The sequence below is a fragment of the Pseudophryne corroboree genome, chromosome 10 (assembly GCF_028390025.1).
Source record: "Pseudophryne corroboree isolate aPseCor3 chromosome 10, aPseCor3.hap2, whole genome shotgun sequence".
Lineage (NCBI taxonomy): Eukaryota > Metazoa > Chordata > Amphibia > Anura > Myobatrachidae > Pseudophryne > Pseudophryne corroboree.
In genome coordinates, this window is record NC_086453.1 from 326849291 (window position 1) to 326921379 (window position 72089).

General features: G+C 44.9%; 2 protein-coding genes across 4 annotated transcripts in view; one reads left to right on the forward strand and one right to left on the reverse strand.

The window, feature by feature from the left end:
* Positions 1-7998: 7998 nt before the first annotated feature.
* On the forward strand, positions 7999-44544 carry TNFRSF9 (TNF receptor superfamily member 9). The gene is made up of 8 exons (XM_063943563.1): positions 7999-8050; positions 31425-31593; positions 33979-34086; positions 37998-38138; positions 39150-39216; positions 41079-41212; positions 42513-42659; positions 43270-44544. Exons 2-8 carry the CDS (start codon positions 31476-31478, stop codon positions 43380-43382), a joined length of 828 nt encoding a protein of 275 aa, XP_063799633.1. The 5' UTR covers positions 7999-8050; positions 31425-31475; the 3' UTR covers positions 43383-44544.
* Positions 44545-58095: 13551 nt separating this feature from the next.
* Positions 58096-72089, reverse strand: part of LOC134966656 (trichohyalin-like) — a 241249-nt gene continuing 227255 nt past the window's right edge. For all 3 annotated transcript variants that reach the window (XM_063943565.1, XM_063943564.1, XM_063943566.1), the window contains 4 exons: positions 70908-71042; positions 69620-69741; positions 65370-65461; positions 58096-58704 (listed from right to left, as the gene is read on the reverse strand). In XM_063943565.1, the coding sequence (XP_063799635.1) occupies positions 58541-58704; positions 65370-65461; positions 69620-69741; positions 70908-71042 (513 nt within the window). In that variant the 3' untranslated portion in view covers positions 58096-58540. The remainder of the gene's footprint in view (positions 58705-65369; positions 65462-69619; positions 69742-70907; positions 71043-72089) is intronic.

A 72089-nucleotide genomic window follows, 5' to 3' on the forward strand; every position in this document is an offset into this window, starting at 1 on the left:
CAGCCACCTCTTTAATGCAGTTCGTCTCTCTGGAAACTGCCTTTCCCATTTGCAGTTTGCCTTCCTTTCTTGTCTCCTATGTCAGGTTTTTCACACATCATGTGACTTTCTCTGGCTGTCTGCCTCACATCTCCCCATCATGGACTCTTCCCTTTGTGTTCCAGCTAACACTTTTGTAGTACACCTCCCCCTTCACTTTCCTTGTTTTCCTCCATCCAGCCCCAGCTTGAGGGGTCATTTAGTTGCTGGTGATGACACAGATAGAGGGGTTTTGGTAACCCCTGCAGCTTGGTATCCAGCTGGTCAATAAGGTCTCTGCTGGGATGCCACAGAAAGACTCTAACCTTCCTCACATTGCTATATCAGAACTTGGCTGGCTCACTATACAGGCCACCTGAAAGCAGGTATGGGGTGAACTTTTACTCTGAACCAGCTTCATGTGACATTGGTGCATATTTGTCTATCCTTCCGGAAAGGCCGGGAGGCCCCCGAAAATCGGGTGGCCCTCCCGGCCCCCCGGAAATGTGGGCAAGTGTCCCGCTTTTGCTGGCAGCCCCCGCACTCCCCTTTCGGCCGCCCACAGCAGAGAACAAGTGGGCGGTCCAAGAGGGATACAGTGACGCGATTTGCGCTGATTCGCGTCATCATAGCTCCGCCCCCTGCTGTACAGTGCCTGTTTTCTCGGCACTGTCTAGCGGGGGTGGGGCCACGATGACGCGACTATGGTGCCACGCCCCTGGACTGCTCACTTTCCCCGTTGGCCACGTCTAGACCGCCCACATTGCCACCGGACACGCCCCCATTAGCCTACCACGCTGCAGCCTCCCTGAGGATGGTACAGCAAGGTAGGCAACTATGCATTGGTATCCCAATTCTTCTTTTCAAAGTGATGGGAGCCTTATTATCAGTGGCCGTTGTCACAGAGCAATGCATTAGGGAGAGCAGTACTCTGGGAGGGTGGAAGAGAAAAATAACGAGCTGGTTGGCTGGTCATTTATCACTCTTTATCCGTCTCCACTTTATCTCTTGTTAGGGCTTAATACATTTAGGCCTTAGTTTCCTACTAGAATGATGCTCTTCATAAAGGTGTATTAAGAGGTTTTTTTAATAAACAAAATTTTTTTTAACCATTCTTAATTACCGTTACAGAGAGGAGATGTATCAAACCTTTGAGAGAGTTAAAGTACCAACCAATCAGCTTTTAACTGCCATGTTACTGTCTGTGCAAATAAATCTCTATACAAGGTGAAAATAGGCACTTGATACCGAGTAGCTGCACCAAGCAGCTGCTTCAAAAGGGGAGTCACTCCTGTAATCAAAACACAACAGTAGCAGCACTCAAAGGGAATGATTGGAGATATATATATATGCATATCTATATAAAAAGAATATAAGTAACATTTATTGTTGACACATAAAATGAAGTCACATAAATAGCAATATGTTGCCAGGAATAAAAAAATAGTGTACACCTAAATGGCTCCAATAATTTAGTCACACAGTTCAGACCTGTAAGTGTCCGTTCCTAGTTTTCCCCCTGATATGTACAGAAGTTATGAAGGATTCTTGTAAACAAAACACATTCTGGGAGACTCATAGTTACCAGTCACCATTTTGGAGGAGGGATTCTCCCTGTTTATAAGTTCCGTGCTTGGAAACTGTATCCTCTTACAATGCGGTAGTTGATACTGTGGCAGCTTTGTTCGAGTATCCGACGTTGCCGGAAACAATGTTGTTGTCCGGGGCTTGTTCAGGCACTTGAATTGCAAGGTCCTTGAAGCACAATTGGTGTATTTAAAAGGTGTCCTGATGCGTTTCGCTGCATCCTGGAAATGCAGCTTTATCAAAGGAAGTTCCTTTTTATATATGAATGTAGTATTTGATATATTTGCTATTATGGATGTCGTGTTCTGAAATAAATGCACAATGAAATCCAGTGACACCCAGTGCAGGAGGACATATTGTTTGCGCGCCTGCAAAAAGGGGTGTGGCCTTGCAGGGAGGGGGCATGGTCTTGTGGCCTGAATCCCTGTTTTCGTCACTACGGGGGTCCAGTAATGCTTGGCTGCCCCCGTAGACCACTTTGTATGCAGTTTCGGCTCCTACACTGTGACAGGAGCCGGGTGCTGCACGTAATGTTACAGTGCAGCTCCCGACTCCTGTCACTGAGCAAAAGTCGGCACTTTGGTGTCACCCCTCGGTGGGTGGCACCCGGGTGCAGCCCACACCCCCGTAGTGATGCCACTGCATGGAAATATACACCCATCAGCCATAACATTAAAGCACTGCCTTATATTGTGTAGGTCCTCCTTGTGCTACCAATATAGCTGTGACCCATTAAGCCATGGACTCCACAAGACCTCTGAAGATGTCCTGCAGTATCTGGCACGATAGTAGACGATAGTAAAATGTTAAAAACGAGCGTTAAGAATTTTTCTGTGGCACCTGTAAAGAAACAAATGGTCATTAGTAATGTTTACGACTCCTTTTTAGAGTGAGTGGACTGAGAATAGTCCGTTGTTCCTACAATATACATTTGTGGGTTGCGCTGTTCCTACCTTAACCTACCTTGCAGTGGGTCTACTATGATATGCCGGCTGTCGGGATCCCGGCGCCCAGCATACCAGCGCCGAGATCCCGACCGCCAGAATGCTGGCAGCGGGGACGGCACAAAAGAGACCCTTGCGGGCTCGCTGCGCTCGCCATGATGAGGGCACAGTGGCACGCTGCGCGAGCCACAGTATTTATTCTCCCTTCAGGGGTGTTGTGGACCCCCCAGTAGGGAGAATAGTTGTCTGTATCCCAGCTGCCAGGATCGAGTGCCTCTCCTTGCAGCCGTTAGTGGTGTAATGTCCAGGGGGCAAGGTGCTCTGTGATGCCCAGTTCGGAGCTCTATGCTGACCGCTGTATCCAGTGGTCACGGGGCGCGGCTTGATGACGTCACTTTGCGGCTGCCAGCGGGAGGTCGGGTGATGTGGCTGGATGTCAGAGAGGTGTATCTCACTTGCCTCCATCGCGTTTCGTGTGCCTGCGCGCACTTTTTCAAGGATGGCAGGAAGCTGTCCAGGTCTCCCTTTTATTGATTACAAAAAACTTTATTATTCCACACATTAAAAAACGGAAGTGGTTCTAAAAAGGAGTCTGACTTTCTTCTATCCACAAATAGGTATAGGATTCATTTGATAATAAAAAAATAATTTTTGCTTATTAAAACAAGAATATATATATATATATATAGGTGCTACAATTGAATATATGTAAAATGGAATAAATGTACAGATTTATATAAAGATTACATGCAGACGGCCAGACCGCATGTAATCTGCATAAACACTGGCGGAGGCATCAGTGCTAGCGCCTCCGAGCCACCGCGGGGTCTGGGAGGACTGATGCTGTGCCTCTGCACCGATTGTAGATACAATGATGCCTCCCCCACCTAGTTCACCTTACTCTCCTTTCCTCTACTTCCTTCCTTTTTACATAACATATGAGTTGAATGTATCCCCAAGTCTGAGCATAGTTATTAATATGGCATAAGCTGTAAGAGGGTTACCAGTCCTATGTTGGATCACACCTTCATCTCCACCTCCCTTCCCTTCATTGTTCCTGCCTTAGGTTAATTAAGTTCCTTGAGATTATGTGTGTGGTGCATTAATTGCCCTATCTTGAGTATGATCAGTTGTGTGCCACCATCTCAAAGGTGGGTCTACCAGCTCGGTAGCGTCTAGTTTCCCTTCGGGGAGAGGACCTTTCCCATAAGCCCCTGGGTCCATTTCACAAACTATTTGGAATAGTAACCTGTGGCGAGCAAAGCAAGACACCGAGCCCAAAGCGTGGCCAGCGTCCAATGGTGCATAGAATTTTTTTCTTTACCTCAAACGAACGATGACCTGAGAAAACATTTAGGTGCTGTAAGGGCGGAAGTTCTCTCCTGCCCTCTCATTATGTCACTTCCAGGTCCTGATCACAAAGGTAACATAGACACAACCCTACCGGCCCTCTTCCGTGGCTTTGTTGCATCCTAGCCACTCAAGTGTGTGGGGTGTGCAGCAGTCTATGTGGAAGGCTGTAACTATGGTGCCTGGGAAGCACAGTGTCTTGACTGCCTCCCTCCGGCACTGCCTACTAAACTAAACTACGCCACCACATCGCAACTCAACTGCCATAGTCAATAACTATGGGGTAAATTTATCAAAGCTTGGAGATAAAGTGGAGAGAGATAAAGTACAAACCAATCCGCTCCTTTCACTTTACAGACTGTGTTTAAAATTATATTTAGCAGCTGATTTGTATTTTATCTCTCTCTACTTTTTTTTCTCTCCAAGTTTTGATAAATCTCATCCTATGTGTAGCCCAATTGAATGGTGAAAGGCGGTGAATCAAAATCTTTTTCATGCAGGTATTGGGGGGTGTCGGTATGTTTCAGGACCATCATTAACTGCAGGGGGGAGTTTGGAACCTTCACCTCCTGGCAGTTATGAGCTGATTGGCTCATACTTTATCTCTCTCCACTTTATAGCTCTCTACAGAAAGCTACTTATCCATCATGCAATACCATCAAGGAGGCGTCTGATTGGCTCCAAATTGATTCTGCAGCAGGAAAACGCCCCCTAACATACAGCCAATGTCATTAAGAATTATCTTCAGCGTCAAGAAGAACAAGGAGTCCTGGAAGCGATGATATGGCCACCTCAGAGCCCTGATGTCATCATCATCGAGTCTGATTTAGATTTCTCTTCTGTTCATTGACTTTGCATTTTGTTAATTGATAAAAATAAACAATTAACACTTCTATTTTCCTTTCTTACATTGCAGCATTTTTTTTACACCTGCCTAACACTTCTGCACAGTACTGTGTATATATATATATAGTATGTGTATATAAATATATATATATATATATATATATATACAGATGGAGCCGCACTCATCCCGTGCGGCTCCATCTCAGGCGTGCACTCCCGGCGTGACTAGGCGATCCGTCTGCCTAGCCCTGCCGGGAGTGCACAGAGACGCACTCCCATTCTAGTGAATGGGGCGTGTCTCCGTCACGGACGCACGTGCCCACCTGGACAGAGACGCTCTTGGCGTCAGGCACCGACGCAGCCACGACTAGCGTAGCCTCATCTGTATATATACATGCACAGCATAGTGAAATATGGAAAAATAAAGGTAAAAAATTAAGCAAAAATTTCTTATCTTTTTGGATATTTCTTTGGTCACATGACTCACCATAGAAATGAGCTTATAAAGAATACAAAAAAATATGACATGGGGGGAAATGTAATAGGGTGTATGTGGAGGTGTTGTATTGACAGGAGAGGGGATTTCAACGTGCGAGTAGAGCTAGCTAAAAGTGTTTAATCCAATTTCTTAAAAATCTTTATTAAAACTCTGAAAAAATCCTATGCAGACCTTTTTATGAACCCCAAAATGTAATTTGTTGAAAAACACTTGCTGGCTATAATTTCTCCACCATTATTTATAAGTGCAAAAATCCTTATGTCCTTTACCCATCTTCTGTAAGGTCCTATCTCAGCTGACAATTGAAAAAAAGAAGGGGGGCTGAACAGGGGCAGATTTAGGGGTGAGGGCGCCCATAGGCACAACAGTAATGGCCGCCCCCCTCCTGCCTAATTTTATGGCTATAAGCAGGACCGCCATTAGGGGGGGGGGGGGGGACTGCTGGGACTGGCATCCCGGGCCCTGACAGCGGAGGGCGGCAGAGTTAATCATTACACTCACACTGCACAGCGCAAGCTATAAGTGCTGGCCACAGAGTGATATGAATGAATGACTCATCACACAGTTAAGCTGTGTGATGAGTCATTCATTAATTAACAGTTCACTTCAACCAGTGCTAGGAGCAGCAGCTACACATGAATCGTGATCTTCTTCTGATATTGTGAATCAGAAGCACCTTCAGCAGGACCATTCTAATTCCATTCTACCTCCATAATTGCTGCACTCTGTGGAATGCACTCCCACGCACAATAAGACTCTCCTCTAGTCTCCAAACCTTTAAACGTTCTCTGAAAACTCATCTCTTCAGACAAGCCTACCAAATTTCTGACCCACACACATAACCTTCACAGCTTCCCTATCAAGTTACATCCCCTCTGTACAGTCCACATAAACTCACATTTTGTCTTTCAACATTGCTGGGTGATCATATACAACCCATTAAGAACCTAGCAACCTGGGGAACCATTATGTGACAAGTAGCATCTATCCTTGTGTATCAATGCCTATTTCCCTATAGATTGTAAGCTCGCGAGCAGGGCCTTCCTACCTCTGTCTGTCTTTACCCAGTTTTGTTCTATAATTGTTGTTCTAATTGTAAAGCGCAACGGAATATGCTGCGCTATATAAGAAACTGCTAATAAATAAAATAATAATAATAAATAAACCTACAGTTCCTCTCCTCCCCTTGCAGTCATTGTCCAGATATAGTGGCACTGTACTGAAGATGGAAATTTGAGATTGCAGCTGCTGTGCGCAGAGGTACTGTACCTCTGCCCTTTCCTCCCATACAGTCTGTCCCACTGTCTCCTTTACTATTACTCCCTCAGCATCTTCCCCACATCTGTGTCTCTGCTCCCTCCCTGTAACTGTGTCTCTGCTGCCCTCATATCTGTATCTCTGCCCCCTCCTCACATCTGTGTCTCTGCTCCCCTCATATCTGTATCTCTGCCCCCTCCCCACATCTGTGTTTCTGCTCCCTCCATATCTGTGTATCTGCCCCCTCCCGGTAACTGTGTCTCTGCTCCCCTCATATCTATATCTCTGCTCCCTCCATATCCTTGTATCTGCCCCCTCCCCTTAACTGTGTCTCTGGTCCCTCCATATCTGTATCTCTGCCCCCTACCCACATCTGTGTCTCTGCTCCCTCCATATCTGTGTATCTGACCCTCCCCATAACTATGTCTCTACTCCTCTCATAACTGTATCCCTGCCCCCTCCCAACATCTGTTTCTCTGCTCACCTCATATCTGTATCTCTGCCCCCTCCCCACATCTGTGTCTCTGCTCCCTCCATATCTGTGTATCTGCTCCCTCCCCGTAACTGTGTCTCTGCTCCCTCCATATCTGTGTATCTTCTCCCCACCTGCCTTTGGGGGGGGGGGGGGGGGGGGGGACTGAGGAGGTTAGGGGGGCCCTGCCTTTTCCATATGTACTGGGCACAATTTCTGATGGCAACCCTGGCTATAAGCCATCATTTGATGATAGCCAATTTAATAGAATAATAATAATAAAAAGCCACTAAGTATAATTTATTTTTCTTTCTTTTTTTTAATTATGTATATATATTTACTAAGTAGGACAGCTACATGGGCAGTACAGTATGTGTATGTCCTATCTGCTTACACAGAACATTTTGCAGTTATTGGTACTTTTTGGCCTGACAGTACCAACACAAGCATTCAAGTGCTGCCCCCAGACAAGTGCTGTCCCTAGGCACGTGTCTCATGTGCCTAATAATGGGAATTACGCCACTGGGGCTGAATACTCTTCATGACACAGTATGAATATTTATTTATAGGTCTTTATGACATATCAGCATTAATCATTTCGGGTCTCATTATTTGTGCTTCTTTTCATTTTCCCAGTAGTACTTGCACTAATTTACCAGCAGCAAGTCATTACACTTGTGATTTCAATGAAACCCACTATTCCTGGAATCTTCTCTTATACAAGTCATATTTAATGTCTAATAAAGAGCAGAAACACTTGGAATTTTTTCCCAGGACAATTATTTAATATTGACCAAAATATTTGTATGGGGATTTAAAAGGCAGATTATGTGAAGGTGGGGTGTAAAAGAGCATCAGAGGGGGGGTCTCTAGATCTGAGTCATAATAATCACATACTCTATGACCTTTATGATTATTTGATGTTTTTAGAAAAAAAAAATTAGCCCCTCCCTCTGGGGAAGTTCCAAGGTCTACAGCCTCATGAATGACACTTTCATGTACTGCTTGTTCACCGCTATTTAGAGTAACTATGCCAAGGAGGAAACAGCTACTGACCTGGAGGATTCAGCTCCCACAGTAAGTACGTGTGTGTCAGGCAGTTGTGTAACACTAGTACGTGTGAGCTGTGTGTCTTTTCGCTGGTTGTAGTTACAGAAGAAACAGATTGTGTTTGTTTATGCCGTCCGCAGGATGCCTGGGTACAATGATAAATGATAACTTACTAGCCACAGCTGCCACACACACTATACACAGCTGGAACGTCACCACAGACGTGAAGACGTATCGATAGAGTTCTATAGATTGTGCTGCGGGTGACAGTTTATTCCATGGGCTGTGTAGAGTTGTGTCAATCACTTTTACCCTCCTTACTGTAATGTTTCGTGTAGTGTTTCCCATCCTCGGTCCTCAAGGAACAGTCTAGGTTTTAGTGATATCCATGCTTGAACACAGATGGTTAAATCAAAATAATGGAGGTGTTTGATTAAGTCCCCTGTGCTTAAGTATGAATATACTTAAAATCCGGACTGTTAGTGTGCCTTAAGGATCGCAGTTGAGATCCCTGTTTCAGTGACTTCATCTTATAATGATAATAATAATGCACTGTGGAGATTTAATAGATACTTTAACTCTGCAGCATTTTGATTATGATTTAATCTCCGTTTCAAGTAAGGGATCAGGTTAAGACAAAAGTTCCAGCGTCAAATTACTTGCAGGGGGATACGGTCGATAGGTCGACACAGCTTAGGTCGACAGTCATTAGGTCGACCACTGAAGGTCGACATGTACTAGGTCGACAGGTCAAAAGGTCAACATGAGTTTTTCACTTTTCTTTTCATTTTTTTGATTTTTTCATACTTAACGATCCACGTGGACTACAATTGGAATGGAGACTGAAGCGAGCCATGCGAAGTGACACGGTGCACTAATTGGGGTTCCCCGTCACTTTACGAAGAAAACAACACCAAAAAAAGTAAAAAAAAAACCATGTCGACATTTTGACATGTCGACTTAGTACACGTCGACCCAATGGCAATGTCGACATATTGTCCCTGTCGACCTAATGCATGTCGGCCTTCCATGGTCGACCTTATGACTGTCGACCTAAGTTGTGTCTACCCAACGACCCATACCCTTTGCAGGAACAGTTTCATAGTTGTTCACAAAGTAAGATTTGCAGCTGTATGTATAAACCTAATGCTTATCACTAATCTCCTATACATACATCCATAGGGCTGAATTCAATTAGCCGCAAAAATGTGAATTGCGGTAAATTCACAAACGCGCCTATTCAATTGTCCGTGAAAATGGATTTGCTGTAATTTTTTTACATTTTAAAAAAAAATGCATGTAACAGCCATTTGACACAATTTAAGTACCAGAAATACATTTATTATAACCATTTTATACTGTTATCCGATGTTAGTATAGCTTTTTGGGGGGCTAAGGACAGATTTACTAATTTTTCACTTCTCACTTTTGGCACCAATTTTCGTGGCAATCCCATTTTTGCCAATCTGCATTTGAATAGGGCAAATCGAGGGAGCGGACATATCCGATAAAAATCTGTTTTCGCTTCCAAAAAGACACAAAAATGGGGAAACCCGCAATTGCGGTAAATTACTGTGATTTTGCAGCTATTTGAATTTGTCCCGTACTGTGTTACCATAATCTCCAATCTTTATCGTGAATTTTGAACCTTATTCTCCAATCCATGTTCCAAATCTCTAAACGTAGTCTCACATTCCTGTTACCAGACCCCATTCTCTTTCTCCAATCTCTATTTACAATATTTAATTTTGGTCTCCAACCCCATATCCCAGTTTCCAATCCCTAAAACCAGTTCCAAATCACATTCCAGAGAGCAAATTAAATGAGAATAAAAATGTCTCAGGTAGGGACAATGTCCAAGTGACCTTAAAACTAAAGGAACTGGGTTTTTTTGTTTTTTTGTTTATAAAATGACCCAGAGCCCAAACATTAGCCCCACCCCCAATAATTGGTGGACAATCCCAAATTATGTAATTTATTCCCAAGAAGAGCAGACAGGACCTTGTGAACTGCGGGAACAATGATGTTGCAAGTGTTAGGGGTTTGTAAGACTATTAGGCGGATATTCAATTGCTTGAAAAGTCGGTTGGGTGTCTGTTTTTTCCCCTGTCTATTAGATAGAAAAAAACAGACACCCGACTGACTTTTCAAACAATTGAATACCTCCCCCATAATTAGTGACATGCGGTGAGGTCATAGGCTGGGGAGGCACTGAATATATATATATATATATATATATATATATATATATATACATACATACATATATATATATATATATATATATATATATATATATATATATATACATATATCAGGGCAACACCCAGCCCAGCGGCCCCCTGTCTCACCTGGGTGTCCAGGACTGTGCCACCGCTGCTGCTGGCTAGAGGGAGAGGGAAGTGCGCTGTCCGCCGCCGCACGCATCACTGCCTTCAGGACCACTGCTTCCGCCCACCAGTCACCGCCGGGTCCCGCCGCTTCTGCCCGCCAGGTCCCGCCGCTTCCGCCCGCCGCTTCTGCCTGCCAGTCACCGCCGGGTCCCGCCGCAATCACAGCTGCCTCGCTGACATGGGCATGGTGTCCCTGTCAACGAGGCACTTATAGAAGTGCCGCTTACTCCATAGTTTTTAATGGGCTTTTACAGCCCAAGTGCTTGGCCCCGCCCCCCTGCGTAATCCCGTTCTAATTGCCAACGGGAGGCACTGCTATCGATGCCTCCCAAACCAATTTAAAGTACTACAATGATTACCATAATATAAAGATGTTACTTGTTATAACACAAAATATGTGTCATAAGTATCTTCTTTGTATTATTTTAATCATTAATGACAGGGGAGGCACTGCCACCCCCTGCCTCCCCTGACTGCACCTCCCTGCCCCTAATGTCTGACACCTGAAATTGCTGCTTGGACCCTTGTCAGCAACCAGTTAATTTACCAATAGTCGTGGGTTTGCTTAGGTAGTATTGATAATGCAGTTGCCACGTTGGTGTACATGTGGTAAGTGGGATGCCCCTAGTACTTACTGCAAGTTGTGATGATGACCTTCACCAGTGCAGCCCCCGCAGGTAGCCTGAATCACAGGCACTATGTCCTGACAGTGGAGGAATCGTGGACATCTATGTGATAGAAGAGTACGTTACTTATTACTCACTCGTTATCTCTCTGGAGCAGTTCCTCTTCTGTAAATATATGCTTTGAAGATCCCATCTAGAGGGAAAATAAAAGTTCCTGAGCAGCTAATTTAAACTTCTGTATCACATATGATTTTCAGCACTTGCACCATTATGTCCGACTCGTGGTTACATGGTTACACCCCCATTGCATTCACGTTGCTCATAGTTTTGCAGGATTTTGGGTGCAGCAGAAACTGCCAGAGGTACATCATGACTCAAACTTTCTGCTGTCACTCCAAGACCACCCTAGATTCAAGTTAGACTTTACTTTTTCCTACTGAAGCATTATCCAGACAAGTCTCATTTACATCTGACGCTGCTATAAATTTCAATGTTTCAGTACAATAGAAGAAATCCAATGCTGGCCGGATCTAGGGCTTGTGGCGCCCAGGGCGAGAAAATAGAGTGTGGCTTCGGAGAAGGGGCGTGGTCTGTTATGCCCCCTGTAGCTGTGTCCCTAGTACTGTGCCCCCTGTACTATGCCCCCAGTAGCGCCGATCACCCCAAAAACAAAAAAAATATTCCCAATCCCTGCTCCTGCTTCCTGACCGCTGCTGCACTCCGTCTCCGGCCGCCGCCGCTCCTCGGATATATGCCTCTCCCATAGCACAGCATGGACACTAGAGGTCAATTATGACCCCTAGCGTCTATGTGCTGGTCCCACAATGCCGTGCGGTGCGCGATGCCGTCATTGCGCACCGCCCAGCACCGGGGGGGCACCACAGGCAAATATCCTGCGTGCCCGTAGCAAGATCCGCTACTGATCACATTCTATAACCTCGTCAATTTAACTGTGCTCTGTTAGAAAACATATTAAGTGGTAATACATTGTATATCCAGTAGGTGGATCTGTTCTCTGTGTATGACATGCTGTTTTACAGTATTTATGTATGTATACGTGCACGTGCATGCGCGTGCGTGTGTGTAATAAGTATATATATATATATATATGTATGTATGTATATGTATATACACAACTGTGTATTCGGCACTCCAAGCTGTAATACAAATAGTTGCCTGGCGCCCTCTTACACAAAGTTACTTGTTATCACTATATATATATATATATATATATATATATATATATATACTGGTAAGTGGCACTCTTGGGTCTTTGTATCAAGAACTGACCATCACCCCGTCAAGTCAGTAATGTTTCGGTGTTTATTCCAACCGTCATCGGGCTTACAAAAAAAGCCCTGAATTACTGCTGATGTCACTCAGAACGGACCAAAAACAGCGAAACACCATTTAACCCTTCACCACTTGACCACGGATAAATCTGATACAAATGAACACAGGGGAAACTTTCATAATCATCCGTATCATTGATAAGTTACAGCTGTTGAATTAGAAGCAAATATCAACACATTATTGTAACTTTGGGGTACATTTACTAAGCAGTGATAAGAGTGGAGAAGTGAGCCGGTGGAGAAGTTGCCCATGGCAACCAATCAGCACTGAAGTAACATCTATAATTTGCTTACTATAAAATGATACAGAGCTGCTGATTGGTTGATGGGGAAATATCTTCACTGGCTCACTTCTCTGTTCTTATCACTGCTTAGTAAATGTACCCCATAGTAACTAATCATCTATTTCTCAAGATACCTCTCTTTAACGTATCAAATTCAATACCTTAAAATATATATGTTTTATATGTAAGGGACCAAGAGATACTATGGGCCAAATGTAATAGAGTGAGAGTTTCAGAAAGTGAGAGATTTGGTAAGGTTTTTTCAGTTTTTATGAAAGTGCCAATCATTTATACTGACTTTGAATAATGGGCTGCAGAAAGAAATCCAAGAACTGAGACACTTTGTAAAATAGCAAATCACAGGCACGATGATAGGGCATCCATATCCCAGAAAGCAGGAGACGGGGAGATAGAAATAAATTATTATTTCAATGAGACATGATAGATCCATTACCTCAACACAATTGCTCCTAACAGTCTTAATGAATCTTTTGTCTTTTTCTAGCTTTTTATAAGTCATATATGCAGAGATCATATTTATTGATAAGATTTACATTTAGGCCCTCATTCCGAGTTGTTCGCTCGCAAGCTGCTAAAAGCAGCTTTGCACACGCTAAGCCGCCACCTACTGGGAGTGAATCTTAGCATAGTAAAATTGCGAACGAAAGATTAGCAGAATTGCGAATAGACACTTCTTAGCAGTTTCTGAGTAGCTCCAGACTTACTCGGCAACTGCGATCAGTTCAGTCAGTTTCGTTCCTGGTTTGACGTCACAAACACACCCAGCGTTTGCCCAGACACTCCCCCGTTTCTCCAGCCACTCCCGCGTTTTTCCCAGAAACGGCAGCGTTTTTTCACACACACCCATAAAACGGCCAGTTTCCGCCCAGAAACACCCACTTCCTGTCAATCACATTACGATCACCAGAACGAAGAAAAAAACCTCGTAATGCCGTGAGTAAAATTCCTAACTGCATAGCAAATTTACTTGGAGCAGTCGCAGTGCGAAGATTGCGCATGCGCAATTAGCGGAAAATTGCTGCGATGCGAAGAAAATTACCGAGCGAACAACTCGGAATGACCACCATAGTATCTCTTGGTCCCTTACATATAAAAAAAGATATATATTAAGGTATTATATTTGATACGTTAAAGAGAGGTATCTTGAGAAGTAGATGATTAGTTACTATGTGTTGATATTTGCTTCTAATACAACAGCTGTAACTTATCAATGATACGGATGATTATGAAAGTTTCCCCTGTGTTCATTTGTATCAGATTTATCCGTGGTCAAGTGGTGAAGGGTTAAATGGTGATTCATTGTTTTTGGTCTGTTCTGAGTGACGTCAGCGGAAGTTCAGGCCAGTACTCACTGGCCGATGCGGGAGAGGTGTTTGCAGAGCGAACCAGCGATAGCGATGCGCGGGGGCTGCGCATCGCTATCGCTGTGGGGCATACACACGGAGCGATCATGCTTAAAATCTAAGCAATCTGGTGATTGTAATCTATAAAGGTAAGATGTTTGAAATACCTAAGAGTGCCCTGCTTACCAGTATATATATATATATATATATATATATATATATTATATATACATGTATGTGTATATATATATATATATATATATATAGAGAGAGAGAGAGAGAGAGTGTGCCGCTTACCAGTATATATATATATAGCCATTCCGCGGTGCGGCACTCATGCTGGTCTCAGAAATAAACGGACGATAGTCCTTATCGCTTTGAAGCGATAAGGACTATCGTCCGTTTATTTCTGAGACCAGCATGAGTGCTGCACCGTGGAATGGCTATTGAATTATTTTTGTGAGGGCACCAGCGACAGCGATTACAAAGGCTTATACGGAGTGCCGGACCGCAGCATCCATATATATATATATATATATATATATATATACTCTGAATAGTACTGAAATGAGGAGAGCGCACTTGTGAATAATATATCAAGGTCATTTTACTAGTAATAAAATATCCACATACATGTCAGTTTAAAACAGCACACTTAGCCGATTCTCCAGTGGCAAACACTTCAGCACAGCAATGTCCGACAGTGATGTCCTTTAACGCAGCTTGCCACCAGCTCTGTTGCTCAGCGGGTGACGGTCAATCGTCTACAGAGCTAAGCCACCTCCAACGCGTTTCGTCATCAATGGACTTCGTCAGGACCCCTGGCAACCAATCAGCATTGACGTAACATTTCTACTTTGCATACTATACAATTGTTCGGAGCAGCTGATTGGTTGCCATGGGCAACTTCTCCACCGGCTCCCTTCTCCACTTAATCAGTTGAAAGCAAGACCAGCCTGATCCGCTGTTATTGTCAGAAGTTCCATCAATGAAGGTTGCAGCAAACAACAAAGTGTGAAAACGCCACATGTGATAGTAGGCCATGATTCATGGTGCTAATTTCACTAGTGACTTTGAGCTCCACCTCCAAAGCCACAATGATTGTGCACACAAGCTAGACTGATGTCTTCTGAACAGTCATACACATGTATATGTCCATACGCTACTTCCTCCGCCTTCTCATCATATCACCTTCTGTTACGTTACACACTATAAATAGCTGTATTCATAACAACACTATAACCAATATCATTTTAATTTACTTTTTCAAACATTTTTAAAACCGTCAATAATAGCTTTATAAGGAATAACATATTGGGGGTCATTCCGAGTTGTTCGCTCGTTATTTTTTTCTCGCAACGGAGCGATTAGTCGCTAATGCGCATGCGCAATGTCCGCAGTGCGACTGCGCCAAGTAAATTTGCTATGCAGTTAGGTATTTTACTCACGGCATTACGAGGTTTTTCCTTCGTTCTGGTGATCGTAATGTGATTGACAGGAAGTGGGTGTTTCTGTGCGAAAAAACGCTACCGTTTCTGGGAAAAACGCGGGAGTGGCTGGAGAAACGGAGGAGTGTCTGGCCGAACGCTGGGAGTGTTTGTGATGTTAAACCAGGAACGAAACTGACTGAACTGATCGCAGTTGCCGAGTAAGTGTGGAGCTACTCAGAAACTGCTAAGAAGTGTCTATTCGCAATTCTGCTAATCTTTCGTTCGCAATTTTGATAAGCTAAGATTCACTCCCAGTAGGTGGCGGCTTAGCGTGTGCAAAGCTACTAAAAGCAGCTTGCGAGCGAACAACTCCTAGATTGCGATCACCTCAGTCCGTTTAGTTCCTGGTTTGACGTCACAAACACGCCCTGCGTTCAGCCAGCCACTCCCCCGTTTCTCCAGCCACTCCTGTGTTTTTCCCTGGCACGCCTGCGGTTTTTAGCACACTCCCGGAAACCGCTCAGTTACCTCCCAGAAACACCCACTTCCTGTCAATCACTCACCGATCAGCAGTGCGACTGAAAAGCGTCGCACGAACACCAGCAAATCTACAACGTTTTGTGTTAAGTAACTTAGCGCATGCGCGCTGCGTACCATGCACATGCACATTTTCCACCTAATCGCTGCGTTGCGAAAAACGGCAACGAGTGAACAACTCGGAATGACCACCATTAAGTAATACACAAATGATGCAGATGTACTAGTACGGAGTGAGGAAAATAAAAACTCCCAGATTTTAAAGGTTAACTAAAAAGGTATAGCAAATACTATAAAAAAATGTTACTACATACTCTAAAAGTGCACGGAGTACAGTTTATTATCAATTGGTTGTTGTGAATATGATATCATCATTTCTTGGAGTATAGCAGTCATCTGTTCATTAATGGTTCTTGGTGGATGTGTGCAGACCTCAGCTCTCAGATGGCCCCGTTGGCTGTGTAGACTAGAGGCAGGTCCGGTTTAAGATCCACATGGGCCTGGTGCCTATTGTGAGAAGTTGAGGAGGTGTGGCTAATGTTGTGTGGGTGTGGCCAGTGACATATGGGCATGTACACTCCTTACACTATAATCCCCAATGTCTCTCAAAATAAGTAAAAGTAGAAAAACAACATCACTTTGTGAAGAAATTAGAATTCTAATTTAAATTCTTATCATTTATGGAAACCATGTGACCAACTGGGCAGTTTATCATCATCAGTGTCACGATCCTAGGCACGGCGATTCCCCAGATACGCCAATCTGCGAATCCCTGCCACGTGACACCTTTACTGGATACCTGAGCGCGTGTGTTAATTTCACACAAAATCACTGCCACCAGCCAAAGTACAAACGTTTAGGGTATGACCCAAGGCAAACTTATGGCTTTTGCCTGCACCTAGAATTATTAATATTTTGGTAACGCCTCTTTCAGAGAGTTGGGTTGGATACACAACAGAAACCAGATCTAAAATTAGATAATTGAATTCAAGTAAAACACTTCAAAGCTTATGTTACAGAAAAAAGAAGGTTACAAGAATATAATGATAAAAAAGTCAAAGTCACAACAGAAAGACAACTTCAAGAAAATAAAAATAGGAAGTTAAACCCACCGATACTAGCACGCATGCACAGTAGAACGATGAGATGAAGTGAAGCCGCTTCGGATATCGGAACATTACAGAGCCAGAATGTTCTCCTGACTCGCTTCTTTGATAATGGACCACTTACACTCTGAGGGTCTCCTATTTAAAAAACATGCTGCCCCTTCAACCCCCCTCCCTCTGGACTGTTACTGTTAACCCTTCCATAAGCCAGAGAAGGTATTGAGTGTCAGCTCATACTGGGCTTCCCGGCTACTATCTGTTATGATTCCAGCACTCTGGTCAGAGGAGATCTTATGGCAAGGACCGGAGCACTGGAACGGAATGCTGGGGAAGGGAGCAGGACAGGAAAATAGCCCCTGGCGCCCTAACTCTGTTGTCTCACCCGTGTTGTCAGAAATCCCCTGCGAGACTATGGTTTCTTGAGCCCTTGGCAGCCGCGTTTGAAGGGCGGATTATGTCTGCCCAACTTCGATGCCCCCCGGTCTTAATGAGAGACAAAGGGAAACCCGAGACAGGGTGATAACAAGAGGCCCTCTAACTAAACAACCAGGCCAGAGGCTAAGCAAACTCAAAACTATAATATGTGCGGAGAAACCGCCAGGGAAAAGGACAACCAAAATATCCACTTGTCCAATTCTCCTACCCGGCACCGCCGAGTACCAGAGAGGACTTGTGGAAGCGGAACCCTCCGCAAATGCTCCAAACACAAAATATAAAAGGTAAAGCGGCTGAGCCGCAACACACGGCAGAGCCGCAACTCACGAACACCACTGGATATAAAACGGTAATCAGTCAGGACTCCAGGGAACCAAACGACCTCTTGGGATGAGATGACAACTCCCGAATACCGGACTTCTGAGGACTGGAATGACCGGATACAGCAGGACTGGAAACAGACTCTCAGCAAACAAAGGCAGCATGCAGGAAGCTATTACCGGCGTCTGTGAGAAGCCCTGGGAGTGTATTTAACAAGGAGTCCTCCAATCAGCTGCTAAAGGCTGATTAGAATAAATGCCGTGCAGCTGCCTTGCTGCACGGCCAGAGAGCAGGTGAATATCTTAATTTCCTAAAGCCTAGCAACGGGGAACGCGGTCCGCCAGTGGCGTCCCCGTTGCTAGGGTCCGTGCGGCTCAGCGCGCCCGGCGTCTAGCGTTGCTAGGGAGCCGGCGGCTGTACGTGCACGGCGTCTCTAGTTGCTAGGCGCCGGGCCGCGCAGACCATCAAGTGGACCCCGGCGCCTAACAGTACCCCCCCCCTTGAGGAGGGGTCAAGGAACCCCTAAAGCCAGATTTCTGAGGAAATTCCCGAAAAAATGCCCTCTTGAGCCTCGGGGCAAGAAGATCCTTATCCAGGACCCAAGACCTTTCCTCCGGACCATAGCCTTTCCAGTGAACCAGAAAATACAGCCGATCCCGGGACAATTTGGAATCGAGAACCTTCTCTACCAAGAACTCCTGTTGTCCCTGTACATCCACTGGAGATCTACCCTGAGAGATCTTCCGAGGAAATCTACTGGAAGAAACGTATTGTTTCAACAGGGAACAATGAAACGTAGTTCCAATCCTGAGAGATCTTGGTAAACGTAACCGAAAGGCAACTGGGTTGACTCTTTTAATAATAAGAAATGGCCCAATAAATTTGGGTCCCAGTCTAGCCGAGGATTGTCGAAGCCTGATGTTGCGAGTCGACAACCACACCCTATCTCCCACCTTAAAAGTGCAAGGACGTCGGAGCCTGTCAGAAAATTTCTTCTCTCGAAAGGCCGCTTTTCTGAGAGCAAGGTGCACCTTTTTCCAAATGGCTCTGAGATGGGAGGTTAAGGTAAGCGAGGAGACTGAGGAATGATGAAAAAAAGAATTAGCTCTGGGGTGAAAACCAAAAACTGAAAAGAATGGAGACTCTTTAGTGGAGGAATGACAAGAATTATTGTAAGCAAATTCAGCCAACGGAAGAAACTCGGACCAATCATTCTGGAGTTTGGCTGAATACAAGCGCAAATATTGTTTCAATGATTGGTTAACTCGTTCGGTTTGCCCGTTGGATTGTGGGTGGTAACCGGATGTTAACGACAATTTAATCTTCAATGAGGCACAATAACATTTCCAGAATTGTGCGATGAATTGTGGACCCCGATCAGAAACAATATCAGTAGGCAACCCATGAAGCCTGAATACATGGCGGAGAAACAAAACTGCCAACCCTTGGGCAGAAGGCAATCGGGGAAGAGCAATAAAATGAGCCATTTTACTAAAACGGTCCACTACCACCCATATGACTCGGAATCCGGCTGAAAGGGGAAGGTCAACCACAAAATCCATGGAAATATGAGACCACGGCCTGAGAGGAACATTTAAGGGCATAAGTTGCCCGATGGGCAAGGAACGGGGAACCTTATGCTGTGCACAAACCTGACATGAATAAACAAATTCCTTGACGTCTTTAGAAAGACCAGGCCACCATACTGAGCGAGAGACTAACTCCAATGTCTTAGAGACTCCTGGATGCCCTGAAATTTTGTTATCATGGAATTCCGTTAAAACAGTAGCTCTCAAAAACTCAGGGACATAAAGACGACCAGCAGGAGTAATTCTAGGAGCTTGGTGTTGAAGCTGTTTTAACTGGGTAAATAAATCTTGTGTGAGGCCCGCCCAGATGACCGAAGATGGAAGTATGGGGGTAACAGGATTGTTATTGTGAACCGGAAGAAAGCTACGTGACAGGGCATCAGCCTTAGTATTCTTGGACCCAGGCCTGAAAGGGATTATAAATTTGAAACGCGTAAAAAATAATGCCCAACGTGCCTGCCGGGCATTAAGCCGCTTAGCCGATTCAATGTATTGCAGGTTCTTATGGTCAGTCAATACCGAAATAGTATGTTTTGCTCCCTCCAGCCAATGCCTCCACTCCTCGAAAGCCCACTTTACCGCCAGTAACTCCCGATTACCAACGCAGTGGCAAACGCAGGATTTGCATGGGGGGGTTTCCAGAACTGGGCGGAGCCAATCACGGGGGTGGGGACTGAGGTGACCCAGTATATGCTGGGTCCGTAAAACTAGTGTGTCTGTGTGTGTGTGTGTGTGTGTGTATATATATATATATATATATATATATATCTACACATATATATATATATATATATACATATATCTACACACATATATATATATATATATAATATACACATACATATATATATATACACATACATATACACGGGTGGTCTTCAGTATGCCGGCGGTCGGGCTCCCGGCGACCAGCATACCGGCGCCGGGAGCCTGACCGCCGGCATACCGACACTTATTCTCCCTCGTGGGGGTCCACGACCCCCCTGGAGGGAGAATAGAATAGTGTGGCGCGCGTAGCGTGGCGAGCACAGCGAGCCCGCAAGGGGCTCATTTGCGCTCGCCACACTGTTGGTAAGCCGGCGGCCGGCCTCCCGGCGCCGGTATGCTGGTCGCCGGGAGATCGTAGTGAACCCATATACACATATACATAGCATATTAAACATGCATACATATATATATATATATATATATATATATATATACACACACACATACAGTACACATATATATATACACATGTGTATATATATATATATCATATGTGTGTGTGTGTGTGTGTGTGTGTGTGTGTGTGTGTGTGTGTTTATATGTATGTATGTATGTATATACATGTGTATATATGTAGGCACATGGATATATATGTACTATAATTAAAATAAAGTAAACTTTTATTGCACTTGCAAGTGCCACTAGGAAGACAGCAGGCTGCAGAGGACGCTAGACAGTCATTAATAATACTCATGCAGCTTAAAAAAAAAAAAAAAAAAAATTTTTTTTTTTTTTTAGTGGAGGGGGGTTTCTGGGTACTCGGAAACCCCCCCTGGGTGCGCCACTGCAACGTCATAGTTGGATTCAGTGGAGGAGAATTTCCTGGACATAAAGGCACAAGGATGTAACTCCAGAGACTCCGGATCCTTTTGAGAAAGGATAGCCCCCACTCCAACCTCCGAGGCATCAACCTCCACCACAAAGGGCAATTCCGGATTAGGATGTCTGAGGACTGGAGCCGAGACAAAGGCTTGTTTCAAGGCCCGGAAGGACAACTCAGCTTCACGCGACCAGTTGGTAGGATCCGCTCCTTTCTTAGTCAGAGCTACAATGGGAGCAACCAGGTCAGAAAAAGAATGAATGAACCTCCTATAATAATTCGCAAACCCTAAAAAGCGCTGAATTGCTTTTAAATTGGTGGGTTGCACCCAACTAAGGATGGCCTGGAGTTTCTTTGGTTCCATGGAAAATCCCTGAGGGGAAATTATGTACCCTAAAAAAGATACTTCCGTGACATGAAACTCACACTTCTCCAGCTTGGCATATAAATGATTCTCACGTAACTTTTGAAGAACCAGACGCACCTGGGTAACATGTTGTTCCATTGATTCAGAAAAAATCAGGATGTCGTCTAAGTAAACGACCACGAATTTCCCTAGGAAGTCACGGAGCACATCGTTAATGAGGTCTTGAAAAACTGCCGGAGCATTGGACAGGCCGAACGGCATCACCAGGTATTCGTAGTGACCCGACTGAGTACTGAAGGCCGTTTTCCACTCATCTCCAGATTTAATTCGGATGAGGTTGTACGCTCCTCTAAGGTCAATTTTATAAAAAATCACAGCAGAACGTAACTGATCAAAGAGTACAGAAATCAATGGCAAAGGATAGGTGTTTTTAACTGAGATCTTATTCAGGGCTCTAAAATCAATGCAAGGTCTAAGCGAGCCATCCTTTTTCTCCACAAAGAAGAAGCCTGCACTTAAAGGAGATTTTGATGGTCTAATAAATCCTTTCTCAAGGCTCTCCTTTACATAATCATTCATAGCCGCAGTTTGTGGCCCGGATAATGCATATAATCTTCCCTTTGGCAATGCGGCACCAGGATTTAACTCAATAGCACAATCATAAGGCCGATGGGGAGGCAGAATGTCCGCATTGCCTTTGGAGAAAACATCAGCAAACTCCTGGTATTCCACCGGAATGAGTTCTGGAATGATAGCTGCTACTCTGACTGGAAACGTGATACATTCCTTATCACAAAAAGTACCCCAATGTGAAATCTCCCCCGACCGCCAATCAATGGTGGGATTATGAAAGGCCAGCCAAGGGTGACCCAGAACAACTGGAACTGCTGGGCAATGTGTAAGAAAGAACTCGATTTTCTCGGAATGTAGAGCTCCTACTGTAAGTAGTACAGGGGGTGTACGGAGCGAAATAATCCCATTAGACAGCGGACTCCCATCTAAGCCATGCATGGTGACACACCTACCAAAAGGTAACTGAGGAATGCCTAAGGCCTTAGCCCAAGTTAAATCCATAAAGTTTCCTGCAGCTCCACTGTCAACAAAAGCCGACACCGAAGAACTGAGGCTGCCAAAGGAAACTTTAACTGGGACTAAAAGGGAGTTATTCGAGGAGATAAGCTGCAGACCTAGGTGAACCCCCTCACAATTCACCTGGTCAAAGCGTTTCCCGACTTGTTCGGACAATTACGAGCAAAATGTCCCTTACCCCCACAGTACAGACAAAGACCAGAATTTTGCCTTCTGGCTCTTTCTTCAGGAGACAGCCGGGAGAGACCCATCTGCATGGGCTCCTCTACGTCTTCTGGAATGGAATATACACACGGACTTGACCTTACAGGTGCTCCTTTTTCAGCCCTCCGCTCTCTGAGACGACGATCAATCTTAATAGAAAGCTCCATGAGTTTATCGAGAGTCTCAGGAGCGGGGTACTGAAGGAGACTGTCTTTTATAGACTCTGATAAGCCGAGGCGAAACTGACTGCGCAGGGCTGGGTCATTCCAGCCACAGTCGTTCGACCAATGGCGAAACTCCGTACAATAAACCTCCGCAGGATTTCTACCCTGTCTGAGAGCGCGCAACTGACTTTCAGCGGACGCCTCTCTATCAGGGTCATCATACAAGAGCCCTAAAGACTCAAAAAAAGCGTCAACTGACAACAATGCCGGATCCTCTGTTCTTAAACCAAATGCCCAGGTCTGAGGATCCCCCTGGAGCAAAGAAATAATAAACCCGACCCGCTGAGATTCAGTACCCGAGGAAGTCGGTCTTAAACGAAAATAAAGTTTACAGGATTCTTTAAAATTAAAAAACTCTTTTCTATCACCAGAAAAACGGTCAGGCAAATGCATCTTTGGTTCAGGGACTACCCTTGGGGAAGCTCGCAAAAGATCTTCCTGCGACTTCACCCGAAGAGAAAGATCCTGAACCATCTGAGCAAGTTCTTGAATCTGGCTGACTAAGAGCTGACCAGGATTTGGCCCTAAACCTGTTGGATTCATAAGGCCGATAAACTCTCACAAAACTGAATGAGAAAAAATTAAACCCCGTTTAATTTTAAGTTTTGGTATGGCCGGTAATAATGTTATGATTCCAGCACTCTGGTCAGAGGAGATCTTATGGCAAGGACCGGAGCACTGGAACGGAATGCTGGGGAAGGGAGCAGGACAGGAAAATAGCCCCTGGCGCCCTAACTCTATAAAAATAGGAAGTTAAACCCACCGATACTAGCACGCATGCACAGTAGAACGATGAGATGAAGTGAAGCCGCTTCGGATATCGGAACATTACAGAGCCAGAATGTTCTCCTGACTCGCTTCTTTGATAATGGACCACTTACACTCTGAGGGTCTCCTATTTAAAAAAACATGCTGCCCCTTCAACCCCCCTCCCTCTGGACTGTTACTGTTAACCCTTCCATAAGCCAGAGAAGGTATTGAGTGTCAGCTCATACTGGGCTTCCCGGCTACTATCTGTTATGATTCCAGCACTCTGGTCAGAGGAGATCTTATGGCAAGGACCGGAGCACTGGAATGGAATGCTGGGGAAGGGAGCAGGACAGGAAAATAGCCCCTGGCGCCCTAACTCTGTTGTCTCACCCGTGTTGTCAGAAATCCCCTGCGAGACTATGGTTTCTTGAGCCCTTGGCAGCCGCGTTTGAAGGGCGGATTATGTCTGCCTAACTTCGATGCCCCCCGGTCTTAATGAGAGACAAAGGGAAACCCGAGACAGGGTGATAACAAGAGTCCCTCTAACTAAACAACCAGGCCAGAGGCTAAGCAAACTCAAAACTATAATATGTGCGGAGAAACCGCCAGGGAAAAGGACAACCAAAATATCCACTTGTCCAATTCTCCTACCCGGCACCGCCGAGTACCAGAGAGGACTTGTGGAAGCAGAACCCTCCGCAAATGCTCCAAACACAAAATATAAAAGGTAAAGCGGCTGAGCCGCAACACACGGCAGAGCCGCAACTCACGAACACCACTGGATATAAAACGGTGATCAGTCAGGACTCCAGGGAACCAAACGACCTCTTGGGATGAGATGACAACTCCCGAATACCGGACTTCTGAGGACTGGAATGACCGGATACAGCAGGACTGGAAACAGACTCTCAGCAAACAAAGGCAACATGCAGGAAGCTATTACCGGCGTCTGTGAGAAGCCCTGGGAGTGTATTTAACAAGGAGTCCTCCAATCAGCTGCTAAAGGCTGATTAGAATAAATGCCGTGCAGCTGCCTTGCTGCACGGCCAGAGAGCAGGTGAATATCTTAATTTCCTAAAGCCTAGCAACGGGGAACGCGGTCCGCCAGTGGCGTCCCCGTTGCTAGGGTCCGTGCGGCTCAGCGCGCCCGGCGTCTAGCGTTGCTAGGGAGCCGGCGGCTGTACGTGCACGGCGTCTCTAGTTGCTAGGCGCCGGGCCGCGCAGACCATCAAGCGGACCCCGGCGCCTAACACTATCTCAGGGGCGAATGGCCTTATCTCCTTCTCCTTTGAAGCTCTGGCCATGGTTCTAGTATAAACAAATGGCTAGTTCTGAAAGGACACAGAGCAGGAAGGACTTAACACCTCTCTGGCCCTAGCTATGGTTCTGGGGTAATTAAACTAAATTTCATTTCACACCTAAACAGTCAGTGTGTCTTTGAGATCTGTGGCTACAATGAAATGCCAGCAGATCAATCAAGCTTCAACCATTTAACATGCAAAGACAGTTATCACACACTGGTACATTGATACATCGATACATCGATCAGGACTTCTGTATTACCTCTAGACTTTGCATCTCATCCACCTCCCACCATATTGCCTGCAACACCCCCAATGTGTCTCTGTACTCTGACTGTCTCAGGGGTGTGTGGTGACCTGGGTCTACCTGGTGGGTGCCAAGGCGCGTTTTTCCCAGCCTCTCTATGAAGCAGGTCTGATAGGGGCGCAAGGCGTCAGACAGCTGACTCTGCTGCACCTCTGTCAGCTCCTCTCCATACTGGGCATCTGTCAGGGTACCCCCTGACGCAGCCGTCAGATCTAACAGTGGGTCCGATTCCTGGTCCTCTTCTGGGAGGCTGCAAACTGCCAGCATGCAGGTGTTCCTGCTTTGGTAGGCCTTGAGCATATTGATGTGATATACCCTGTGTCTCTTCCTGCCCTCATCTCTGGCAATTACATAGTTCACATCATGTGCGCACTGCAGTAGCGTGTACGGACCTTCCCATGCGGCTTGCAGTTTGTTCTGCCTCATTGGAAAAGGCACCAGAACCTTCTGCCCCACTTCAAATTTGCGCTCCCGGGCGTTCCTGGCATATCAGCGCTTCTGCCTGGTTTGGGCAGCTTTAAGATGGCTTTGGGCCATCCCTATCAGATGTGGCAAAGTTTCCTTAAACAGCATAAGGCTGACCACAACGAGTATGATTGAAATCATATCAAGTATTGCTCTAAATACTTTGTGTCCCTCTCCCCCTGGTACTTGTGAGGCTGCAGGGTTATTTGTAGCACAGGTGAGGGGAGTTTCCTCAGCACTACATTCACCTTCCCAAAACACATTGGGGGTCATTCCGAGTTGTTCGCTCGGTAAATTTCTTCGCATCGCAGCGATTTTCCGCTTAGTGCGCATGCGCAATGTCCGCACTGCGACTGCGCCAAGTAAATTTGCTATGCAGTTAGGAATTTTACTCACGGTTTTTTCTTCGTTCTGATGATCGTAATGTGATTGACAGGAAGTGGGTGTTTCTGGGCGGAAACTGGCCGTTTTATGGGTGTGTGCGGAAAAAACGCTACCGTTTCTGGGAAAAACGCGAGAGTGGCTGGAGAAACGGAGGAGTGTCTGGGCGAACGCGGGGTGTGTTTGTGACGTCAAACCAGGAACGACAAGCACTGAACTGATCGCATTGGCAGAGTAAGTTTCGAGCTACTCAGAAACTGCACAGAGAAGTCTTTTCGCAATATTGCGAATCTTTCGTTCGCAATTTTGATAAGCTAAGATTCACTCCCAGTAGGCGGCGGCTTAGCGTGTGCAAAGCTGCTAAAAGCAGCTTGCGAGCGAACAACTCGGAATGACCACCCATGTGCACTGCAGGGGAGGCAGATTTAACATGTGCAGAGAGAGTTAGATTTGGGTGGGTTATTTTATTTCTGTGCAGGGTAAATACTGGCTGCTTTATTTTTACACTGCAAATTAGATTGCAGATTGAACTCACCCCACCCAAATCTAACTCTATCTGCACATGTTATATCTGCCTCCCCTGCAGTGCACATGGTTTTGCCCAATTGCTAACTAAATTCCTGCTGCGATCAACTTGGAATTACCCCCACTAACTATCGGGATCCCATGGTACCTGGGAAGGAATGTGGTTATCTGAGCACGTTGACAACATAGCATTTATCAAATCAGGCACATTCCTATCATTCTTCACATGTTTACCCCTTTCTGGGCGGGCATCCTGGTACCCGAGGGGAAGAGAGGTCAGCAGGAATCCTAGCAACAGAACATTCCTTATTGTCAGTCCCATACTCTGCCCGCATCCCACCCAGATCTGTCCCTTTTGTGCAATCATTGTCCCCTGGCCCCATGTCACGACCCAACGTCAATGGAAGAACAGGGTTAACATCTAGCACAGTAACATGAATGACATCACCAGCAGTGCACCTACCACTATTAGGTGATGGTAACTCGTTCCCGACTAAATTAGGGCTTCCGTTTAACTCCACATAGGGACAAGAATTAACAATGATACCTGTCTCCTTCTCACCTTCCCCTATCTCTATCACCTTAACAGTTGCAACATCATCACAGATCATCTCAGGAGCTTCACACAGAATCACAACATTGCAATGTTCAGCATTGTTACATACTACCTGAGGTGCATCATACGGTTCAGCAGGGTTAGAGACAGTGGTGACAACATTTGCAGATACATGTGGAGTTAGTAAAGGTCCCAAGTCAGTAGTCCCACACACAGTTGTGTAAATAATGTCAGTCAGTCTGACCTCTCTCTCAGACACAGGGGGAGATGTACTAAGCCTGAAAAGTGATAAATATCACTGTGATAAAGCACCAGCCAATCGGCTCCTAACTGCCATGTCACAGGTTGTGTTTGAAAAATGACAGTTAGGAGCCGATTGGCTGGTGCTTTATCACAGTGATATTTATCACTTTTCAAGCTTAGTACATCTGGCCCATAGTCTCTTCCACAATCAGGTCCTCCTGAAAATCAGCCTCTGCCAGCAACAAATCTTGGGCATCTGGTGGGAGCATGCTGCTCACCTCCTCATCTTCTCCCAGCAGTTTAAACTGGGCCTTGTGATGTGATGTCTCAGGAGCAGGCTCCACAACGATGTTAACAGGAAGGGGTACCTTTTCCTCGTGGGGCACCCCTGCAGGCTGGACCTTTGTTTCTAAAGCTGGTAACGGAAGCTGTTGTAGGCGATGCCTTTCAGCATCTACCCGGCGGCACTGATCCTTCCAAAATGGGGTAGCAAGCTTTCCCCAATCATAGGCCTCTTGCTGCGCTAATTGAAAACAGTCCGCCAGTTCTCTCAGCAGTATCCCAAGACTTGCATCGGAACCCCAGCTGCGAAACGCTGCACGATACTGGCTGAAGGCGTTGCTTTCATCGTCCTGTGCATAGGTGAGCTGCGTGATCATCTCCCTGCGGGAATTGTTGCAGCAGGAGATACCTTGCAGCTGACATTCATTGGTTAGTTCCTCTGTACTCATCCTGGCAAACAGGTCATCTTCATCTGGGTCAGCATACCCCCATTGCTCTTCTGACGCTGTCTCGGATGGGTGCCCGGCAGCCTCCCTGGCTGCCACACTTTCTGCCTTCTCCCTGGAACTGGCAGAGGTGTCAGACCTCTGTCGGGCATCCGTTGTAAAGTCCAGGGTCAGCTGGTTCTGTGAAACACAGCTGGCAATTCACTTGGCCTCCGTCTGCTTCCAGCACGGGGAATTGGTCACAACGCGATCGATGTAGGTTTGCGTTTCTGGCCACAGGCTGCCAGTTGAGTTCAGTTAACTCCATCTGAAACTTGCGTTCTGCCTCCTTTTCTGCAGCAGCCGCCTCTCTGTCCAGAGCAGATTCACGTTCCGCAGCCGCCATTTCCAAAGCAGCTTTCTCTCTCTCTCTCCAGAGTAGCTTTCTCTCTCTCCAGAGTAGCTTTCTCCCGTGCGTTAAACTGCTTTATCAGCTGCAGCACCAACGCAGTGTCCGGCACCTTCACATACTTAAGAACTGTTTGTAGATACAAATCCAAGGCAGAGCTGTCACTGGAAGCATTGGAGATGTCTGATCCGCGACGTGCTGTCCTCACAACCTTTGGTGTCTGCTGCTCCTTTTCCTCTGCTCTGGAACCCGATTGATTCCCAACCTCAGACCTGGAATCCAATTGATTCCCCCCAGCAATTTGCTGCTGGTCCGCATCTCTGAGCGTTTGATCATCTGTTCCTTGGTAAGCTCTACACGACTGATACCAGAGTCCACATCACGATCCAACTTTACACTATTAATTTCCGCAGAAAGTAAAAGTCCAGTACGAAATCCACCTCCTGCTACCTCAGTAGCCACAGCCGATGAATTCTCACGTACAAGTCCGCCATCATGATGCTCTGTATCATCCTGCACTGAGTCGCAGATCGATCTCCTCTCAATCCGTGCCTCTTTGTGCTGTTCTTTATAAGTAGCTGCCATTCCTCTGCAGTTACTTCTCCAAAATAAAATAACAGGGATGGGGAACAGAAATTGCTTTTACTGTGTGACTTTTACTACTATAAGCTTTGAGTTCTAGTATCTGGTGAATTGCATTCACTTAAGTGTTCCAAATAAAAACAAAAATTACTTTTTGAAATATCCCACCGCTGGCCACCAGTTTGTCACGATCCTAGGCACGGCGATTCCCCAGATACGCCAATCTGCGAATCCCTGCCACGTGACACCTTTACTGGATACCTGAGCACGTGTGTTTATTTCACACAAAATCACTGCCACCAGCCAAAGTACAAACGTTTAGGGTATGACCCAAGGCAAACTTATGGCTTTTGCCTGCACCTAGAATTATTAATATTTTGGTAACGCCTCTTTCAGAGAGTTGGGTTGGATACACAACAGAAACCAGATCTAAAATTAGTTTATTTAATTCAAGTAAAACACTTCAAAGCTTATGTTACAGAAAAAAGAAAGTTACAAGAGTATAATGATAAAAAAGTCAAAGTCACAACAGAAAGACAACTTCATGAAAATAAAAATAGGAAGTTAAACCCACCGATACTAGCACGCATGCACAGTAGAACGATGAGATGAAGTGAAGCCGCTTCGGATATCGGAACATTACAGAGCCAGAATGTTCTCCTGACTCGCTTCTTTGATAATGGACCACTTACACTCTGAGGGTCTCCTATTTAAAAAAACATGCTGCCCCTTCAACCCCACTCCCTCTGGACTGTTACTGTTAACCCTTCCATAAGCCAGAGAAGGTATTGAGTGTCAGCTCATACTGGGCTTCCCGGCTACTATCTCAGGGGCGAATGGCCTTATCTCCTTCTCCTTTGAAGCTCTGGCCATGGTTCTAGTATAAACAAATGGCTAGTTCTGAGAGGACACAGAGCAGGAAGGACTTAACACCTCTCTGGCCCTAGCTGTGGTTCTGGGGTAATTAAACTAAATTTCATTTCACACCTAAACAGTCAGTGTGTCTTTGAGATCTGTGGCTACAATGAAATGCCAGCAGATCAATCAAGCTTCAACCATTTAACATGCAAAGACAGTTATCACACACTGGTACATTGATACATCGATCAGAATATTGATATTACATACATTGATATTAACAGGGCTATTTCTACTTGAAATAGCCTGGATCATGACACCTCCCCCTGTAAGATCAGCATGGGAGCAGTGGCAAATCAGGCTGAAGTCTTATTTGACCTTTTGACACAGGATTTATACATAACCACACACAGGGCATTTGCAGACATTGATCAATACAATATTATTTGCAGTTATGCACGTTCTGGCGTCAGAATAGCGTCCAATCATGACAATCAGGCTGTCATGTTGATGGGCCTATTTTTATCTGGGACCTGGAGCTGTAGCTACATCCGCCCCATTGTTAATCTGGTCCTGTATAGAGGCCTCTCTGGAGCTGATGAGGATTATTTTCCGCCCAGTAACGAAAATACTAATGTAGCCAGACAAATGAACGTGAGCCGAGTGATGTGAAACTTCAGAAATCGACCACAAATGTGTATCACGAATGAGGGCCACCATCTGGGCGATATATTCAAAGTCAATTGAAAATAAACTGTACTCCATGCACTTTTACAGTATGTACTAACATTGTGATTAGCATTTCCCATGCCTTTTCTGTTAACCTTTAAAATCTGTGACTTACCCTGTATAAACAGCACATTGTGATGTCATCACATATACCTGCAGACGTGCGATGTCAGGGTTTATTTATTTGAGGCATGTTGTAAACCCAGAGTTAGATATGAGTTGGTTATATTGTTTCTGTGCAGGGTAAATACTGGCTGCTTTATTTTACACTGCATTTTAGATTGCAGATTGAACACACCCCACCCAAATCTAACTCTCTCTGCACATGTTACATCTCTCCCCCCCCCCCCCCCCCCCCTGCAGTGCACATGGTTTTGCCCAACTACTAACAAATTTGCTGCTACTATCAGGTCTGAATCAGGCCCAGAGTTTCATATTCTGTGTACATTGAACCATGTGAAAGGAAAAGGTGTCACTGTCTCAGTCACGCTCTAAAAAATCTGTATAAAGGAATATTCCGTGTTTAGCAATTTTGGCTATGGGAGACTCATCCTGTATTACACTGCTGCCACGGTATATCATTTTACACTGTATCGGATTACTCCAATGAAGTGTTACTGACCTATGCAGATCTTTTCTTTGTCACAGCATAAATTATCCATTTCCCCCTGTTTTACAGGTTATCATCGTCTGGGAGATAGAAACATACCAGCACCTGTAATTGCACAGGATGGAGACAGCGAGGTGGAACTTACTGGCCTGTCTCCTCTTCTTCCTACAAGATGTCACGGCTCAAGACCACAGCTGCAATACTGAACAAGATGGCTGCTGCAAGATATGTAACCCAGGTAATAGCAGTCTGTAATGTCTATATATGGTTAGCAGTTCAGTTTGTAATATGTGTGTGTGTGTGTGTGTGTGTGTGTGTGTGTGTGTGTGTGTGTGTGTGTGTGTGTGTGTATGTATGTATATATACAGTACCAGTCAAAAGTTTGTACACACTTTCTCATTCATTTGAGAGGGCACCGGAGCGAATATCCAACGAGGGGTGGGTGCCGGTCCTATGTACTGTATATATATATATATATATATATATATATATTGTTAACAGTTCACTAACGGTGGTTTTATTTTTAAAGATTTTATTTATTTTCTTTTAAGCTTTTTTAGGGAAAATCAGAATTGCACTGACCCCTTTTACTAGAATGAATTCCATGTGTTACAAGTGTACAATTATTCTGCACGGCCCAAAAGTTTCCCCATTGAAAGTAACAGCTGGCGCATCAAAGGCGAATTCCAATTGAAATTGTTTTTAGGGGGAGGGGGAGGGGGAGCGGGCCTTCACTACGACTGTACATTTGGGCTGATTCAGGTTGAATCGCAAAACGCCATCCAACCTTAAATATTACAAAAAAGGATGCAGGCGCAGCGACCGTCCTGCACGTGCACCCGCATTTTCTGTCAATCAGGCAGATGCGTTTGCGGGTCGGGGAGACTGCAACGCTCAGTTTCCTAGGCGGAGACGGAGCGTTAAAGGGGCGTGGCCTTAAAACTGGGGGCGTGATGACGCGAACGGGGCGTGGCGGGGGCGTGATCAGGGCGGCTGTGTGACATCACATGCAGCTGCCACGATCAGAAAGGTGGCAGCGGGTCTCCTGGGCCGGCAGGAGGCTACCCTAATTTCTACGATGAAGCAGAAATTTCGATGTGATCACAATTTCTGCTTCATCAAGGGGGGGGGGGGGGGAGGTCAGCATGAATTAGCAGAATTTGCAATCCTTACTGAATCGGGCTCATTGTGCTTTTAATGTGGACTCTCCAACTGCTGAACATCATGTAACCATGGTGGTCATTCCGAGTTGATCGCAGCCAGCAACATTTTGCTGCTGCTGCGATCAACTAGTCCACGCCTATAGGGGAGTGTATTTTAGCTTAGCAAGGCTGCGATCGCATGTGCAGCCCTGCTAAGCTAAAAAAAATTCAAGCAGAAGTAGACCAACCCTATACCTACTTACCCTGTGCCAAGTTCTCTGCGATGCTGGGGCCGGCTTTGACGTCAGACATCCGCCCTCCGTTCTTCTGGACACGCCTGCGTTTTCAAATCCACTCCCCGAAAACGGCTGGAAACGCTGCGGTGACGCCCAGGTACGCCTTCTTCCTGTCGATCTTCTTTGCGGTCGGTTCTGCAACCGCTTCCTTTGGTAGACGCGATGTAATCCGGCGACCCCTGTCGCTGGGCAACGTCGCGCACGCGCACTGCGGCCGCCGTGCCTGCGCATTCTAAACCCATTCGCACCGCAGCGCATAACCGCTGCGTGCGAACGGGTCGGAATGACCCCCCATGTCATCTACATCAAGTATTGCTTTTAGGCGTGGGAGAGAAAGTATAGGCGTCAGAGAGACTCCAGACAAACCTGCTCTGAGAGGTGTTCCTGGAGATGAGGAATCTCCGTATAATATAGCAGGTGCAGTTTCCTTCAAGAAAATCAGTTCAAAAACATGTTCAGAACTTAGGTATTGAATGATCAATTCCTACAAGACTCCTATTGTAAATCCCAATTGGTGGAGGCCGTAGCTGACCACATTTCCTTCAGTGGTAAAGGTACCACGCCAAAGATTACACTGTCGGAAGCTCACAACTGTGTGCTATGGGGGAAAGGCATTCAGCTAGGGACTTTCCTTAAAAAACAGAAATCTGAACTCCGTGACGCACTCCTGAACATCCGGGACTTAGAGAGACGAAGCATAAATCTTCCCTTTCACCTGACGTCTTAGTGGAAATTCAGCGCCAGGGCATCTATAAATCGCTTACTTTGAAACATAGATACATATTCCCTATACTTACAAAGGAAATGGCCCACAAACGGGTAAAGTACTCTGTATAGGACAGTATATATTCCCTATACTGCAATGTGTTTGTTGATAGGCTGATGCCCCTTATTGTGCCAGCTTTCAATGCGTTTTCAAGAGTAGACACCTTCTCTGCTCAGTCCTTGATGATGCATATCACCGTCATTCATGGCCCTATCTGTGTGGAGCTTGTATATTCTTTCCGTGGTATCCCCCAGCTACTCCGCTCTCCTCCCACAATCCAAAAATATATGGTTAGGTTATTGCCTACTGACAAAAATGAACCCTAGTGTGTATGAGTGTGTACATGTGGCAGAGAATGTAGACTGCGCTGTGTATGTTCTTATCATCTAATAACAATGTAAATATCCTCCAATCTGCAGGCTATTTCCTTATTGGACAATGTGGGAAATGTAAAGTGTGTCCCTTAAAGAGTTACATGGACCTTCCAAATGTAACGCCGAGCTGCAAGCTATGTGAGAGGTGTGAAGGTAAGTCAGGGGGGACTTTGGGTTCAGCTAGGATGAAAATGTAACGTGATACTTACTGTTTATATTAACACGGGACAGTGGGAGGCGGCGAAGTCATTGGTAGATAAGTGGCCTGGGGCCCCCGATTTAGAGTCAGACACACTTTGGGAGGATATGCAGACAGAACAGATGCAGATGTTTGGTTTTAGTCTTTGTTTAGGTTTGAATACTTTATAACTTTGGTTTAGTGGTTGTACAGGGGTGACAGCAGGAAATTTTCACATGGGGCACATAAGGGGGAGGGGAGGGGGGAGAGGGGTATGAGACCACCCTACAAGTCAGCTGTCTCAGCTTGGAGGGGTGATGCAAAGCAGTATAATAATAGCTGCAAATTTGAAACTCTTCCTGGAACTTACACCACAAAAGTAAATAATAATGATGATAATAATAATAATATCATCATCATCCTCAAACTTGTGGATTTGACGATACACGAATTCATTCTGCAATAAACATTGTACCATTGAGTAATAGTTGTATTGCGGTAACTAAAGTTCACATAGGGTTACGCTATACTGTCGTAAATCAGAGAAGAATCGGCTATTACGAAAGAGGAAGCAAATGGTGCTTTGGAAATTTTATATGTAGAAAGTTCTCAGAGTTTCCCCATATGTAATTGTACTACTACATAATGTACTCTTTATAAACAACATTATATAATTTTACATATCCTTATTTAGTTCCTTAATGACTTCACTGACAACAAACCAGTTCATTTTAGAAAGTGAAAATATACTAGTTGCGGAAGTTCTGAGACATAATAATGGACTATGGTGTCCCACAAAGTCCTAAGAGGACCAACAATAATAAGTGTTTAGAATTTGTAGGCTTCGAATATGACTCACCCACCACTCGCAGCCGTTACACTCAGGCATTACCCCAACCGCCATTTATTAACAACATAACTGTCATCATCGCGCCCGCACTTAGATTCCTTACAAGTAGTGTGGTCATGACGTTGGTGTTCTGCAGATTTTTTTACTAATACAAAGTACCCGTCAACTACCACCAAGGGACTATTCGAGGAGGGAATTCCTTCCACAGTTGCCCTTTGGTTCCGATCACAGTATGTTTGCTTTAAAAATCAGTAGCTTGCCCATAAGGCTGTAGGTCTAAAAATTCAGAATATCAGAAATAGAAATTAAGTTTTCATTTCAAGAATAACTTCAAAGCTTATAATTGCAAAAAAAAAGATTTAGAAAGATTTTTTATGATTATTAAAAGTACACACAGATTACAGACAATTTCAAATAATATTAAAAGGATTAAAACAAAGTTCACATGTCAATTTGGAAATCGATAGAATTTGGGGCATCCTAGCTGTGTGGCTACCTTGCGAGAATGAATACACTGATTCAGCTACAACACACATTTGTATCCTTCCAGTAAATTGCTCCTTGACATGCACCCACCTTTGGGATTTAACCCTTTCAATACCAGAATTAACTGTTTGTGGCCAGTGTGTCTGAAGGTGCTTATAACCCAGAATTTCTGTGTCAGATAAGCAGGGGCTACAAAGAATTCACCACATAGTTTGACAGGAGAACAGTATGTCTAGTTCAGCCATATGGCAGGAAACCTATAGAAGTCATTAATCTGCAGAGACACATAACTGTCCTCTCTTGAAGAGGGGAACATCCTCAGATCAGTACTTCCCCTTGTCTTCAAAAGATTTTGTCCTCTGTACAGTCTGATTGTCTCCAGAAAGACTTTTTGTAAATGAAGGTGTCCTCTACACTTGATCTCACGATGTGAAGAGCAAACATACACTTATTTACAACCAGGCAGATCTGACATTTATTTATTATTTATTACCAGTTATTTATATAGCGCACACATATTCCTCAGCGCTTTACAGAAAGTATTTTGGCCATTCACATCAGTCCCTGCCCAAGTGGAGCTTACAATCTATATTCCCTATCACATGTACACACACACACACACACACACACACACACATTCACACTAGGTTTAATTTAGTTGGGATCCAATTAACCTACCAGTATATTTTTGGATTGTGGGAGGAAACCGGAGTACCCGGAGGAAACCCATGGGGAGAATATACAAACGCCACACAGTTAGGGCCGTGGTGGGAATTGCCACGATTACACCATCCGTACTGCCCCAACATCAGAAATTGTGGGGCCCGTGACTGACAAAATAGACAGGGCCCCTCCCACCCAAAAAAAAAAAAAGATTCTGCCGCACCTCTCCACCCCTATGTGATGTTATACAGTGTGACGAAACATATAGTGGAGCATTGCGGACATACAGGAATTGTTCACAGAGAGATGATACGCAGGGAAAGCTTGTTTTAAGAAGTCCTCCCTGTTTAACAGCCTGCTGTTGTTTCACAGCCTTGCACAGCTCTCCTAATACTGGCGGTAGGAGCCAGAGGTGGGACCCCCGTCTCTGTAAGGGCCCGGGACACCAGTCCCCACAGTCCCCCCCCCCCTGAAGGCTATCCTGATACCAGGTGACTTGTGACTTATAACAGACACTGGCTAGTTCATTACTGGCTTGAAATTTGTCAAACGGACATTTTTCGTATAGAATATACTGTACATGAATAAGTTATAAATGGGAAATTTTAATTTTCATGATCCCTACGTCACAATAACAAAGTGGGAAGTCTTAGTTTTAAAATGTATAGTGTAGTGATAGGAAAATGTATTGCAGGTTATGCCTTTTGCATATAATGCTCTTAGACGCATTAACAAAAATCAGAACATTGAAGCGCTACCACTAAACAATATCTGATTACGCAAATTGTATATAGGTATAAAAAACACACATTAGACTGCTGCCTTTCTATGTAGAAGCCTGGATCTCCTCTATTATGTACACCCTATAAATATGGAGAAAAGAGATAGGCGCTGTCTAGTATAATTATTTATTTAGTAAAAGAACTATATAAGGTGCTATATAAGAGTTCACCTTATAAAAATGTGTACCTTGAACAAAAAGGAAAATGATAAATAACAATTAACACACAACATAAAATGTATAAAAACTTCTCATACAGTCCCCAGGATACACCTCATCATAGTGTCAGTCTGTGGACACAAGTTAGTTGCTAATTGATGGTCATTTGCATGCAGAATATTAGTAATTAGGGAAGAGTCAGCTCCTAAAGAATGAATTAGTATAGAACAGTCATAGTGTTAGTCTTGTGTCTAGCAGCTGCATAGTAGAGAATAGGGATGGCCATCGACCATCGATGATTCAAATTCATCGATGGTTTATGGCCAATGTTAAATACTTTAGCCCCTGTTGGTGGTCCTGCAAATCGGAAGCTCTTGAACCCCCTTGCCAGCTGAAGGTGCTGAGTATTAGGATGAACAGACAAAAAACAGGGTGACACCAGGAAGGGGGCAAAACATGGTGGAAGGACAGGGGGACAAGTGAGGGACAGGGGGAGAGAGTAGTGGGGGAAAAGTCCACAGAATAGCTAGCGACCCAGCAAATGATGGGTCCAAAACCCCCTTCTAGGGCCAGTCTAATGGCCGAATAACGTATGGCTATCCCCTCTTTAAACTGCCTTGTGGCCTTCCCTACAGAGAGCACACCACAGGGCAAAAGTGATTAGGGCTTAAAATGAGAGGTACTTACACTGTATAATATCCTCGTTTGTGAGGCCAGTGTCCAAGTCCTAAATCTATTTTAGGACTTGAACTAACATGCATTAGTTCAGCGCATACAATCACTGTCGCTCAACTCTGCAAATCTTTATACTTAAGTCTTGTATAAATTTATTGCCAAGACGTACTGGGCTGAAGCTTTTAGAAACATCCTCAAATGTCTGTAAAATGAAATAGAATATAATGCTGTTGTACAATATCCTTTCACCATATTTATTTTCTATTTTAAAGGAATACGCCGGTATAAAAAGGCGTGCACAACTACCAGCAACGCTGTATGTGAGTGTATCCCAGGGAAGAGGTGTGCCAACGCACAGTGCACACGTTGTGAGAATAACCCGTGCCCAGCTGGTCAGCAGCCTAATGCAGGAAGTAAGACCACCTTGTGATTACTGTGTTCTAAGGATAGTAGACATAGGGGGAGGGGCTATGCACCTGTAGTAATCTAAAAAGTAAAGTGAAATTAAACTATTGAAGAACTATTGTTATGGCTGAAATACAGCACTTGCAAAGGATATACTGTATTTAATTTCACTTTATTTTTTATATTGCGGCTGGAGCTGCATATACTACGGGGGGGGGGGCTATGCACCTGTAGTATGTGCAGCCTCAGCTGCAATCTAAAGAGTAAAATGAAATTAAACTATTGAAGAACTAATAATATGGCTGAAATACAGCGCTTACAAAGGCTGCTTACAACAATTCGGCTTACTTAAAGCAGTTTAGAATAGATTGTCTAGGGAAGATGTATCATTTATTGCAAATATATTGCCACATGTAGTGGAGATCACTCTCCAGGGATTTTAGCATAAGGAAGCCCAGAGGATTTATTGCTAGTGCTATCTAATGATGGCATCAAATATTGGGCACATTTTTACAGAGCTTGATGCATATTGACAGGTTGCAGACCCTGTGGGAACTATGGGGAGATCTGCTAAGTCCCTATTCATGCATATGGGGAAACTTTGGAGATGGATTTAGTGCTTATTTCTGTTTGATACAGATATTCTGGCCATAGAATTCAAGATTGTCAGGATGATCTGACCAAATGTTAGAGGGGCTTAGATCCAATAATAGCCGTGCCCCCATGCACTGACTGATGTATGGACACAATGTAAAGTTCACTTCATGGAATCTGAAGAATGATGGTCAGGAAAATCAAACGGGTTCGAAAATGAAATGACGTATTTTAGCCATAATGCAACAGAAAATCAGTGACCATAATTTGGAAACAAATCAATTCTAATTATAAGTTGCAAGAAAAATAACAGGGTAGAGACATCCAGAAGAAGTATCTGAACATTGTGTTACAGGTAAAATTTTATATGAAGACAAGCACTGTAATTCTTCCTTATACAAAATATTTCCCTGTGTCTGGTACAGAATGCGTGACCTGTCCGTCTGGCACATTCAACCCTGGTACTGAAGGCATCTGCAAACCATGGAGAAAGTAAGTACTGATCTTGCACCAGTATCAGTTATAGATGTTTCCTAGCTAAGGGTCTAATTCAACATGGATCGCAAAAGCAAAATCTTTCTCTAAAGGGCAAAACCATGCTGCACTGCAGGTGGGGCAGATGTAACATGTGCAGAGAGAGTTAGGGTTGGGTGGGGTTTGTTCAAACTAAAATTTAAATTGCAGTGTAAAAATAAAGCAGCCAGTATTTACCCTGCACAGAAACAATATAACCCACCCAAATCTAACTCTCTCTGCACATGTTACATCTGCCCCACCTGCAGTGTGCTTCTTTGGTTTGCTAACAATCCTGAATAACCCCCTAAATCCACAGTTGATAGAGGGGAAGTAAACATTCAGACAATAACATGTCCAGCCACAAAATTATTTTGTTACAATATTGTTCTCCTCGCGGGTGGCCACTGTCATTACTGTCCACCGTGTCTCAAGGGATGAACGCAGGATCCTCTCCCACCCACTGCGTGGACCATACGGTTGACTGAAAACGGACTTACATTTTTTTTCCATGAAAAATGATACTCTCCTCTCTGGGGGTCTCTGGTGGTCTCAGCGGCTCCATGTGGTCTTAGCTAAAGCATATGTAGGAAAGCTACTGGCTATATTTACTAAACCGCTTATTTTCAGCGGATTGGAGAAAATTGGCAGCTTTAAAAGCCCTGCGGCTTTTGGGAACGCTGCCCAGAAAATGGTGGCACACATCGACTCCTGCCGGATTGTGCGTGTGACATAAAATGCAAATGCTGTAAACAATAATAATGTATTTTCCAAAATTCTGTCTTCTATCTCTTTTGTCTTATACTCATCATTAATTTAGATCTCCAAATTTGCTGCTTGCTCAAGCCTCAAAGTTGTTACTTAATGTTGAGATTACGGAGATGGCATATGTGTAGGTGCCACCATTTTTGTTCTAGGACCCTGCCACTCCCCGTTAATTGATCAACTTGTGCAAAAATAGACTGACGGTCACCACGGTCATCCAACAGCATCAGTCCAGCAGAGGGGGGCTCTTTTTACATGTTCGTAAATTCTACATATTGGGGGTCATTCCGAGTTGATCGCTAGCTGACGTTGTTCGCCGCGCAGCGATCAGGCTAAAAATCAACATTTCTGCGCATGCGTATGCTCCGCAATGCGCACGCGTGACGTACGGGTATAAAGCCCGTTGTGTTTGTGCACATGTTCTAGCGAAGTTTTCAGTCGCACTGACGGCCGCAAGAAGATTGACAGGAAGGGGGCGCTTCTGGGTGTCAACTGACCGTTTTCAGGGAGTGTTTGCAAAAACGCAAGCATGTCTGAAAAAATGCAGGCGTGGCTGGGCGTTCGCTGGGCGGGTGTATGACGTCAAATCTGGACAGGAATAGGCTGAAGTGATCACAAGCGCTGAGTAGGTTCAGAGCTACTCAGAAACTGCACAAACTGTTTTTGCAGAGCTCGGCTGCACATGCGTTCACACTTCTGCTAAACTAAAATAATCTCCCCAGTGGGCGGCGGCATAGCGTTTGCACGGCTGCTAAAACTAGCCAGCGAGCGATCAACTCGGAATGAGGGCCTTTGATCCCAATGGGAAAACAGAGAGAGCACTGTAAGGGACAGCAGATGTATTAAGCCAAGAAGTGATAAAGCAGTGATAAGTGCAAGGTGATAACGCACCAGCCAATCAGCTCCTAACTGTCAATTTACATATTTGAGCTGATTGGCTGGTGTGTCATCACCTTGCACTTATCACTGCTTTATCACTTCTCCAGGCTTAATACATCTGCTGTCCTGATAGTAAACCATGTGAATGTTTGTTATCCATTTGCTGCAAATAGCTAATTTTACTTCTGTATGCACAGCTGCACAGCCCTCAGCACTGACGTTTCGGTTAATGGAACCCATACATCGGATGTGGTTTGTGGTAATCTCGTTGCCAGAGTCACTGAGAGAGTAGTTACATCAGCATCAGCATCAACAGTCACCCTCACAGCACGTAAGTCCATTTAGTATCTACCTGCCAGAGTGACAGAAAATAGGGACAATAGTATAATAATATGGGTATATGACCCTTGCTGAATATACACAGTCAAGTCACATTATTATGACCACCTCCTACAGGTGACGTCGGCAGCGCGTAGCCCATGAAGTACGTCACGTGACATGCGCTGGCTTGGTGGGTATATATACGGTGTGTTATAGGCCGTCTGCACACATTTTACTGGTTGCGGTCATGGGAAAAAGGGGCGAGTTACAAAAAAGGGATGATTATCGGCTTTTCAGGCCAACGGTGGCAGTATGACCCAGCACAGGGTGTGACCTGACCGCGTGCCGCTTTGGTGAAGGTGTTTCCTGACTGGATAAATGGCACCATGGCGAATAACAGATGTGGAAACTGCACAGCACCATGTGCCAGTGAACGTCGACTACGAAGGTGCGTGAGGGCCGACCGACACGCTACAGCAGAGCATCTCACCGTCACAATGTACCTGGGGGCTACCAGACGTGTATCTAAAATTACAGTTCTGCACATCTAGCTGCTGTCCGCGCTGCACACGGCGGTTACTCTGGCTATTAGCTGGTGGTCATGATAATGTGACCGTGTGTAAGTCAACAAAGATGTATTTTCCATATGATAGCACACCCAGCACACATTTATCCAATCATAGCAATCTTAATGTAGATGACTATTTAGAGATTGTCTCTAGAGAGCAGCTGGAAACCCTCCATAACCAATCAGAACAATTAATGATGATCCTGCATCTCATTGGCACCGAGCAGAACTTTGACACTAACGGTCCAATCAGCAACTCTAATGGGCCCTACACATTTGAAGATCCGCCGCCGAGCTGTCCGACGGTGGATACGGCTGACGGGCGACCCGGCGGTGGGGGTGGGGGGCAGTGACGGGGGGAGTGAAGCTTCTTAACTCCGCCTGTCACCCGGCTCCATAGAACGGCAGGCAAATATGGACGAGATCGTCCATTTTGGCCTGCATGCACAGCCGACGGGGCACCAGCGATGAACGAGCGTGGGGCCGCGCATCGTTCATCGCTGATGCCTCCACACTGCACGATATGAACGCTATCTCGTTCATTAATGAACGAGATCGTTCATATCTTGCAGTCAAATCGCCCAGTGTGTAGGGCCTATGAGACATTTTGAATCCTCTCCACTTTTATGTGAAATGACGAAGAATGCGATAAAAGTTGAAATGAAGAGCATGAATGTTCAGCATAAAATCTATATGATGTGTTATGTACTAATGTATTTGTTTGATCACAATATTACTTTAGATACTCCAGAGGACAAATCGGCACCACGTCTGAGCATTACTATCATCATCGTTGCGATCTCTTGCCTAATTGCCTTGTGCCTCATACTGTTTGGCTTATTCTTCACTGTGAAAGTTCTGGAAAGATTGAAAAATAATTTCAAGAAAAGTAAGTTGTTGTTTTCTCAGGCTGTCCTCCAGCTGGCACTGCGAGCAGATGAATCACAACTGACGTCTAAACTAAACAAAGTCCAGTTTGAAGAATATTTAACATTAACGTTCTCATCCTCTATAAGCAGAATGTAATATTGGAGCCTTATGGTGGAATTCAAATCTTATTGACGGCGGCAGCCACTAGATGGCGCCGAACGGAGATATTCAAATGTAGCTCCGTTCGGGTGCGATTGACTGTTCCCACAGTGGCTGTTGCTTGCGTGGTTCCGGGAAGTGGTCTATTTTGGCTCTATTGACCAATGCAGAATTTTGGTGGATATGCATCTGCCACAATAGGTGCAAATGATCACAATCTAGCGGGATACGCCAAAGAGGACGCAGGCTGTCACGTGTTCACACTGCTGCAAATTAAAGCGACAAATAGTGTTGCTAATTGCATACAGCTCCGTTACTGAACATGTACATGCTGAGAATTATTTGCTCCACCATTTAATTACTAGCGCAGCTTGGCCCTAAGAGAGCCAGGAAATGGTAGAGGATAAATGATTATCAATTGTTATTTATAGGTCAGTTGCTCAATAAACCTTTATTTTCTGTTACGCTAGTTCCTCATCCAATAGTCAAGCAGACTGAAGAAGAAGACGCTTGCAGCTGTCACTTTCCTGAGGAAGAGCACGGTGAAGAAGGAGAAGATGAACCCATGACTCGAGAACCCTGACACTGGCCACCAAGGATTGTATTCATATTGTGGAAGACTCAATGATTAATGTCTATCAGCAAGCCCTGTAGCAACCAGTCCTGCAACAAAGCTGGGCATCCTCCGAAACCTTCATTATCTTTCTATACGGGCACCAGATATGTACTCATTGATGGAGTAGAACGTGCTGAGCTGAACAGTTAGAATTTGGGTCAATATTGCTTGGAACTTAGTGGCCTGGGAGTATACAGATAATCCACCAAAAATCTGGAACAATGTCTTTGCAGAGAGTTGGATTCAGCTTCCGGGCTGTGCGTTGAATTAATATGCAGTTGAGATGGAACTGGTTAAAGTGACCAATGTGTCTCTACTCAATGAGCTGGGATAATGATACATACTATGAAATGGTCAACTCAGTATCATATTGTAGATTGGTAGAGAGAAACTTACTTGTCTTCATTTATTTTTTTGACTTCGCAAATTGCACAGAAACATTATTATTCAGTGGGGTGTATTAATATACCCCATCCAGGAGGTGGAGCAAGAGAGCATGGCTGCAGTCTGTTAATCATGATCTCTACTTGCTGTAACTTTAAGGGAAAGTATAAATGTGATTTATTTAGTCCTTTCCAAACCTTGGGAATGTGAGGGGCGCCCTTTGGCAGTGTAGGTGCTTAGAACATTAGTATTTCCATTTTATTCTGCAATGGGTGGATAATCTTATCCAATAGTTGGGAGATTGGTGTTCAACGCAGAGTACTGACATTATCATGAAGGAATTCCAGGGACAATACATCAAAATTGGAAGAACAGGGTTCACAAACATTCCGCCTAGAGAACAATAAAATTATTGTATCGTTTTTTTTTTTATGGTGGGGAACACCTGCATCCCAGAAAATGAAATGGTTAGATTAATTCATAACCCCTGAATAATTCATCTCCCGTCGATGAAGTTGCCTTTAGTTTACCCTGTTGGTGGAGTCCGGCCACTTTTTTTTCACAATTTAAAAAACCTACAGCTTTATTACTGATTGCCTCAGAGTAACAAAATACAGAGGCATAGTGCAATATATGTAGAATTGAATATATTGTTTAAAATGTAATATATTGTTTAGATAACCATGAAATAAGAAGTATGCATTTGTAATCCACAGCTCCATTAATAGCATTTATATATCGGTTACATACAGTATCTATTTTATTATTTGTATTGTTCACATGGGGATAATCTGTTATAGACAAATGTATGTTTCTTGTACGTTTTTGTGAAGTCAGTAAATGCCGTATGTTAAGTACTGTTTTCATGTACAATGTATTGTATTGTATTACAGTTCCTCTGGAAAGTTAGATAAAGTTAATGGGTAAAGGACCTGTGATGAAAGTGTAGTTGATTCTCTTTCTCGCAAAAAAACCCAACAAAAACCCATTGCAGGGGTTTGTGCCATTGATTGGAAAAGCTATCATCCATTGGTGTTTAACCATCGATGACCATCCTTATCTTATTCTTTTAGAAACAGTGTAGTCTATGAAAACTGCTCCAATCTATTTATAATGTTTCCTGAAAGCCAGACTCGGCCTAGATTTACATAAAGAGCGTTGGCTGCTACCGTGCTACTCAGGGAACCTGTTCTGTAAACAACCTTAAAATACACAGTACAGACTCTGTAAGGCAGGGCTGGCCAAACTGGTTCTCGAGATCTACCAACAGTTCATGTTTTCCAGGCCTCCTGGAGATCTGTAGAATTGTCAGTTAGAAATGAATTCAGCAAATCTTAATTAGTAATGACTACACCCAGTGTCGGACTGGAGCATGTAGGGCCCACCGGGGGAATGCAGTGGTAGGGGTCTATGTTAGGGGTGTAGCCAGTCTGCAAAGGGGGTGTGGTCTGCCACCTCATTGGTTTGACTAACCATTAGAGTGCAACGTCTGGGCCCCTTCATAAATATATACAGTAAATTCAGCTGCTGCATGCATGATAATGTACCAGATTAATAACAGCAATGCACTATAGAAAATACACCATAGTCCAGTATAAGGTAACATATATATAATGTATAATTCAAGTGCACAGTCTGGAACCTGACTACACCTGTGCACCAGCTAGGTGGTGTGGAAAATGTGAACTGTTGGTAGACTGGTTTGGGCAGCCCTGCTTGATACAAAATCTACTTGTTCCATGACATGGGTGGGACACATTAGTAACTTCCACTCATTAAAGTTGTTTGGCTGCCAGAACTCTTAATAGCCCGGATCTAGAATTAATGTTTAGGCACAGATTTATCAAGCCTTGGAGAGTGATACATTTCACAGTGATAAAATACCAGACAATCAACTCCTGTTATTTTTCAAACTCAGCCTGTAACATGGCAGTTAGGAGCTGATTGGTTGGTACTTTATCACTGCAATTTATCATTCTCCAAGGCTTGATAAATCTGGGCCATAGTAGACTAATATGTAGTTGACATTTTAACCGCCAACATGTATGTATGCCTTCAGGAGATTATTTCCACTTCTTCCTCATATGGGATGGGGTGTTTGGGCCTATTAAGGCCTCAGGCTTAGTCCTTTGTTGTCTAGTGATGAAGGGGTTGGTAGGAACCATAACTTTGCACTGAAGAGCCTATATATACTGGTAGTTATATAGACCACTCCTATCCTGCGTGCTATGCCTCGCTGTGCTGTCTTCTCACAGTAGAGACCCTGCTGGACTAGAATACAGACCCCTGCATGGTGACTGGAGATAAGACTACACATGTAACACACTCAGTCCCCCACAGCCATTGTTTCCAAGTTTACTCTTTTTTTCTGCACACAACACAAATGTTTTAATCCTACCTGTGTAGGTGGAATATAAAGAGCCATCAAGAGGCATCTTGGACCCTAGTACAGATGATTTGTGGCAAAACTTTGCTTAAAGTACTGTATTTCCACACAAACCAATAGGTTAGCATGGGCATTTGCTCCTCCCAAGGTGTGGCTCAACGGGGACATGGATTTAGGACCAGACCCCAACTGCCATCCTCCTGCACCCAAGCCAACATCACTGTGTGGCCATATCATACAGCCCACCAAGAACCTTTGCAATCTGGTGGACAATTATGCAATAGATGGCACCTATCCTTGTATCCATGTCTACGTCCCTATAGACTGTAAGCTTGTGAGCAGGGCCCTCCTACCTCTATGACGGTCTGTTATTACCCATTTTTTCTATCACTTGTTTCCAACTGTAAAGCACAAAGGAATATGCTGCGCTATATATTAAACTGTTATGAAATAAATAACTGCCAACACCTCCTCTTCCTTCATACTCCCTCCCGCCCACTACGGTCGGCTGATGACCGTCGCCTCTCCTCTGCCTTGGTCACTGCTTCCCATGCACGAGTTCAGGATTTTGCCCGTGCTGCACCCCTTCAGTGGAATGCGCTCCCCCGCTCCATTAGACTCTCCCCGACCTTGCAAAGCTTCAAACGGGCACTGAAAACCCACCTATTTATCAAAGCGTACCCCTCCAATGCATAACTTAGTCCTTAGGCTGCTCCTCCATCCCCCTGCCCCATGCCTTGGACATCTCTGCTTTGCTCGCATACCACCATCAGGCTTCTACCTGCTTGCTTGCACCTCATGTCATCTGTCTGTTGCCCCTCCCCACTAGATTGTTAGCTCTTCAGAGCAGGGCCCTCTTTCCTCTTGTCTAAGCCCTCTTCTTGACACATTTCACTCAGCGACCATCTTTACCTGCTTTTTCTCCTGCTGGTAAATGGCCCCTCTCTATCTATGGCCGCCAGCCCCAAGTAGTACAATGATTACTCCTTCGCTACTTACATCTAAGCTGTATTATGCTTTGAGAATTGTGGTGCTCTTTGTTACCTGCACTCCATTTTTGTTATTTATTTACTGTTATGCTAAGTTTTGTCTCCCTGTACTGTCCTTTGTACGGCGCTGCGAAACACTTGTGGCGCCCTATAAATAAAATGTAATAATAATAATTTCTACCACTGGCCTTTCTTTCGTGACCACTGGCAATATATACCATATCCAACAAAGTGTTATGTGCTGTCACGGGCCACCTGGAAAGGATTGGCCAAGCCATTAATGGTTGCCATCAGATATTAGGCATTAATTCTCAGCAAGATTCACATCTGCAAATCCCCCCCCCCCCCCCCACTTCCCCCATAGCCCAGTCTACATATCTCTCAGCTCTTCTGTAATTGATGTAAACAATTGATGTTTTGGTCAGTACATATTACTCTGGGAACATTTTGGTATGTTCTCAAATATGGTTGTTAATAGCATATAGTCCAAATAATTGAGTCTCTATTTATTCATGAAATCTTTATCCAGACCTGTAGTAAAATCTCTACATGGAGAGAGAAGTCACATGATTACGTACAATTGTGTGAAAAAACCCTTGTTGCACCATCTGTAAAACGGTGTGAGGAATCACTGATGGAAATAGGATGGTGCCACATTTGCATACACAGACACTCTTTGATTTCTCATATTATTGATTCAGAGATGACTGAAGGCATGTTCCGTTTGCTTTTTCAAGAACATGTCTCACCGTACAACTAGAAGTTACGTTCTCGGAAAGTTCTGAGTTTTTGTTCCCATCACTGAGTTTATTACAGCTTATCGTACAGGAGCCACATTTTCTATCAATGTGGCAGTATAAAGAAATTATTTCTGTGGTAGCCAATGGGAAACAGCTGGCAACAGCTAGATTCACCAATAGTGAAATACAAGTCCTCATTTTAGTGGCTGATAAACACAACATTGCACTATTTTTGGGTTGAGGCCCTGGCCAGATTTTAAAAATAGGATTTTAGTACCTACCAGTAAATTCTTTTCTCCTAGTCCATAGAGGATGCTGGGGACTCCAAAAGGACCATGGGGTATAGACGGGATCCGCAGGAGCTTGGGCACACTGAAAAGACTTTGAGTGGGTGTGAACTGGCTCCTCCCTCTATGCCCCTCCTCCAGACCTCAGTTATAGGAACTGTGCCCAGGAGAGACGGACATTTCGAGGAAAGGATTTTTGTTTAAACTAAGGGCTACAAACATACCAGCCCACACCACAAACATACCGTACAACCGGAGTAACAGTAAACCAGATAACAGTATGAATTAACAACAGCAACAAACTGAAAACAACAAATACAGAACCTGTGTGTAAACAAATTTAACCAGCAAGAATACACTGCAAGTAACAGTCCGCACTGGGATGGGCGCCCAGCATCCTCTACGGACTAGGAGAAAAGGATTTACCGGTAGGTACTAAAATCCTATTTTCTCTTACGTCCTAGAGGATGCTGGGGACTCCAAAAGGACCATGAGGTCTATACCAAAGCTCCAGAACGGGCGGGAGAGTGCGGACGACTCTGCAGCACCGATTGAGCAAACATGAAGTCCTCCTCAGCCAGGGTATCAAACTTGTAAAACTTAGCAAAGGTGTTTGAACCCGACCACATAGCTGCTCGGCAAAGCTGAAGTGGCGAGACCCCGCGGGCAGCCGCCCAAGATGAGCCCACTTTCCTGGTAGAATGGGCCTTTACTGACTTCGGCACCAGTAGCCCAGCCGAAGAATGAACTTGCTGAATCGTACTACAAATCCAGCGTGCAATAGTCTGCTTAGAAGCAGGATGACCAATCTTGTTGGAAGCATACAGGACAAACAGCGCCTGTTTTCCTGGCGACGTAAATTTTCAAAGCTCTCACAACATCAAGAGACTTTGGAACTGCCACAGCATCCGTAGCCACAGGTACCACAATAGGTTGGTTAATGTGAAACAAAGAAACCACCTTCGGCAGAAATTGTTGACGAGTCCTCAATTCCGCTCTATCCGAATGGAAGATCAAGTACGGACTCTTGTGAGATAAGGCCGCCAACTCTGACACTCGCCTGGCAGATGCCAGAGCCAACAGCATGACTACCTTCCAAGTGAGAAACTTTAACTCAACCTTACGCAAGGTTCAAACCAGGAAGACATAAGAAACTGCAAGACCACTTCAAGATCCCATGGCGCCACAGGGGGCACAAACGGAGGATGGATATGCATCACTCCCTTCACAAAAGTCTGAACCTCTGGAAGGACGGCCAATTCCTTTTGAAAGAAAATAGATAAAGCCGAAATCTGCACTTTGATGGAACCCAATTTCAGGCCTGCATCCACGCCTGCCTGCAAAAAATTGAGAAACCGACCCAAGTGAAATTTATCCGCAGGAGCAGTTTTGGTCTCACAACACGAAACATACTTTCTTCAAATACGGTGATAATGTTTCGCCGTAACCTCCATTTTAGCCTTAAGGAGAGTGGGGATGACCTCCCCGGGAATACCTTTTCGAGCTAAGATTTGGCGCTCAACTTCCATGCCATCAAACGCAGCCGCGGTAAGTCCGGAAACATGCATGGTCCCTGCAATAACAGGTCCTCTCTTAGAGGAAGCGGCCAAGGATCTTCCACAAGTAATTCCTGAAGATCCGGATACCAGGCACTTCTTGGCCAATCTGGAACGACGAGAATCGGCTGAACCCTTGCTCGTTGAATGATTCCCAGCACCTTTGGAATGAGAGGAAGCGGAGGAAACACATACACCGACTGGAACACCCACGGAGTCACCAGGGCGTCCACTGCACTGGCTTGGGGGTCCCTTGACCTGGAACAATACCGCGGAAGCTTCTTGTTGAGGCGAGACGCCATCATGTCGATCAGCGGAATTCCCCAACGCTTCGTCACTTCTGCAAATACCTCTTGGTGAAGAGCCCGCTCTCCCGGATGGAGATCGTGTCTGCTGAGGAAGTCTGCTTCCCAGTTGTCCACTCCCGGAAGGAAGACTGCTGACAGAGCGCTCACGTGTTGTTCCGCCCAGCGAAGGATTCTTGTGGCCTTCGCCATAGCCGCCCTGCTCCTTGTTCCGCCTTGACGGTTTATATGCACCACCGCTGTTATGTTGTCCGACTGGATCAGGACAGGTCGACCCTGAAGAAGGCTTTTTGCTTGTAGCAGGCCGTTGTAAATGGCTCTTAACTTGAGAACATTTATGTGGAGACAAGATTCCTGGTCCGACCATTTCCCCTGGAAATTTCTTCCTTGGGTGACTGCGCCCCAGCCTCGGAGACTTGCATCTGTCGTCAGTAGGACCCAGTCCTGGATTCCGAACCGGCGCCCTCCTAGGAGGTGAGAGCTTTGTAGCCACCACAGGAGAGAAATCCTGGCCCTGGAAGATAGACTTATATTCCGGTGCATGTGCAGGTGCAGGTGAGACCCGGACCATTTGCTCAGCAGATCCCACTGAAACACCCGGGCATGAAACCTGCCAAACAGAATGGCTACGTACGCCGCAACCATTTTCCCCAGAACCCGAGTACATTGATGAATCGACACACTTGTCGGCCTCAGAAGCTCCCTGACCATTGTCTGTAGTTCCAGAGCTTTGTCTTCCGGAAGAAAAACTCTCCGTAACTCTGTGTCTAGAATCATGCCCAGAAAGGGCAGCCGAGTGGTCGAAAGCAACTGAGACTTTGGCAAATTTAGCACCCAACCGTGTTGTCGCAGAACAGACAGAGACAAATCCACATTTCTCAACAATCGTTCCTTGGACCTCGCCTTTATCAGGAGATCGTCCAAGTACGGGATAATTGTAACCCCTTGCTTGCGAAGGAGAACCATCATTTCTGCCATGACTTTGGTGAAAATCCTCGGGGCCATGGAAAGCCCAAACGGCAACGTCTGAAATTGGTAATGAGAATCCTGTATCGCAAACCTGAGGAAAGCTTGATGCGGAGGATATATTGGGACGTGTAAGTAGGCATCCTTTATATCGACTGATGCCATAAAATCCACCCCTTCTAGGCTGGAAAATCACAGCTCGAAGAGATTCCATCTTGAACTTGAAAACTTTCAAGTATGGATTGAGGGATTTTAGGTTCAGAATCGGTCTGACCGAACTGTCCGGTTTCGGTACAACAAAGAGGCTCGAGTAGAACCCCTCCCCCCGTTGGGACGGGGGAACGGGAACAATGACCCTCTGTTGACACAACTTTTGTATTGCTGCCTTCACCACCTCCCTGTCTGGAAGAGACACTGGTAAGGCCGAAATGAAAAACCGGTGAGGGGGCATCTCCTGAAACTCCAGCCTGTATCCCCGAGATACTATATCTAGGACCCAAGGATCTAGGCCTGATTGAACCCAGACCTGACTGAAGATCCGCAGACTGCCCCCCACCGGTCCGGACTCCCCCAGGGAAGCCCCAGCGTCATGCGGTGGACTTGGTAGAGGCGGGGGAGGACTTTTGGTCCTGGGCGCCTGATACTGCAGGCGACTTTCTTCCCCTTCCTCTACCCTTTGAAGCGAGGAAGGACGAACCTTTTCCACGTTTGTATTTATTTGGACGAAAGGACTGCATCTGCTGATGGGGTGCCTTTTTCTGCTGCGTGGGAACATAAGGAAGAAAAGATGACTTACCTGCAGTCGCGGTAGACACCAGGTCAGCCAAGCCGTCACCAAACAAGACACTACCTTTGAAGGAAAGAGCTTCCATAGCTTTCTTGGAGTCGGCATCAGCATTCCATTGATGGATCCACAGCGCCCTCCTGGCCGAGATTGCCATGGCATTGGCTCTTGATCCCAAGAGACCAACATCCCTCGCCGCATCCTTCAGGTAATCTGCAGCGTCCTTGATATAACCAAGAGTCAAAAGAACATTATCTTTATCAAGGGTATCCATATCAGAAGCTAAATTATCAACTCATTTAGCAATAGCACTACTCACCCATACCACAGCAGGTCTGAGCAATGCACCCGTATTAGCGAAAATGGCCTTCAGAGACGTCTCCAGCTTGCGATCCGCCGGATTATTGAGAGCTGCCGTGTCAGGGGACGAAAGCGCCACCTTCTTAGACAAACGGGATAGAGCCTTGTCGACATTCGGAGACGACTCCCATTTTTCCCTGTCATCAGAGGGGAAAGGATACGCCATGAAAATTCTCTTGGGAATCTGCCACCTCTTGTCCGGCGACTCCCAAGCCTTTTCACAAAGAGTATTAATTGCATGAGAGGGGGGAAACTTCACCTAAGGCTTTTTCCCTTTAAACAAACAAATCCTTGTTTCCTGCACCGCAGGTTAGTCAGAGATACGTAAAACATCTTTAATAGCCACAATCATGTACTGAATACTCTTAACTAGCCTTGGGTGTAAAGTAGCCTCAGTGAAGTCGACATCGGAATCAGAATCCGTGTCGGTATCCGTATCTACCAACTGGGTAAACGACCGCTTTTGCGACCCTGATGGGGCCTGCACCTGAGACAAAGCATCCTCCATGGATTTCCTCCACACCTGTGTCTGAGACTCCGATTTATCTAATCTTTTAGACAATGAGGCCACATTTGTATTAAGCGCACTTAACATTGTAAGCCGACAGAGCCATCTCCAGACCCGCATCTGCGCCCCCCAGCCACCCCCTCCGGGGAGTAACACTCAGCTTCAGACATGCCAACACGTAGTACCGACACACACACACACACTGCCTCAGCTAGGGGACAGACCCACAAGGAAGCCCGGATAGAGAAAACACAGAGCGAGTATGCCAGCTCACACCCCAGCGCCCATATATCCCACCAAACGATATATGTGTAAAGCGCTGCTGTTAAATACAATAAATATGCACCAAATATCTGTGCCCCCCCGATTTGCTCCCTGTTACTTGAAGTGGAGCTTGGAGGTCCCGGGCCAGCGTCTCATGCAGCGGCTGTGGATGAGAGAAAATGGCGCTGGTGAGCTGTGCGGCTAACCCTCGCCCCTTCCCGGCGCGCTTCAGCCCACTAAAATTCAAACTTGAAATGCTGGCGGGGGTACGGAAAACGGTGCCCGGGCACCGAAAATGCTTTCTGCCAGCCCTGCAAGACCCAGTAACATGCTGCCCAGGGCGCCTTCCCCCCCCCAGCGCCCTGCACCCGCAAGTGCCGTTGGTGAAGTGTGTGGGAGCATGGAGCGGAGCGCAGCGATACCGCTGCGCTGTACCTCGTTACTGAAGTCTTCTGCCGTCACTGAAGTCTTCGGATCTTCACATACTCACCCGGCTTCTTTCTTCTGGCTTCTGTGAGGGGGGTGACGGCGTGGCTCCGGGAACAAGCAGCTAGGCGAACCGAGTGATCGAACCCTCTGGAGCGAATGGTGTCCAGTAGCCTAAGAAGCAGAGCCCTTAACTAAGTAGAAGTAGGTCTGACTTCTCTCCCCTCAGTCCCTCGATGCAGGGAGTGTGTAGCCAGCAGGTCTCCCTGAAAATAAAAAATCTAACAAAAGTCTTTTCTAAAGAAACTCAGGAGAGCTCCCCTAGTGTGTGTCCAGTTACTCCTGGGCACAAAGTCTAACTGAGGTCTGGAGGAGGGGCATAGAGGGAGGAGCCAGTTCACACCCACTCAAAGTCTTTTCAGTGTGCCCAAGCTCCTGCGGATCCCGTCTATACCCCATGGTCCTTTTGGACGTAAGAGAAATTTCCTTTAAAGTCCTGCAATGCTAGAAATATTGGGATCACATTTATGAAATAGATGTACAAGAAATTACATCTGTAACCAATAGCAACAGATTCTAGATTCCATTTGTGTAGTCTTTAAGAAATGGTGGTTAACGTTTTCCACAACTTTTTTCGCCCCGAATCATCGTTTTTCAGAAATATTTCGTGTTCAGCCCTTTTCCTATCTTTATGGGGCACATTTCTCCAGTCTAGTCACCGGTGTAATAATGTTACAGTGAGTTGTTCACTAACTGTGACACCTTTGCTGGACCTGGGAGAAAACCAAGAACATATGCACCATTGCCAACACTTGATGCCTGAGGGAGAGAGGCCTTTGTGGCAGAGGATATTGGATCACAAAAGAGATGGAAAAAAAAAAATTGTGAATAAATTTGAGGAGCATGAGAGGATATTTAATCTGGGATAAGTCACAACAAACTTACCAGTGAGCGCTCCTCATGCATGCCGTAGGCGTAAAAGGGGGCATGCCCTCTGGTGTATGACATTTGGGTGAGGGCTGTGTCATGACTGCATGTCACCCTGAGGGCTTGTCCAGCGCTGCAGGAGCTGCTGAGCAGCCTCCAGCCTCTTCCAGCGCAGTGTGGATGGCGCACGCTTGCCGAGAGATGAGTGAATTAGACAGAGAATGGGGGACAGAGATGAAAGAGACAGATTGGTTTATGGAGGACAGGTGGGAGAAACATTAAGATAGACAGACCAGTGTGAGGGGGAAGCTGGAGGAAGACCAAGGGATACGGGGGTAAGAACCAGCAACGCCATGTTTCTTTACCAGGAACAGACTAGAATAGAATCCTTTCCCCCTTTCTGCAAGCGGTACAGGTTTTACCGCCTGTAAGTTGACCAGTTTTCTTAAACGGTCTTCCAAAGCAGTGATTTCTACTATTGTAGTCAGAATATGCCTGACCTCACAAACATGTTCATTGTAGGGACTTCCCTGAATTGTATCAGGTCCCCATTGGATACCATCTCCAGTACCCACCTGTCATGAACAAAACATTCCCATCTTCTGGCAAATTTCAGGAGCCTGCCCCTTTCCTCCTCCCCTCCCTATGGCACGGGAGGGATCTCTCATTGTCAGTGTTGATTTGGGTGGGATCTCCTATAGATCTGACAAAAGAACTACCTCATGGGTCTTCAACCTGTGGCCCCTCCAGCTGCTGTGAAACTACACATCCCAGCATGCCCTGCCACAGTTTTGCTATTAAGGTATGCTAAAACCGAGGCAGGGCATGCTGGGATGTGTAGTTCCATAGCAGCTGGAGGGCCACAGGTTGAAGACCCATGAACTACCTAGTCATTCCTGAGGAATATCTTCTACCATACTACTTGACCTGGCCTGTAACTTCTAGCCTCCCTAGATTGTGGTCTTGGAGACAGCAATTGATATCTGGTCTGCGAGTTTGAGAACCTGTGCTCTAAAGTGAGGTACTGTTTGGGGTCATGAGGACAGAGTTTAAGAACCACTGCTCTAGAGGAAAGGTTGTTCTAGGCCAGAGGTTCTCAAACACAGTCCTCAGGGCACCCAAACAGTCCAGGTTTTAGGTATATCCATGGCTCAGCACAGATGGTTAAATCAAATTGACTGGGGTGCTAATTAAATCACCTGTGGCCAAGCATGGATAAACTTTAAACATGGACCGTTTGGGGTACCTTGAGGACCAAGTTATAGAACTTCTGCTTTAGAATAAAAAGAACAAACATTCCTACACTAGTCTAGACAGGAAAAAAAGAGAAGGGGGAAGAGCAGGAGCGGCGATATATACCCCAGGTGGGCGGTCCCTTTTGGGTTACTAACCCAGATTAACGAATGCCATGCAGGAGAGAAGAAGAAACACTGCTATAGACTGTAAGGGCCAGTAAATAGATTATGGACAGAGAAATCCGTTTGGTCTGGCGTTAGATGTTTGATAAATTGAACAGAGTATTAAAGGAGCTTTTTCTGGCAGGACAACCAAAATAGGCTCTCCATTGCTTCATGATTAGAACCTGAAGTGTCACAGGTAGAATGGATTTTCATGTATTTAGCAACACACAGTAAATCAACGCTGGTTGATTAATCTTTTACCCAATTACATTCCCCCCATAGTCTGACTGGGTCATGTCATGTGGAGAACAGCTGTCTGTGTGGTTATTTCCCACTCATGTCATTCTGCAGGATAATCTGTCACAATAGTGTCATCCTCTTATTACAAATTCCTTTTATTTCCCCCAGATTTCACTGCAAACTTAGTAACAATTAGTCACCTCTCCCAGCGCCTCTACGACAAGATACGAGCAACAAGCAAATGGGGAAGATTTCTCAAAACTTTTTGTAAAATGTAAAACTTGAGTTGTTGGCCAAACTTCATCCCGGACTCTCCCACTCTAAACGGTATAGTTATTTTAAAAAAAATATCTTATTTATAGCTTCAAACAAATGTGCATTAACAACACAGTATAGATTGCCGAGTGCTCTGTCTGGCCTTCATTATCAAAACCAGTTTCTAGATATCATGTACTAGCCTGTAATGAATAAATGAGAACTGGAATCTGGTTGCCATTGGGTAATTCCTCCATTTTTATTTTGGGGCATATTTACCATTCATCGGGACTTGCATCGCTGCACATTGCGGCAAATGAATCACAAGAAGTTATCGCTGTTATTTCTGGGTTAGGACCCCAGCACAGCCCATGTGCTTGCGGACATTACTGGTAAGGATCGCATGGATCCCTCTGCTGGAAAGTTTTGCAATGTGGAGGCTACAGGTTACAATGGCTAAGGTCATCTGAAGTATCCAAGCTTGGTGATAGAAACCTATGGGCGCTGATTTTGCTCACAAATCTGGACGGAATGCAGCAGGTATGTTCTTAAATCCTAGGGATCCTGCACGTCTGGGATCCACATCTGAATATAAACTAAATGTATAACATTGCCACTGTCTGCACCAGTGTCGCTGAGTAATGCCCCAGGGGGTAGAGGCATCAAACTTTCTAAAGAAATAAAGTGGAGAAGTTGCCTGTAGCAACAGCTTCTAGCAAGCATTTATCTAACAGTCTAAAAAATGACAGCTAGAAGGTAACATATGTCCTTATTTCTGTTGTAGAACTACAAGTACCTGGCACGTACGGTCTACTCTCGGCTGGCTGGGACTACTGCTGGCCTTATAGTTGGGGACAACTTGCTGTAAGACTAAAAGGGGTCTAATTGCTAAGTCTTGGAGAGAGAGAGTGGATGGAAAATAAAAGGGGTCCGTTTACTAAGCCTTGGATGGATATAAAGTGGACGGAGATAAAGTACAAGCCAATCAGCTCCTGACTACCGTGTCACAGGCTGGGTTTAAAAAAAGGACAGTTAGGAGCCGATTGGCTGGTACTTTAGACCCCTAAGTACCAGCCAATCAGCTCCTACCTGCCATGTTACAGGCTGTGTTTGAAAAATGACAGTTAGGGGCTGATTGGTTGGTACTTAGTGGGACATGTACTGAGCAGTGATAAAAGTGGAGAAGTGAGCCAATGGAGAAGTTGCCCATGGCAACCAATCAGATGCTCTGTATACATTTATCGTATGCAAATAAATGTTACTTCAATGCTGATTGGTTGCCATGGGCAACTTCTCCACTTTTATCACTGCTTAGTACATGTCCCCCTTAATCTGTCCACTTTATCTCTCTCCAATGCTTAGTAAATACACCCCCTAGATCAGACTAGCACAATATCGGAGTACTGTATTTGGCATACAAGATTGGGCTTCCCATCACGCACGATTACTTTGCCTTATTATCTCCTATTGTGTACTAAGAAACTACTAATGAATCAAAAGAACAGACAACAAATACAAATATTACTGCTTGTATTTTATATTAAAAAAAAGTGTTTTTTTTTTTCTCAAAGTAAATTTCTAAAAAGGCATTTGGGATCTATACACAAAAGCACCAAAAAGTATTAAAGATAAACAAAAAACAAAACAAAACAAATAAAAAAATTAAAAAAAAAAAAAGGTGGGGAAAAAAATTACACAAAAGAAAAACAAAAAGTAAAACAAATATCAGTGCAAAAGGTTTAACAAAATATTGTACTCCTATGAAAACACTGCATTTTTGTAAGTCAAGTTCCTTAAAACACAGTCCGTAAAGCTGAAAAAAAAAAAAAAAATGAAATAGGCAAAACTAGTGATAATATTATGACTTCTAATATAATGCAAACCACCTCTAAAGATTAATGCATTTTCAAAATGTATATTAATTTTAATTGTAGTCTGGGGAAAAAATAATAAATTCACATACATGATGGTTCAGATGAATAAGCCACAATGCTTATCATATGCAGATTTTATAGAACACAGCTAGTAATAATATTGTTCTAATAGACAGGACAGTAGGTTGCTAAAATGTGCTTCTTCATAGCCGAACGGAGATGTTCGGCTCTGTATTATTAAAACAGCCATTCTCTATAGTCAAAGGAATGCCTAAGGCACCTGAATGCAGAATATCAGATTATCGTCTTCATCCCTGAATGAGTTAATACCACTTGTGTTGACGCACGTTGAAGATAGTCCACAACGATGAACTGACACTGAACACAAAAGTTTGGCAATAGGATGACTGCTAGAAAATTAAACAAATAATAATAATAGAAAACAAAAAAACAAACAAAAAAAAACTACATAAGTCATTGTTGTTTGCATCCCTCCTTCTTGTCTTTGGGTTTACTGCGTCCCAATTTCTCCGCCTGCCTTTTTGTTGGCGGTATAAATATTGGCTCCGCGCCATCGTCCATGTAGTCATAAAATCCATCAACTGGGACAGGCTGGGTCTGGGCAGAGACTGGAAAGTCTATAAATAAGGAATACTGTATAATTAAACATATACACTACAATTAGACATATTACACTTCTGCTTAACATGCTATCGTGCCTTATAACACTGACATAAATTTTAAAAATACCTTCTTAATAATGTATCATTCTAGATGCCAGGAGCCTGAGCTATAAGCGGTCTCCTAAGTAACAAAAATTCTCTGCAAATGTACACGTCTAATGGTGCTCACACACGGTGCTATCTGTGATAGGTGCGATTTGAGCTACACTATGTGTGCTATGCGATTTGTACTTTAGTGGTATGCTATCTGAACTACACCCGAATTTTACTATACTACAATATGTAATGTATGCGATGTATTTCAGAAATACCTGCCTGCACATACTATTTTGCCTTGCGATATTGACTACACGGGAGCGCGCATCGCAAGAGACGATACACACTGTGCGTTTTGAACTAGACCCAATGCTATTTGAACTAAAAAGATCAGATAGCATGCGAGAATCGCACAGTGTATGGGCACAATAATCATATCACGTCAAGTAACAATGGAAATAGCCAACATATAGTACAACACTGTGTTGAACAAGATGTGCCCCCCAATACTTGCACCTTTTATTTCTTTAGAGCAGTAGAATGGTGTCTTTAGCGATTTGTGAAAGAGCTTGAAATAAATACCTCACCACCCTTTTTACCAAAGCAGCAATACATGACTGGATGACTTTCAATAGTCCTTCATGCCTCACATACGATTTAGCTACCTTTAGAATCAGAATCAGCTTTATTGGCCAGGTATACTTGTGTATACTAGGAAGTTGTCTTCGGTTTGCTATACAACAGCCAAGTAGGTAACAGGTAAGCAGGTGTGTGTGTGTGTGTGTGTGTGTGTGTGTGTGGGGGGGCAAGTAAAGTTACACAGATAGGTATACCGTAGGGACACAAGTTAGTTACATGTACGTCTAGTCAGTCAATGTTCAGGAGTTCAGCAGGCGGACCGCAACCTTGCAATCTCAAAACAATTTGGAACACAATCTCAAACAGTTCCTGAGCAATAATCCGCTGTGCTAACTAACAGCCTACTAAGTTCAAAAAGAAAAAGAAAGTCTGGAGATGGATGATAATGAGCATACATAGGATGTTTCTTGAGGAACTGCCTTAGGACATCCCAATGTTTTCCTGTGGAAACTAATGCATCCTACTGCAGAAAAGGAGTGTACGGTAGACTTACCATGGCTACCACTCTTTCTGCGAGGTACATTGGTTACACAGGAAAACTTTGGGGGTAGAGTGGATCTTGGTCCAGAGGCACCAACAGGCTAAAGCTTTAGGCTGTCCCGGGATGCATTGGAGCCAACCCTATAAACCCCACCTTCAGGCACTGAGAGCTCAGTTTCGTTAACCAGTCCAAAGCAGAAGCAGGCAAGAGAGAAGGCAGATGTTAGTCATATAAAATCACATTCTCACGACAGGAGAAGGTACCAGCAGCTAGTGCCATACAAACCTATAGAAGCTAGGTGCGTCAGGGTGGGCGCCCCGTGGAACCAATGTACCTCGCAGAAAGAGTGTTAACCATGGCAAGTCTATCATAACACTCCTTTTCTGCAGCAGGATACATTAGTTTCCACAGGAAAACATCGAGGATGTCCTAAAGGTATGAGAACCCGGCATCCAAAGGAAGCATCCTGGGGAGGTGGAAGTATCAAAAGGCATAGGGTGGACGACAGGACAAAGCGCCTAAGTCCGATACCCATCTTGCAGAGGCAATAGCCAGCAAGAACAGGACCTTGGCCGTAAGCCATTTAAGGTCCGCAGACTCAAAAGGTTCAAATGGAGACTCTTGCAGGGCTTTTAGTACAACAGTCAAATCCCATGGAGCCACATGAGGGACATAGGGAGGCTGAATCCCAAGTACACCTTGAGTAAAAAAGTATGAGCGTCCGGTATAGACTCAATTTTTCTCTGAAACAATACCGAAAAGGCATATATGTGAACCTTGAGGGAGGCCAGACGGAGACCTTAATCAAGGCCTCGTTGCAGAAAAGCCAGAATTCTGGAAGTTCTGAACGTAGAGACATCATAATTCTTATCAGCACACCATGTGAAGTAAAAATTCCAAACCCTGTAATAAATACGGGCAGAGGCCGGTTTGCAAGCTTTCAACATAGTCTGGATAACCGCCTCAGAGAAACCTTTGGCCCTCAGGAGTGATGCTTCAAGAGCCACGCAATCAAAGCCAGTATGGGCAGGTCTGGGTAGACACTAGGATCCTGTACGAAGAGGTCTGGGCACTGAAGAAGTAGAAGGGGATTTTCTGTTGACAGACCCTGCAGGTCTGAGAACCACTACCTTAGAGGCCACGCTGGAGTGACTAGTAGAAGTATTTCTCCTTCTTGTTTGAACTTCCATAGTAGCCTGGGCAGCAGTGACACTGGAGGGAACACGTAGGGCAGCCAAAAGTTCCATGGAATTGCCAGTGCGCCCACGAACGCTGCTTGAGGATCCCTGGTCCTTGATCCATAGACTGGAACTTTGTGATTGTGTAGAGACGCCATTAGGTCTCTGTCCGGTAGGCCCCATCTGTCCACTAGGAGTTGAAAGACTTCCGGAAGAAGATTTCACTCTCCAGCGTGCATGTCCTGGTGACTGAGGAAGTCTGCTTTTCAGTTTAGGACGCCTGGAATGAACACTGCCGATATGGCTCGCAGATAGCGTTTCGCCCAACAAAGGATTTTTGACACTTCCATCATTGTCATGCGGCTTCGAGTGCCGCCTTGATGGTTTATGTATGCCACTGTGATGGCGTTGTCTGATCGTACTTGAACAGGCCTGTTCTGTACCAGAGGCAAGGTGAGAAATAATGCCTTGAATACCACACGCAACTCCAGAATGTTTATTGGAAGGAATGATTCCTCCTTGGTCCAATGACCCGGAAACGAGTGTTGCTCAAACGCCGCACCCCATCTCCTCAGGACCGAGTCGGGGATCTAGAGGGGACAGCCCTTGCTTAATCGCTGGTCCTGTAGCCACCAAGTCAGCGACAGACGAACCTCCGGATTCGATCCAATGAAGTAGGCCATCCCATTTGGAAAGGATTAACCTTTGTAGTTGGCGGGAATGAAATTGAGCGAACTCTACCATGTTGAATGCTGACACCCTCAGGCCAAGTACTTGCATCACTGAGCGTATCGACATTCTGGGGTGACAAAGGAAGCATTTTATCCTGTCCTGAAGCTTCAGGACATTTTCTGGAGACAGAAACAGCCGGTGACTGTGTCCAGAAGTGCTCCCAGGTGCACCATGCTCTGAGCTGGGACCAGTGAGGACTTCTTCCAATTGATAAGCCACCCGTGGGCTTGCAGGAAGTTTACAGTCAGTTGCAGATGACTGAGGAGGACATCGTGGAAATTTGCCAGAATCAGCAGGTCGTCCAGATACGGCAGGATTCTGATCCCCTGGTGACGGAGATGTGCCATCATCACGGCCATGACCTTGGTGAAGATCTGAGGAGCCGTAGCCAGTCCAAATGGTAGAGCCTGGAATTGAAAGTGTAGGTTGCCAATAGCAAACCGCAGAAACTGCTGATGTGACATGGCACTAGGTATATGCAGGTATGCTTCCTGTATATCCAGGGATACCATATAGTCTCCGGGTTCCATAGCCAGTACAATTGAGCGCAATGTTTCCATACGTAACCTGGACAGTCTCACAAACTTGTTCAAGGATTTGAGGTTGAGTATAGGCCGGAATGACCCATTTAGTTTCGGGACAAGAAACGGGGTCGAGTAGTAACTTCTGCCGCTCTGGGACTGAGGTATCGACACAACCACTCCTGTACTCCTGTACAGGAGAGAACGGACAAGTGTTTGCAAAGCTTGCGCCTTTAACGGATCCAAAGGTAGAAACCATGGTACAAAACTGGCGGGGGAGACGTCTTATGAAAGAGACAGCGTACTCGTGAGAGACAACTTCTCACACCCATGCATCCGAAGTGGTTTTTAACTAGACCTGGGAGAACTGTAGAAGTCGGCCTCCCACCCTGGGGTCCCAGGATTGTTTGGCCTTGGGCTTTGTGGTTTTGGAAGCACAAGATTGTCTCAGCAATTCCTGACTTTTTCCTTTCCCTTGAGGCTGAAAGGAATGAAAAGTGGAACCTTTTGCCTTTTGTGCAGAAGGATTAGTATTTGGGAGAAAGGCAGTCTTAGCAGCTGCTAACTCAGACACAATTTTATTCAGGGCTTCACCAAACAAAATGTCCCCAGTGAAGGGGAGAACCTCCAAAGTCCTTTTGGAGTCTAGGTCCACCTTCCATGACCTCAACCACAGAATACGGCGATCCAGGACAGATGTAGTCGACACCTTGGCCGCCAGCACACCCGCATCAGAGGACGCCTCCTGAACGTCGTAGGCGGTGGTGGTAATGTGAGACAGGTATTGTCTGGCATTGTCAAATATATCCTCGGGCAGCTCTTCCTCTATTGCCCACTCCTCAATACCTTTTGCAGCCCAGGAGGCAGCAACAGTGGGCCTATGCACAGCTCCTGTAAGGGAGTAAATAGATTTCAGGCATCCTTCCACACGCTTATTTGTCGGTTCCTTCAGTGAAGTTACAGTGGTGACAGGCAGAGTTGATGACCCCACGAGTCGGGTGGTGTGAGAATCCACCGGCAGTGAATTTTCCCACTGGCTACATAACTCTGCAGGGAGAAGACAGCGAGCCAAGGACCTTTTATGCAGAGGGAATTTCTTCCCTGGAGTGGACCAGAGTTCCCTTCTGATGTACACTAAATGGTCAGAATGGGGTAACAGAGTTTAAACCACCTTCTGCCGTTTAAACATATCAGTTTTCTTTGCCACAGTAGTGGAATCATCATCAGAGATTTCAAGGATTTGTTTAATAGCAACCACGGAGGCGGGACATCAATCTGCAAGGGAGAATCCTCATCAGAAACACCTGATTCAGTGTCTGACAGGACCATATGCTCCCCCTCCTCTTCAGATGAAACATCAGAGAAGTATGTGGACTATGAGGAGGGTGGAAGCAGCCTGCTTAGATGACCCAGAGACCTGAGAGTGACCTGGAGTAGGTTTCTGTCTAACCAAAGACTGATTTAATTGTTGCAGATGGTTAGATAAAATTTTCGCACAAGGCGGATTAACCATAGGGACAATATGTTGCTGTAGTGACACAGGCGGTCCCATAGGGGGCGTAAGGCATTCTACCAGAGTACCCAGTAGGTTTGTGAAACACTGAAAGTGAAACCACACAGCAGATACAGGCACACACAGTCACAGGTAATGCAGAAATTATTACAACAATAAGGCTGCACTGGCTTATATAAAATATTCTAACAGCATGGTCCTAGACCGGAGGTATATTTTAGAATACTCGTACAATATATTCTATAACCGGTACACTCTTAACTAACGCTGTCTGTATAAAAACATGTAGAATACTCAAGTGTTTGTAAAGTCACGGCACTGTATACAGGCGGCCCTACAAGTGAGACCTTGCCTTCAGTCCCGGAGACCAACCACAGCTATGCTCAGAAGATGGCACCTAGCGTCTCAGTCAGGGAATGAGTGAGAGTGTAAGGCAGCTCCAGGGCTGGAAAATCTACACAGAGATGGTGCCCTGGGCCGGGGGTAGGGCTACAGGTCAAGCGCCACCTCCCCTGTGTTGGACTTCCACCCCGGGTATTTTGTGTGTGTGTGTGTGTGTGTGTGTGTGTGTGTGTGTGTGTGTGTGTCTTATCGTCCTAGGTCGCGGACGGAACGCAATTTAATGGCGGGTCCCGCCTGGGGAACCCTCTGACCTCCTCCCCGTAGCAGCCACGTGAACCAGGAGAGTGTCTGCGACCGTGTGCCGTAGCCGGAGCTGCTCCGCAGCAAGTACCTAGGAACTGAGCCGAGGGAGTATGCAACGCCATGTGGGAGGTGATGGAGCTGCAGCACTGACGTGTCACCCTGACATACAGCGCTGACAGCCCAGAGAAGAAATCTTAGAAAGCTTTTTCAGGACTGCCCAGTGCAGCCCTCCTGTTAGATGACCTGCTGATGCCGGCACCAACTCAAAACGGAGCTCTCCGTGCCTGGAGGTGGGGTTTATAGGGGAGGCCCCAATGCATTCTGGGACAGCCTAAAGCTTTAGCCTGTTGGTGCCTCTGGATCAAGGTCCACTCTACACCCCGATGTTTTCCTGTGAAAACCAATGTATCCTGCTGCAGAAAGAGGTAATTTTTCTTACCCTCCTTAGAGCTTATAGGGGCGTATACTTCCCATCTCAATCCCTACATATCCCTATCAATATTCCTGGTCTGATCCGCTCAGCCAGCTGATCTAAGACTTTCAGTCACCATAAACTCCCAGGAGAAGTTCCAGAGAAATCAGAAGCTGATTGGACAGCTGCCGTAGTCATCCCATCAGGTGCCTCCTCCTCCTACAAATATTTTTGTGATCTCTCTCAATACCTTTCAAAGAGACTATGAGGCCCAAACATGTAGTGATCACCAGTGGCAATACATAGCTGCATATACCAGAAGACATACACCCAACCTACCAGAGGGACAGGAAGTCTATCAAGTGGGGGGGCTACAGCTATGGCCAGCCACCTAATTTATACAGCATCAATATTCAACAGTATTAACAACCCGGCAATATGGATAACAACCAACAGCAAGTACCTTGCTGACAGACTGCAAACACTTCTGTAGGTGAATCCTTTGATTTGAATGTGGGGTCAAGCTCCTCTGCAATATTCCTGGGCGACCGCAGCCTGCAAAGTAATATTTAAACAAAATGTTCAACTTTAGAAATCAAGCTGCAAACAAAATAAAGAACTGTGATATATAGATAATAAACAGATGTATTATGGGTTGATCCAATGACATTCTCAGTGTCTACTGAGAAATGTAACTTTTTACTGAAATATGACTTATTGTGGTGTTGCCTTCTACATCTGACTCACGTTTTGTCCCAAAGTCATGTGCTTACACAGATACATAGTTAGCACAGCTGAAATCCAAGTCTCAGCGGTGGTTTAATTACTGGCGGTGCAGCAGACCTATGAAGGACCAATAGATTGATTTGAGCAACCACCATTTCATATTCCTGTTCTGAGAAGCATGGATGGGATCAGCATTTGGAGGGTGTGTTGGTCCTTGTAGTGCCATTTGGAGCATATTAGGGTGCCTCCAGGTGAGATGGCTCTAAATTTAGAAATCAATTAATGTATGTGCTATTATCATGTAGTATAACAATATGCAATTATATGACCCAACAAGGAGTCCTGATCTCATCATAGATTCGGTCTGGGATTACATGAAGAGACAGAAGGATTTGAGCAAGCCTACATCCACAGAAGATCTGTGGTTAGTTCTCCAAGATGCGTGGAACAACCTCCCTGCCAAGTTCCTTCAAAACCTGTGTGCAAGTGTACCTAGAAAAATTGATGCTGTTTTGAAGGCAAAGGGTGGTCACACCAATTTTAGTTAGATTTCTCTCTGTTAATTCATTTTGCATTTTACTAATTAATAAAAACATAAACTATTAACACTTCTATTTTTGAAAGTGATCTTACTTTGCTTCATGTTTTCCATATCTGCCTAAAACTTTTGCACAGTATTTTATTTTATATATAAAAAAGACTAACAAAGTTCCAGAATTATACTACGTGCATTGATGCCACTCTTGCCGTTTTCGTCACAATCATTATTCTATTGAGCCATTCATTATAAGTCGCCATATTATAGAGACCTCGCTGACTCAGCACGCGGTTATTCTGCATCTTAACAGATTTCAAGTTAGATCATATTTGTATTCATATATTTTTAACACGCGTTATGGTATGTATTTGGATTGAATGATGTGTGTATACACCTGGTGTAGTTGTAGTTGCCACCGTATATTTTATACCGCAGATCTCAAAAAATGTATAATTTTTTTGTCCAGATTCACAGACATGACTGGTACCAAAGGCTCGGCAATCCTGATGTGTGAATATTACGAGGCTGCGCACTTGGCTATTTAATAACTCTGCAATTCATTTTCTGGATTATTTCCTCTTTCAGACTATCACAAGCAAATTATTGTGGAACAAAATATTGTAGATGGAAAATGCGCCTATGTGGAGAGGACTAGAACACCACTTATGAATACTGACCACCCATCACTTGGGTTTGGCTGGTGCCCCTCACAGGCCTCATGGAATTAAGGGGGACATTTACTAAGCAGTGATAAGAGCGGAGAAGTGAACCACGGGAGAAGTTGCCCATGGCAACCAATCAGCACTGAAGTAACATCTATAATTTGCATACCATAAAATTATACAGAGCTGCTGATTGGTTGATGGGGCAACTTCTCCACTGGCTCACTTCTCCGTTCTTATCACTGCTTAGTAAATGTCCCCCTTAGTTTGCCTATAATATATAATGCCAACTTTTTTATTTTATTTTATTTGATGAGGTTTTGCGTTTTATGTACCCCTGCCTTTACCTTGTTATCACTAGTATTGCTTTTTGCTGTGCCCAGTGCTGTAATGCCTTCTTGTTTTTCATACCTATGCTTCATACTATATGCTACGTATCCCACAGTCTTATTTACAAAAACTTAAACAGCCTTATTGAAGATAAATGTAAATGATCCAGTGGTCACAGATTCCTAGGGCAACTAACTGCTCCACCAGTTAAACAGGGGTAAAACTGAAATGCACTAGCACACAATGGAGATTTATCAGCCATTCTAACCATTACGTATATTTAGATATGAACAATTAACCCCGCAAGCCCGTAATGAGCCACGTGTAAAGATGTAGGTAAAAAAAAAAAAATTACTCCGTCGTTACGACTTATCTATTGCGCACAGGTAATGGTGCATGAAAAGGGACATCACCCATAGCAACTGGTTTCTACCTCCTGTGACACAGTTTTCATAAATTTCTCCATTGTGTCAGACTCACCGTATAGAAAACTATTTAGGATGTGTCACATCATTATGACCACCAGCTAATAGCCGGAGTAACCGCCGTGTGCAGCGGACAGCAGCTAGACGGGCCGAGCTTTTGTTTTAGACACACGTCTGGTAGCTCCCAGGTTCATTCTGACAGTGCACACTTTGCTGTGTCAGAAATACTGCCACCCTTGGCCCAAAAGCTGATAATCATCCCCTTTTGCAACTCTGATAAATCCCCCCTTTTACCCATGACAGCAACGAGTGTTATGTGTGCAGACGGCCTATCACACACCTTATATAGCCACTGCACGTCACATGACGTACTTCATGGGCTACGCGCTGCCGACATCCAATGTAGCAGGTGGTCATAATAATGTGACTTGACCTTGTATAACGTTAATGTTAAATTATTATTACTTTATTGTTTTTAATCTGACTGAAAGAACAACGCAGAACTTTCCATTTACCTCAGTTTGAATGATTGCATTATCTCAGCAGAGTCGATGAATTAGGCTGCACCATTCAGGATTTCCACAGTGAGTGATACTGGCACAGCGCGTGGGTCTAACAGGTTATTTTTAGCATTCACAAGAACGATGTGTGTCTAATAAACGTAGAACAGACTACGGTTTGGTAAAGAAGATGTGACGGCAGATCAGTCACCAGTGGAAACTAGTGGTAGACGCTGGGTGTATATATAGAACAGAGAACAGGATACAGGGTCTACAAAGAGAGAGCAGGGGGGAACAGAAGAGCACTTACTGTAGACCGGGCATACAGTATGTTGGCATATAAAGGGAAGCTACAATATCAGTTATGTAAGAATGAGGGACCCGTCAGAGTTATGAGAGTTAAGGCAGAGGTATCTATGGGAACCCTATTTGGTTTGCTGGGTGTGATGCCTACTTTTTATAAGCTTCTTTTTCTGTTTACTAAAGCTCTTTAAAAAAATTGTTAGGAGAGTGCTCACAAGCGTTTATGAGCCTATTTAATCTAGTAGTGAAAATTCTGCTTCTATAACTCAGAGTATTATACTCCTATACACAGACCTGGATTTCAGCTATTGCTTAACTGTACGGTGACAAAAGTAGCGATCTGAAGTGTTAAACGCATGGAGAAAAGCTTGTTGACACAGAGCAGGTCCAAAACTCTTTATCGATACAAGTTAATAGCAACAATGGGGGTAATTCCAAGTTGATCGCAGCAGGATTTTTTTTTCCGCAATTGGACAAAACCAGGTGCACTGCAGGGGGGACAGATATAACATGTGCATAGAGAGTTAGATTTGGGTGGGTTATTTTGTTTCTGTGCAGGGTAAATACTGGCTGCTTTATTTTTACACTGCAAATTAGATTGCAAATTGAACACACCCCACCCAAATCTAACTCTCTCTGCACATGTTATATCTGCCTTCCCTGCAGTGCACATGGTTTTGCCCAATTGCTATCAAAAATTCTGCTGCGATCAACCTGGAATTACCCCCAATGTGGACCCGTTAAAAAAAATTATATATTTATGTCTGGCTCTACAGGCGTATTACATAATGGACAGTGGTGGTTGCATCCTGGCAGCCGACAGTGGCGGCGGCTGCATCCTGGCCGCCGACAGTGGCGGTGGCTGCATCCTGGCCGCCGACAGTGGTGGCGGCTGCATCCTGGCCGCTGACAGTGGTGGCGGCTGCATCCTGGCCGCCGACAGTGGTGGCGGCTGCATCCTGGCCGCCGACAGTGGTGGCGGCTGCATCCTGGCCGCCGACAGTGGTGGCGGATGCATCCTGGCGGTGTTCCAGGTATTAGGAAGGTCTTTGCGCATTACTCCTTTGGCTGACAGAAAATGCCAATTATCCTTACTTTAGCCCTGGCGGTGTTCCAGGTGTATTAGGTTCCCCAGTCAATGAACAGAACAGGTAACAGACCTGGAAATACCCTGTTTGCGATTCCTTACTAAACCCTTATGACAACGGAGCATGACTGCGGACCCTTACTTGGTCTGGTCAGGACCTCCTTCCAATGTGGAAATTTCTGTTTTCTCAGGTGGGCGACACTCTGTAGGTGATGCCAGACCTTCGGAGTCCAACCGTCCTTGGTTACAAGAAGGCACATCATTCTAGGGGGATCAGACCACACAGTTACAATAAAATAAATGCACCTGGTTAATCTGCTCTAAAGAACATCATAATTATCCACCTACTCCAATTACAACCATCTATTTCATTTTAAATCTTGTCACAAAGGACAAATATAGATATACAGTACTGTGTGCTACACGTGTGAACTTGGTGGACTGGAACTGTTCTTTAATAACATTACTGCAGTAAAAACAACTTACTGAGTAAGACAAAAAAGACTCATAGCAAAATAACAAATATAATATTAAAACGTGTTCAAGCGTCGCCCTTCCCAGGAGTGGTTACTTGCAAGAGAGAGAGAGAGAGAGAGAGAGAGAGAGAGAGAGAGAGAGAGAGAGAGAGAGAGAGAGAGAGCTTGATCAATGTACGAGCTGGATGTGGTTACTTAATAACCAGAAGAAGTTCTCACCACATCGCTGTAACTGCCCTCAGAGAGAAAGGCTTTAGAGGAAACTAAGGCACAGCTACTTCTGGTAATGGAGATAAGCCAGCCGCAGAGCTGCTGACTGTGGGCAAGTACTATAAATGGACCTACACGAGGTATTCCTGCAGTTCATTCATTTAGCATGTGCAATCAGCAAATATCACATAGACGGAGTGTAGTCACACAGCGTGGAGTTCTGGGCACAAATGTGCTACTGCCTACAGCAGCCAATCATACTATAAAACTGGCATTCTCCTAGCGCAGGTCTGAAGACGATATCTGGACCTTCAGACATTTATCTGCTGCAACACAAACCTCTCTCTCTCTGTCATAGTTAAAATAAAATAAAAAGTTTTGAAGAGGGGCCCTGCATGTGCTGGAAAAGACCCCTTGGCCGATGCCAACTCCTTGTGTACTACATAGATCTCATTCATAGGAGCAGTTTCAACTAGCCATGCTGCGCTCATTCTGGTTATAGTAGTAAACTCGTCTGGGAAAGCCTCACAGCTAATTATAGCTGCCCCATAAAACATTAGTATAAAGAATCAAACACAACAAAAACAGCCATTCAAAAAATAAAATAAAGGATTACAGCTTCTTGCCTCGTCCTTCTGGCCTTTTTATAAAATGAGCAAATAAGATTAAGAGACGAGTTGGACAGTCCCTACGCACAGACAGATGTTGCCCAGGCAGTCTTCAGGCTAATTAATATAAACTTGCCTTCATTCCTATGCTCCTCCGCTCAGTGAAGCTACAAATACTGCTGCCATCATCATCACTGTCCTCGGGCACATCCAGCTCCTCGGATCTCCGGTGGGCTCTCAGTTCCTGCCGCTGGATGTACTTCGCAATCTCCTGAAGTGAAGCAAGAGAATGGGTGATGATTACTCAGAGTTACAGGTGTGCTGAAAGCAAGGGTATGCCAACACTGAAAGCCTCAGAGCGGACCCTGGATCAGTGCTCCAGCCTTGGTAGCGTTGGCCACCCCTGGCTTTAGGAGCTCACCCAATGCTATAGCTATGTCTTTAATAATTAGTGAGTTCTCCACTACACCTCATGATACATTAGTACATCTTTTACTGAAACAAATTGAGTTTTATAAACCATTTCGGTACTGCATGGATTCCAGGTTAACCAATATGACCCCTTCTATCAGGTATATAATGCTCTGCTCCTGGACATCCCGATTAATGTAGGATTGCTGTCACCCGTGTTAAAAACACCCCTCTCATCAATTAAGTAGCGGAACACAGGTGACTGCAAACATAAATTAAGTGGGAATCCCAGGAGCAGAGCACAGTGTACCAGGTGGGAATTTAATAATAGGACATAAGTGAACTTTGATAGGATCTCCTTATTTATGGTTTTCATGTTATTTACATACAGGGCTGCTGAGAGTTGGAGGGCATGGGTACTGGGGGCATGGCCAAATCATAGAGGCGTGGCCACATCCCCAACCAAAAATAACAAAAACTGCTGCACAGCTACGGGCAGATCCAAGGCGAGAGGTGGTACTAGCCATCATTACCAGGGCAAAGCAGCTTCTGACCCCATACTGCCCCACTCGATTACTGCGATCTGTAGATGAAGGACTTTTAGCAGTACCTAGAATCTACCGTAATTCATCTGGGGGTCGAGCTTTTAGTCATGCGGCTCCGACTCTATAGAACTCACTTCCCCGCACAGTGCGAGAGGCCCCAACTATAGAATCCTTCAAAAGTAGACTCAAGACTTTCCTGTTTACTCAAGCATTTCCATAATGTCCCTTTTAGTATCTTCATGCTTCTGTATTTTATGAAAATGTACTTCATTATTCTCTGTACTATATTATGCTATGTATCTGTTACGCGCCTTGAGTCCTATTGGAGAATACTAATAATAAAATTATTAGTATTATTATTA

Coding starts and splice junctions, on each gene's coding strand:
- TNFRSF9 (XM_063943563.1), top strand. CDS start 31,476: ATGGAGACAGCGAGGTGGAACTTACTGGCCTGTCTCCTCTTCTTCCTA. Junction 38,139..39,149: donor TCAGCAGCCTAATGCAGGAA/GTAAGACCACCT, acceptor TGTCTGGTACAG/AATGCGTGACCTGTCCGTCT. Junction 41,213..42,512: donor AACAGTCACCCTCACAGCAC/GTAAGTCCATTT, acceptor ATATTACTTTAG/ATACTCCAGAGGACAAATCG.